The 72,089-nt window shown below is 34.5% G+C and overlaps 1 protein-coding gene across 3 annotated transcripts; it reads right to left on the bottom strand.

Annotated features, from left to right (window-relative positions):
- Positions 1–9,327: 9,327 nt before the first annotated feature.
- nr2f2 (nuclear receptor subfamily 2, group F, member 2) lies at positions 9,328–18,560 on the bottom strand. Of its 3 annotated transcripts, none has more exons than XM_039773293.1 (3): positions 18,167–18,560; positions 12,045–12,572; positions 9,328–9,694 (listed from the first exon to the last, which is right to left on the bottom strand). In XM_039773293.1, the coding sequence occupies exons 1-3, from the start codon at positions 18,207–18,209 to the stop codon at positions 9,420–9,422; spliced, it is 846 nt and encodes a 281-aa protein (XP_039629227.1). In that variant the 5' UTR covers positions 18,210–18,560; the 3' UTR covers positions 9,328–9,419. The 3 variants fall into 3 exon arrangements, with proteins under 3 accessions (XP_039629227.1, XP_039629225.1, XP_039629226.1); XM_039773291.1 differs by lacking the exon at positions 18,167–18,560 and adding an exon at positions 13,682–15,203 and having other exon boundaries at positions 12,045–12,590; XM_039773292.1 differs by lacking the exon at positions 18,167–18,560 and adding an exon at positions 13,682–15,198.
- Positions 18,561–72,089: the final 53,529 nt, after the last annotated feature.

Here is a 72,089-nt window from a genome sequence, read left to right on the forward strand (position 1 = left end):
CTAGTTTAAATCAATTAATACTAAGAATGAATGATTTTAAAAATATAATGCACATAAGTATATTTCAGTCTATTTCTATTTTCGTTACTGCAGCAGCATAAAGATGACACTGAGAAGGAACTTTAAGTATGCTGGTCTATAACTGCAAATACACAGGTATATCACATCTATCTATCTATCTATCTATCTATCTATCTATCTATCTATCTATCTATCTATCTATCTATCTATCTATCTCATGTTTAGATAAAAGTTATATAATTGCACATCTGCTGATAATGTGTGTCCACTTCTGCACTTGGACGTTGAGGTCATTCTTGGCTTTAGGTCAGTATGATCCTCGACTGTATACATTGCTGAATGCAAATATGCATACATTTGTATCTGAGAAGCTTACAAGTGTGATGATCTACCAAAAATGTAACTAGCACATATAACTATTATTTAAGAGAAGTGAAATGCATACAGTAAAAAGACACTCAAATATCATTTCTGATTAAACTATAATTTAAAACTAGGTAAAAAACTGTATGCCTGGATGATTAAATTATATTGAGAATTGCAAACGTACTCTTACGTATGAAGACGCCACAACAGATTGAGGAATAATTGATAAATAATTATTAAATACATTAATCCCTGACTATTTTTTTAAAATCCCTACTGTTTTCAATTTACATCATTTGATTTTGCCTTTGTAATCAGCAACGCAAATATTAAAAACAAAAAGCAGTAACAATAAAAAGTTATCTCTTCTATAATCCGAATATTGTATGATTATTAGTAGCAAACAAGTAGCTTACTGTGAAATCCAGGTTCTCCAAGTGGATAAGTCCTTTCTCTTATTTGATGGTTAAAAAAAAAAAAAAAGCAAAACAAAAAACAAAACAAAACAAAAAAAAATTTAACAATAATGTTTTCACAGTAGTGTATCCATTTTTCGTCTTTTGCATACTTTTTTCCGAGCATAGTCCTGCTTAAAAGATAAGGCTAGACTTTATATACTAAGTGTAAGTACAGAATGAGATTTATTGGATTCCAAATGAAAAGATTCATTCGATATAAGAGGTTAACTCAAAGTTCCACTGGCCGTGACTAGCATTAGCAAACTTCTGCTCAGTCAGCACAAAGGCAGTTCAAAGTAAAGCTTTAAAAATACACTCAGATATACATACACACAAACACTTTCACACTCTTGCCTCAAATGCAATTTTCTTTTCTTATTCTCTCCTTTCTACAATGACAAAGCTTTGTGGTCCTTTGTAACTCAGTTCAGTTCAGCTTTTTTTTCTCCTTCCCCAACATGAACTTTGCCATTTTGGTGTTGTGCATCCCCACCACCCCCTTCCCTCTCAGAGCCCCTCCACCACCATTTCTTGCATCAATAAGTGAAAATATGGGTAATATCATAAGAGATTCCAGTGACAAGTTAAAGGGTAATGTTTCATCAATGTGGTTTCAAAAACAAAAACACAGTTTAAAATGAATATCGAAAATAAAAATGGACAATATTTCCTAACATTGATAATATGGTGCAGCACGTTTATCTCAAGGAGAATTTGTGTAGATATTTGTTTCAAAAACACTGTAGTTGCATGTTTGTGGATGTGTAACACAATATGTATGTATGTGTGCGAGAGAGAGAGCGAGCGAGCGAGCAAGAGAGAAAAAGAAAGAGGGAGGGAGCGAGGGAGATAGAGACAGAGAGAGAGAAACAGACAGAGAGAGTGAGAGAGAGGCCGCCTTTTATAAACTAATAGAGAGGCAACCATAAAAAGAAGAACAAGGAGAATGAGAGAATTGTACAGAATAAGCAGCAGAAAGATTTGTGGTACAGGGAAAAAGGGGGCTGGACAGATGTCTCTGTGTCAGTGTGAAGAGCCTTTGCAAAGGGAATGCTAATGAGGGAAAATTAACCCGTCCGTTTGTTACATTGCAGGGGATCAATGCCTGACCCAGAGCGTGAAAAGATGGCTTACTTCTGCTGTAGGTCTATGAGATAATCACTCTGGAAAACCCAAGCAATCCTCCTATACTGTATCACAAGCAGCACTCAGACTACTCCCTGCTATTTTACTATTTTTGCTCAAACTATGTTTTCTAAACATCGAGGTATCTAAACAGTTCTTGAACAATATACATCAGCATGAATTTAAATAGGGATTTCCTTCCTTCTTTCTTCTTAAACTGGAATGCTCTATACATGTTACTCATGTTAGTCCTTTCAGAAATGTAAACGGCATGTGAAGCAGCCTCCACTTACACTGAAGCATCGTAGCTTACGTCCAGTGTTATTTCTATGTCTTCAATGTAACTTCTTAGGGATCTTCAGAGAACATGCGACTCGTGCTGTTTTTAAAAGTCTGACCTTTGTCCCTATGTAAAATGTATGCTGCACTGAAGTGAGACTTGTCCACTCACAAACCATTCCTACTTTCTCCAGCAAACATTGAAGGGGGTGCGCAGACAACAGCATGCATGGCACTTACACACGTGAATCTATATGCGGTAAATTTGAGTATTTATAACGTTTTACATACTAAAATGCGTTTTGAAGTAACAGCCAGTTTAATAACCTGTCACTTTACCAATGCACTGCATGCAAATGGTATTTGATGAAGAAAATGATATATTATTAAGAAAGAAAGAAAGAAAGAAAGAAAGAAAGAAAGAAAGAAAGAAAGAAAGAAAGAAAGAAAGAAACGCTTCATTTCTAAAATATAAATTAACTGATTTGGCAAAATTGCCAACCATATTTTGCTGGCAACAGATCAAACTGCCTTAACTGTGGGGAGGTGGGGGGATCACCATGTTCATTTATTTTTAAAACCACCAACAGTTATATTTCCTCATGTATTAATTAAAACATGCAATACCTTTAACTAAGGTCAAACACAATTTGTTTAAAAATGCAAAGGTGGAAGATGCCTATAAGTGACGTTTACAACAAATACATTCATTTTAATTTAGTGACCTGATTGTATTTATTGCATGTATACATATATGCATAATTCAAGGACATTAAGACATATACGTCACAAACAAGCTGACTGAACATGAGTGTATAGGTGATATAAGGGTGCCTCGCTGTAAATTAACAAGGCAGTTAAACTGGCACATTTAATTCGAAATCAATTATAAATGTCTAGGTATTATTTTATAAAGATGCAAACATTTTGGATGCGTATTTTTCTGGTAATATATTAATGATTTAGCAAATCCACTCTTCTACGTCTCAAACGTTTTTCAGTCAGCGTCTTTGTGCTAAAGTTGGCTATGGGTCTTGGGAGGTCTCCAGGAGTGACAGTTCTGTGAATAGCGGGTAGATGGCACAATTTTCTAACATTTAGAGAGAGGAACGCACGCTGGGAGCACCAAGTCCATTTAAAAGCACTTTATTTAAAAGAACAAAGATAACTGACAGTCAGTCAAAGTCCAAATACATCTCAATGAAAACTGAGGTATAAAACGTATTGTACAAGAAGAGTTCGACAAACATGTAAATGTCTTCTTCTCGATAGATAGATAGATAGATAGATAGATAGATAGATAGATAGATAGATAGATAGATAGATAGATAGATAGATAGATAGATAGATAGATGTTGCATACGTTTAGAATGCATGATGTCTATAAGTAGTGCGTCTACGGCAATAGCTGTGTAATGAAATTATTCTGCAATGAATTTAACTGCTCTGTACATGATTGAGAGGGTTTGACACAAATACTTCTCCAGACATAAAATAATGCAAAATGTATGGGGGATTATTGTTCTGGTGTATTGTGGTATACTATTTAACTTACTACAACACTTTTCCCCCTAAAAGTTATTGAATTTAACGAGTGTATAGGAAAAGGTGTTGACCACTTTATATTCTTTAATATTAATATCACTATTACTACTAAGCCATCGTTGTATTACAAGGATACATTTTATAAATGTAAATGTTCTAGCAGTGAAAATGCTTTATATATAAATAATGTAATTGAATATATATAGCATTGGAAGACACAGTCTGCATAGACCCGAAGAACTATAACTAAAACATTTCAGAACAAACTTGTGCCCACTTGAGCTAAAGGCGAAGCCCTGTTGATAAATCCATCATTACCGTTTGAATTCAGGGACGCAGCAGACTCGCTGAATTTATCTTGCATTTGTAGCACTTTAATGGACATTTATTAAATGCTTTTAGAGAGAGAGACATGCGGCGCCTGATTACCTCCAGTTAGAGATTGAACATAAAGGCACAAGTTAGCACCAATTTGCTAAGAACTGTGGGGGAGGAACAAAGGAGCGAATAATAAAACTGTGAAGAAAAGAAAGGGCTTAAACGGATGTGAATTTAAACGAAACATATCATGTACAGTACAGTATTTGACAGCATCTGTAAATGCAGGTAAAGAATTCTAAATTCTGAATGATTTAAGATTAGAACCTTGTTCTGTTTATCGACACTCCTTCCACATATTCCATTATGTACGTTGTGTTTCTGAGAACTTATATAATGGATTTTTTCATCTACAGGTGCGTTTATATTTTATATGATTATTTAATAAATATAGAACATTACCAGTAAAACACATACGTGCATTTCAGATAAATGAAAATCTGATTATTGTTGCTGTTGTTTGGCGTTAAAGTTCGCTCACAAACACGCAAATGCCGAATCCTCACATTGCTTACATTATTAACGATAATAAGTTGTGCTTCCACACCTGTAAGAAATGCTTAAATTGTGAGCATAATAAGAGAAAATTGTTCCGAAAAACAGTAAAAAAAAAATCTTCTTGAGCAGCACAACTAGATATGTCACAATATACACAATGATAATAACAAGAAAATTTGAGCTTGTTGTGTGTATCACCATACGCTGACGAATCGCAATTAAACTCACAAGTATAGAAATAAAAGTATAAAACTCAATCTTAAAACTTGTCCCGCCGGCTATAAAATAAACATCTATCATTCTCCCCAGGTGTGTATATAAATGAAATATAAATAGAGAAAATAAGAATCACAATTTGAAAGTTTCGCTTAACACCACTTACATATTTCTGTGTTGGGATTGTACTCCACAAATGAAGAGAAAAAAAATCATTTTTAAATTATGAATTATTTTCATAATAATGCAATTATCTTGCTATGGAAACAGCTATCCACGGAAGTCAAAATTGTTGCACCTTCTTTTATTTGTTGTCGAGATGAGCAGGTCACTCAAATGAAACAGTTGAAATGCGATTTGTTGCTCAGTTGAGTATTTCGGTACACAAATTACTAAAGCCGGAAAAACGTTAGTTTTTCAGATTAAATACACCACTGAATGTAAGTAGTCTGTGAACAAAGTATTGCCGATCGCAAGGTATGAGACGCGCCGCGTTACTGTCCAAGCGAACAGCTTTTATAGACAGCGACAATATTGACATGCATGTGTAGGAACAACACGTCAGAGGTTAAAACAAAAGGAGAAATGAAGCTTTTTGAAATACCCGTTTTACATTGTGCCACAATTACAAGCAAAAAGAGGGCTTTGGAAAACTGACCAAAACACACCAATTTATATATGAGGCAGGTTCACAATGATTATTTTAGGTTGTTATTTAGGAGCTCCTGATAATTTTGCAGTGCAATGTCCAAGCAAGCAATATACGGAAACGTGCGTTGCTTCCTTGTATTTTGCTTTCTCAGTTTGGTTTAAAGAAGAAAAAGGAGGAGGAAAAGAGACAGCACATGGCATTTTAAAGGGGATTCTTGTAAAAAAATGTTTTCCCCCTGAAGGCTCCATCGTGTTTAATTGCAAAATAACATAGGAGTTGCTGTCTCCCGCAGCTAATAGTTTTATTGGGTGCTCTGAATATAGACGGAGGGCTCCCTTTCAGTCTGTAAATGTGTTTTCTATTACTAAACAATATTTGCTCCAATGCGAATAGTGCCGCACTGCTAGACGCCATGTTGGCTCAACTAATAGGATACTAAGTCAAAAGCAACCTTTAAGGCATAGTTTAACACGCTTGATCTCCCATTACAAACAGCCCGAAATACCATTTAACACACCAGTTCAGAAGTGGTAACTTAATTGGACATTGGAAGGTGTATATACGTGCACTATATAACACTGACTTACATATTTAACTATGTCAGTGTTACATGCTGTTAAGAAGGCAGGTCTCTTTTTGTTTTTGAGATTTATCCAGTTTACTACATATACTGAACTCTTTTAATAGATTAGAAAAGCTGGATTCTGCAGCTATTACAGTGAAAGGTAAAATACCGTTATCTTGGACACCGTACTTAAAAAAAGAAAAGGAGACTAAATTAAAGGAACGTTTAGAGCTGCGACGATTCCCAAGCTTAGACATTTCTAGTTAGTTAGGAAATTGACAGAATTAAGGTAATTACATAAGTTGCAAAAATGAATATTAAAGTATCGAATCCGAATATTAAATCACTATTTCTTTAAAAGAGGTCAATTTAGGCGATAAATTGCGTTTCAAAGGAAGACTCTCCACTTTGTCAGTTTTAATTTCTCTTTCGAAGCTTTTGATCAAATACAGAAAGAAGGGAACCGGAAACCTTTAGAATTTTAAACTTTAAACTTAAAACATACTTTTCTTTTTGTTTTTAAGAATTGGAAAGATTGAAAGGTAAGCAAACTCTGATAAATGTTTATATATGCACATCAGTTATATGCCAACTCCTTTGTAAAACAGTACTCATAAATATTTTATTTACACAACGAAAAAGATAATAAAACAGGGAATGCCTTTTGGTTTCAAAGTCATAAATTATAATTTAATACCAAGAACAAATTTACAACAGAATGCTGTTTACAATAAGCTAACACAAACAAACAAGAATAGCTTTTAACTATAAACTTCCACACACTCACATATATGTCACTTGCAATTAATAATAAAAAAAGTATCTATACGTTAGCAATACCCTGCAGTAATATATTTTATATATATATTTATATATTTATTTATATATAAAAACGGTGGGTCAGTTGTTGAAACTGTGTCCATAATTACAATCATAAATCATTCTCTGGTCCAGATGTGTCTGTAGTAACAGCCAAAAAAGATCACTGCTATATGTAGCAATACAAAATATTCCCTTTTTTAAATAAACCACAGTATCGTTATCCTATGCGGTGCAGATACCCCCGCCCCCCCACCCACCCCCAACAAAAAAGGACACATTTGCAAGCTTTCACACACACGGCATTTTGTTAAAAACTCGAAAAGGAGTAAAACATTAAAAATGAAATACCTAAATTTTCCAAACCAGCTCACCTTGCGCATTTACTTTTCTCACCCTCCTCGCTAATAATATTATTTTTAATACTCAGTAATAGTACTATTACCATTTATATTATTATTGTTTAGAATGAGGGTGCACGTTTTGTTTCAAATACATGGGCTACTGTAGTGACTGCACAGAAGATATCTATACAATTGAAAACATTTACATTGGTGTATATCAAATGCAAAATCTGTTAGCGACCCGTGGTCATGCGTTCACAGTTAAAAAAAAAATCCTTTTTAATGTTTATATACAGTAAAATTGACCCTTCAATGCTAACAGCTATAGATCAGTCACGCCTTAACAATCCTCAGATAAACATATTAAAATAAAATTTAAATGGCAACCACATATCTTCTTTTAAAACATACATACATACATACATACATACATACATACATACATACATACATACATACATACATACATACACGCATACACGCACACCCACCCACACACACACACACACAAACATTTCTTATAAAGAAAACCCTCATTAAACACTGATTTATATTTACATCGATATCTCATTTTTTTCTGTGAAATAAACACTTGGGCTCTTGTTATTTCTTAATTTATTGGTGTTGTAATGGGTTCATTATTTCTGGTTTACTTTTAATGTTACTTTTGTCCTGGCTTTGTTATTGTTCTCTTTTAATAGTTTCTCGCTGTACAGGCACTTAATTTTGACAAACATAATTTGTCTGAATAATACAATTTTGGGGGACTTAATACTGCACGTGTCTTTTGGATATTATTTCCTCTTTTATTTAGCATTAAATGCTTTATGAATGTAATCCTTTCCGTAAGCAATTAAAAATAAATAAATGGAGGCATGTATGAGCATCCTATAGATTTCAATTGAAACTTATGAGTCGTCGTTAAAATAGACTTGTAAAGCCAAATGAGTTTCATATATCAATTAATGTTTTAATTCCCACATACTTTCATCTTGTTGTCTTGGAATTTTACACACAATGACTCAACAAAAACATTTCAATTATTTAAACTTGTACAAGATACATAATGAAGCACGTTTTGAAAGCTCTGGCTTTTATAAAAAAAAAAAATAATAATAATAATATTAAAATCCTAATAATCCTCCACATGTTAACTATAAGTGCCAACAGTGTCTTTTCATGCTGAATCCAATGTAAATATGTAAATTAATAGGGCAAAACGGACAACAGCTTAATACGAATGCTTTGCAAATATACAGGTTTAAAATAGTCCAATTGAAGGATTTCATTCATTTAACAAGAAACAGAAATTCGTCTTCATTCATGTCTTATTGTGTCTTGGACACTTCACAGAAATATTAGCAGAGAACCCCCATGTGCTCATATTAGTACGTTCAAGCCAAAGATTTATAGCTTGTTGCAGCAGTGGGTTAAGATTCAACATTTAATTGGAAAAGTTATCTTGTTCCCCAAAAAGAATAAAAGATGGGTACATTAAGTGCATTTCCAGCATTAATATTGTATAAAATTCATTTTTCCATTTCAGTGGAATCAATTTTAATTCTTGCAGAACATATTTACGATACACAGTTTCTTATGCTGTTTGATAAGAAGCTATGGTTAAAAAAACAAAAACCAAAAAAAAAAAAACCAAAAAAAAAAAACTGTATACTACAGAACCACATAATTAGCCGGTTTGGAACCAGAATAAAAAAATACAAAAACTATAGATACATAGACACAGGACAATTTAATAATAATTTGGAAAAGAAAACTTACTTTTTTCTTTTCTCCTTATTTTCTCCAAATTCTCCTTTTAATGCACTTTATATTGTTTTCCTTAATGTTTAGCAAAAAAAAAAAAAGAAAGAAAACAACAAAAAAAAAACAAACTAAAATTTCCTTTTTACAAAAATGATAAGTAGCATGTTGATCAAATCGACACATAAGTTCTTAAATGCATTTTGAAAGTTCGTTGAAAGTCTTTTCTTATTGTTGTTTAATTCACAGTCCTTTAATGCCTCTCTTCTTAATATTGTAACAGCAATTTCCCTTCTAAAAAGAAAGGATTTATTACATTTGGAGTCTTAAGCCTGTCTTTCTTTCCCTGACCCTTGTTCGTTTTTTTTGTTTTGTTTTTTCTCCTTCTACGCTTATTGAATTGACATGTAAGGCCAGTTAAAACTGCTCCCAGATAACAACATATCTCGGATGAGGGTTTCTATCGGGGTTTTACCTACCAAACGGACGAAAAATAATTGCTCTATGACAGACGATGATACTGTACGGAGTGAAGGCAGACGAAGCAATAGCTTTCCAAAGCGAGTTGGCTGATTGGGGTATTGGCTCCTCACATATTCCTCCAACGCGCACTGGGACTTCTCTTGCAAACTTTCCACATGGGCCACATCTGAGAGACCACAAGCATCTACAGAACCAGAATTAAAAAGGAAGAAGAAATAGTCAGATTAAATGCCTTGGTCAATTCTCATGCGTCAGTTCATATTTTAGAGTACAACAATATTTTCTATTAGACGTGACACGTTGGTTGTTTAAAAAACAAACACTACATAATAACAGAAAAATACGTTACATTTTTTATGATCATACTTGTAACTTTTTGCAGACTGACAGAAAAACACTTTTGCCGACTGGATTCTCCTTCATGTCATATCGCAAGTGGTGCTTACGCATAATTCCCTACACTAGTTAATAAAGAATTTGCTTTCATCGTTGTCGCGTCCATCTGTCTGTGTGTGTGTTTTAGCTTGATGCGGTCCACTTACTTGTGAGCGCCTTCTCGAGTAGAATGTTTCCTCTAATGCAGTGAAACTGACAACTGTTCCTTTAAAAAGCCTGTTGTCAATTTGGCCTATTCAGACTCAGCCATGCAAACCGTGATCTCTGTGTTGGACTGAGAGAAGTTGCATTTATTTATTTATTTATTTATTTAATCAGTTATTTATTTTTTATTCTTTATTCGTCTGTCTTAAATTGCCCCCTTTACTTATAAGAATAAAAACAGGTATACGTGAAGGGAGTTTAGCATGAAAACATCAAAACTTACTAAAATCGTCGGTTTCAGATTGTCTAAACAACATCTGAGGTTATGGCACGACCTTTCCAGTGTGTGTGTGTGTGTGTGTGTCTACGTCTGTGTTTTTTGTTTTTTTTTGTTTTGCATTAGGATTAATCCAAACCTAATGTGTGCCCAGTTCCATAAATATTACAAACTGAAACCTTCGCGGACATTCATGCGTATTCATGTAATGTCTGAAAAAATATGGCCGTCGAAGAAGTGCGCTGGCGCATGCTATGTTATTTTGTATTATTGTTTTCCCTTCTATTCATCTATTTAAATTGAAGGTTGTCTTGCTTATAAGAACATATTAGAATAATGAATATATGCACTATTAAACATGAAGTCACAATGTTTAGCAAGGGACTGACGAATCGTCGCTTTTCAGTTTATTCACTAATTTACTGTCTTGTACAAAATCGGATTATTCGACAATGTATCTTGTATTGTAGTGTATCATAATGCAGCTTAATGCGTGTAGTGTCGAAAGTCATTGTGCAAGGCTGGTGATAATATTTTACTATTGGCCTTATGTTATAAATATAACAATAAAATAACTTAATTAAAATGTTAAAGTAGATAGATAGATAGATAGATAGATAGATAGATAGATAGATAGATAGATAGATAGATAGATAGATAGATAGATAGATAGATAGTATTAAAATTAGTCTGAGTTTATCAAAGTCCTACCCTGTAAATTGTATATTGTTTTGTATGTATGTGTGTGTGTGTCTGCGCTCGTGTGTGTAGTACCAATTCTTCTGAGAAAGTAGGGGATACCACCCACGCTGGGAAAGATCCAGAGGCAACCTTAAATCCTAAGATAACCACAATTCGAAAATCGGAACATCGTGTAATTTCAAAGCAATTCACTAATTTATTAATTATAATAGCACCGATATTTTTTTCACATAGTGTGAGTATATTACAACTTTTAAATGTCATGTAATAACTTTATCTAATAATTTAACACGGCGTTACATAAAAGCAATTACTAATTTAATACAGTTAATGCCTTGAGGATTTTACCATTAAAGACGATGTCAAAGAAAGAAAGAAAGAAAGAAAGAAAGAAAGATGTACTCGCTCAGCACTTTGTAATTTGCAAATGTGGAATTTTTAACAAGTCACGCATTTAAATGAAAAATAATATTGTTCAAAATACATAGTTTGGAAGTATCTGTTTCTTTTCTTGCGATTTGAACGTACATATTGTATATATGCTGATATTACCTTTTTCGAAATACTTCATATTCTATGTTTACAGAGTCAATAATCGATTTTTTGTGTTGCTCGTCTATTAAAACGTAATCACTGCATATGTAAAGTTGATTATTTTATGTTAACATTGTTAATTCGAAAACTAGACAGTAGCTTGTATAAGTGCTCTGTGGAAAACGGTTGCATTCATTGTCATTTGGAATTGGACTACAGAATCTCAGCAGTAAATAAGTCAGGGCCGACCTAGTTTTAGCTGGGCAAGACTCGGACAGAAGGTTGCACGTGTAATTTTCTGAAGCTGCCAGTGGGCCATTCATGTACTGTATTAATGGCATTGTGAAGAGCAAAATGCATGAACACATTTGCTAAACTAAAACAAAACATAAACAGCTGCACAGCTTATAAATACATTAGTCATAATGACAATTTTATTGTAATTTATTTTATTGGTATAAACATGACCTTATTGACTTACCTGTAGTGAACAGAACGATGGCCTTAAGACAACTGTATTCGGCGGAGTCGACGTGCAAAGCTTTTAGTTTCTCCACTTGCTCTTGGAAGATCCGTATGTGATCCATGAAGGCGACAACTCTGTCCGCTGACATGGGCGATGCATGGAGACCAGCAGCTGCCAGTAGAGGGGCTACATGGAGTGGCATAGAACACTGGGCAGCATTGAGCACAAACAACTCGCTCCAGGTTAACCTCAGGAGAGCCACCTGGTCCGTTATCTGGAGATCTGGGAAGAAGGGGATATTCCGTGCCCACTCCACTGCACTAAATAACATCCTGGCTGCCAGTTCACAAATGTTCTCTATGCCCATTATGTTGTTAGGCTGCATACACTGGCTGCCATAACGGGAGGTTGGGTAGGGCTCCGCTCGAAGAAGGAGAGAGATATATCCGGACAAGTAGGAATGGCAGTTCAGTGGATCCCCATTTGTCAAGGCGAACTGGCCGTGATGTGGTTGCGTAGGCGGCATACGTCCCCTTTGAACGGCTGCAGTAAAAAGAGAAACTGCAGATGTTGAAGCCTGAATTCTACATGCTTTAACCATGCTTATCTATCTATCTATCTATCTATCTATCTATCTATCTATCTATCTATCTATCTATCTATCTATCTATCTATCTATCTAAACACAGTACAGACTCTGAGCAGATCACGCGCGTTTCTTTTAGTCTACAGCATTGTAATACTTCATAAATCCTAAACTCTTATCTGGCCCACCACATTAAAAACAAACAAAACAAAAAAATATTTCAGTTAATATGCGTTTAAAAATCTCAGCTGACTCGATTCATTCAGTTAAATAATTGTATAAATTGCCACTGGGCAAAAAAAAAATAGCAACTATTTATAAAAGAAATATTAATATATATATATATATATATATATATATATATATATATATATATATATATATATATATATATATATATATATATATATATATATAAAACTTTTTAAAGAACTGCTTCATTTAAAAGTAGTTAACGTAAATGAGAAAATATAACTCTGACAATTTAACGACTGAGGAAGTAGGGCCAACAGTGAACTGTTGACAAACTATTACGCACTCATTTTGCTTTAGACAAAAAAATCAAAACAACCCCTTCTACCAGCACTGCTGCCCTCGAAATTCTCTTCTTTCTAAGAATCCAACAGAAAAGATTAAATGTTTAAAGAGGGAAAAAGGAGGTCAAAGGGAAAATGAATGCGTATCGTTTATGTCTACATAAACTGACGTTTCGCTTACCAACATTTCATTGTTTTTTTAATTCATATTAATAGATTGCACTAACAAATCAGTTAGACTGCTGAATAGAAGTTATAGTATTAAGGGGTTGTTTTTGTATATCAATCTACTAAAAAAACAGCAACATTAGGCGAAGTGAGCTTACCGAGAAGAAATGTAAACAGAAGAATGCGAACCATGTTTAACAAGCAGAAGTAATCAAGGTATGGCTGATAGCTGTAGAGTTTCTGTTGCTAAAAGCTACCGTCCTAAATAACAGATACACACCATGCAATGCTATGGGAAAGTAAAGAGGCCACACAAATACAAATAGACAGTCATAAATAAAATAAAAAAAAAATTCCAATACCTTCCCGTCTCATGCCAACTTTGAGGCATTTTTTAAGGCGGCAATATTGACACTGATTGCGATGGTGCTGGTCAATTGGACAGTTTCTGTTGGCACGGCACGTGTAACTCAGGTTCCTCCGTACACTCCTCTTAAAAAAGCTTTTGCAGCCTTCGCAGGTAAATTGGCCATAATGTTTACCGCTTGATTTGTCGCCACATACTACACACTCGATGTGCTGCGGCTGCTGCTTCTCCCCTGTTTGGTTTTGTTGGCCCGCCTGGCTGCTCGGCGTTGACTGTGAAGTTGTTGTCGGGGGCCCCCCTTGCACAGGCGTTTGAGGAGTTGGTGGGGCCACCTGAGGCGTTGGTAAAGAAAGTGGTCCTCCTTGGGATGAAAGGGTCCCCTGCGTTTCGGCCACATCGTCCTGGGTGCCTCGCCACACTACCATTGCCATATCTATCAGACAACGTTAAGAAACTTTATCCCCCCCTTCTGTTCTTGCTTCTGTAGCGTTTATATATCTGTCAATATATATATATGCATACATATATATATCTAACTAGCTACCTCTCTATTTATATATATATATATAAATATATATGTATATATGATTTTTGAAGATGCACAGAGATTTTTGCTTTTTCTTGGTTGCTTTAAAAAGTCAGTGCAAATATGAATGAAAAGAAGGTAATTGAATTGTCCGGTAGTATTTCAGATTGAAAAAAATAAATAAATAAGTAAAGCAGCTGTAAATAATTCTTTCTTCTTCTTTATTCTGTATATTTAAATAAAACTGATTTTTCGTCGAGCTGAAGATCGACTAGCGTCTAGAGGCCAGGTCCGGGGAAGCTTGCTGTCAGCCATTCAGGAAGCCCATCAGAAAGAAGAATAAAAGGATGGATGAAGAAGAGGTTAAAGATTAAAGAGCACAAAAAAAAAAAAAAAAGAAGAGAGAGACCGACTCTTAAGGTGCCAGTAAGAAACAGTAAAAAGCGATCCTTTTTAAGTTGAAGTCCCGAAAAAGCTTGCACTGATACAAAAAATATATCTCTGTTTCTCTCTCTCTTTGTCTGTATTTTTATATATATACATATATATATACAACTACATATGTATATATACAGATCAGTGTCTTCAATGTGTCCTTCTTCTTTCTATCGCTCTCGTAGCAGCACCGTTGAATCTAGTGGTCGAGCCAGATATGAAGAGTCAACTCTCCAGCAAGCGATGGTAATAATAAAAAGAAGATCACAACCTACGGAACCTCCTTCTTGCGCGTAAAAATGATAATAAAAAAGAACTGAGAATCAAAGTGATCAAATATGTTAAAAAGGGGGAGGTTAGGAAGTGAATGCGATTTGTAGGAGCTGGGCAGGCAGAATGCTTTCTCTCTGATCAGCTCACTGAGCTCTCTATATAGTGAACTTTGACACGACTGCTGCAACTTAGCACACGTTACCATAGAGACGAGCTTCCTTATAAGGAAAGTGACTGTGTTTGACTGGTCAGAGCTCTTGGACCGCCTCCTCAACCCCATTGGCCATTAGGCACTTGTGCTACTTGGTGCTTTGCCAAAGGGGAAGAACCGCTTGGTCCTAAAGTCGGTAGAATATAGACAAATATAATATTTCCATTAAATTTTAAATATTTACAAATATTTTAACCTATTCATCGGTGCATCGATTAAGATTAAACACAAGTAAAGTCTTATTAGTGTATTCAAATGTGATTATGCATGTGTTATTTTTATAGTTTATTTTAATAATTTCATGTAAAAGTCATTTTGAATAAAAATGAAAAATACTTAAGCAATATTGTAAACAGTGGAATACGGGTATGTTTAGTAATAGTGAAATTAGCATGCTTTATTATAATGTTTCATGCTTTTCTCCTTAAAATCAAGTACACAGCGCATGATATCTTTCAGTATTTTCATTATACATGAATTACCATCGAAAAACAATATTGTAGTTTATCGATATTTATTTACCCATAATTTACCTTTGCTGTCATTATTAAAGTACAAGAGCCTACTATCTTTTCTCTACCTTGACGTGCATAACTTTTGAGAGCATTTAGAAAGGTAAGCATTTTTATGATTTGGCAATTAAAAGGAAAATGCAATTCAATTTTACACATTCCAAGAGATATTAAAATATAATAGCGAAACTGTAAAGAGTGTTGTAAAATTTCTTTTAAACTTTTGAGAGAGACTTTAAAATGCTTATTTTGAGTGTGAACAGTCACTGAGTAGAACACGTATTGTGTACATACAGTCTCCTTTCTTTATACGAGGGTTAAGTGTTTAATCATAACTTACAGTTTATCATCAGATAGTAGATGTATATTAAAATAATTTTTGTTTTTTGTTGTGTCGCGACAGTATTACAGTTTGGATATTGTAGGAATTCAGATGGAATCAATCAACCAACCAATCAGTCTGCTATCTATCTATCTATCTATCTATCTATCTATCTATCTATCTATCTATCTATCTATCTATCTATCTATCTGTCTGTTTCAGTTTACTACACATTGTGTTTAATTTTTTCAAACATATTTCACAATAAAAAAACTATGATTTTTTAAGTGTAATTGAGCGTAAGAATTTAGTAGTCAACTGTTTCCCTAAATGTAAGTGCGAATATTGAAATATAAAACAAATTGGATTCCTAATAAGATGTAGACGATCTAAGCAGGAAAAAAGTGACTACTTTCATGTAGCTTTACATTTAATGAGATATAATGCACAATAAACATTGTAATAATATGGGATAATAGATCTATGTAATCCACCCGTCATGAACATATCCCTTGCGTATGAAGAAGCAAATAAAAAAAAAAGTTTCTTGTCCAAGAACAAACATGCATTAATTCAAAAGCAAGTGTATTTATTAAAGCATAAAGTCTTTACACACAAAGTACCTACGGTGTATTTTACGGAGATACTTAAATGTAGTATGCAAGTGATTCCAATACTTGTTTTTTTTTTGGATATTTTATTAGAATAGAACCCGTTATATTTAGTTCTTGTTAATTCGTATGTGAAAAACCACCCATTTATGTATGCCTGTTCGCGACAGTTTAAAAAAACGCAATTTGTAAGCGGGAATACAGTCGGTAACGTGCAGATCAAGCAATAATAACAATAATATTAACAATAATAATTATAAAATACTAAGGTTTATTTAGAGATGGCATATCTCGGTGTGAGAAAGAGACTGAGTGTGTGCGGATGAGAACACCAGCGTTTACTGATTTACTGTTACCATTCTGCTTTTAATCGGTGTCTTAGTTTTGTTTTCATTCTGCGATACTGACCCATCATGAATTGGAAAAGTGGCTTCCAGTGTGCTTCTTAACTTCTTAGTCTGAGCAATTTTTAACTACGGGCTTGTGGCACTTTGAGAATCACCAGGGGCTGTCAGAGTTGGGTCCTCTGAAAAATTTACAATGCTAAATCAGAGCATATGCTGGCTGGGATTAAAAAAGTGAAAGACGTGGATCTATTACAGTGCCTGGGTGCCCCCTAGCGTATGGTTCATTTCTGCCTCGAAACGAGCTTCAATATGCGGGAGACCTCTTAAAATGAACGGTTTGAGCTCCCGTCTCTCGATAACATAACAATAAAAATCTTCTGTCCTCTTTAATCTCCTTATTCCTCTGATTGTTTTTGTTTTAACTAATTGTCTCCGACATAATGGAATAGATCATTTCTCCGCGGTGTGTTTTTTTTTTAAAGAGAGGTGTCTTTTGGTCTATACCGGACACCTTTCACAATCTCTGGCTTTTTGTCGGACACATTAGATTTTTTGGCAGATTTCAGATAACACATTTGTGAAGTATTGGTTCATATCTAGTAGAAAAGAAAAGATCTTTCTTTAAAATGTTTCGTCATGCATTGGATCCAGACATTATTTTTCTGCCGGTAAGTACACTCTGCATGTTTTGCGTGGTTTTTACAATGAATGCAATACTTATGACGGTTTTTTCTCCATTCGTATATAATCAGACGAGGTTCATAAATAATGCTGTCTTTGGAGAAATGAAGTGCCATGTTGTAACTCAAGATTATTACCTGAAAACTGTTTTGCAATAAAAAAATTCTAATTCGTTTCTGTTGTAATAGTGGTAATACACTTAATAAGATATGAATAAGACAAATCATTTTAAATGGTGTCACTTCTTATTAATACTCCTAGTTAGGGTATAGAAACTTGAAAGCATAAATAGTCTGTTTATAATGGTCTATCGTTTTTCATCGTCAGTGTTCAACACATTTGGTTGTGTATTTAAGTTAATGTGTTTATATTCAGCAAGTTCCTATGAAGGAGCTGTTTAAAATTTATATGTAGATATAAATATATATTTCACTACATATATATCAATATAACTATATATGCTTAACTGTATACTTTTAACTATATACACATATATATATAGCCACAAATTAAGCAACATAAATACATAAATGCAAGAAATACATTTTCTGCAAACACGTACCAAATGCATATTTTCTTTGTTCTGCTTCCACGGCGGATTGCATCTTCGTCCTTAAAATTATGGAAGAAAAAACAGGTCTTCTTTATTGCCAGGTGATTCAAGGCAGTCTTCCCACCTCACGCATTTGTCTATCGAGTATACATGAGACACTTCTTAATGTTTATTGAAGCAGTCATGCAAACCGGTTAAAAAGTAGGCTGTAACCTTTAGGATTCGGAAAAAAGAGGTATAACATAAATATTAACAACCAACAGGGAGTGCTTTCCTTTTGAGGTTTAACTTTCACTTTTTTTGAAAATCCTTATGTCGTAACGTTTTAACAGCTTTTGAAATTTGTTTAATGTTTACTCCTTCAAAGGAAGAAAACTAAGGAATGTCGAGCCGCACCTATAGGAAATCCCCAAAAACCCAGGCTGAAAGATGACTTTGGGTGCTTCACGTTCTCTTTTTCACTGACGGAGGGATGTACTGAAAAACCCCTTTTGCGTTGCGGGTCAGGGTAAGGGTGAGAGAAGAGGTGAAGAAGCCGAAAACACAAGCACGCACGCGCGCGCGCGCGCACGAACACACACACACACACACAAACACACACACACACACACACACTCACACACACACTCGCGCACGCAGACACTCACTCACACACACACCCACACACGCACACACACAATTACCACCCCTCCCCCAAACCGCACACCTGCCATTAGAATCTTTGGATTTTAATATAGGTTCATCAGAAATAATTATTTCCACATTTAACACACAGTGATGTGTCCCTGTCCTTAAAGTAAGCATATTGGTAGAGCTTTATTTGAGCAGGGACGGATATGTTAAAAATGGTGCCACAGGCAAGAGAAAAAGTTTTATGTTTATTCTTTTCTATAAAGTACGATGGAGTGTGAACAATGAGTACTATTTAATCATAAAAACAAAGAATTCATTCATTTCAAACAGATAACTACTTGAAATCCATAAGTTTGAACATAGGAAGCATACCAATAGGTCCTGATAAAGCATGCAGACAATATAAGTAAAACATTTATTATGGCATATGGGTAATATGGTATTTTTAGATCAGCAAATCATTTACGTCCATTTCCAAGTCTTACACATAAATCATAAAATTAGGTTGGTAAGACTGAACAGTTTTTGTTTGTTTTCTTACTGTATTACATTAAAATACTATCTATCTATTTATCTATCTATATAAACACACGCACACACAAACACACACATATATATAGTCTCAGAAAAGATGCATGCACATTTTAAAGAAAACAAACTTGCAGACCTTAGAAAATATTTTCATTTGGTACATATTTAAGTAGTATTAGTTTAATATTATTAAGCGTTGCTACATTTCAAATGCATGTCATTCGTTTTCGTATCACCGTAGGCAATTAATTATTACAAGCTGACTGAAGAGCATAGTGAGTGCATACAGGTTATTTATTTATTTATTTATTTATTTATTTGCTGCATATCAGTGTTGAGTAGAATAATGTCAGCCCATGTCTACGTAATATGATAAGGTGACTGTTTTAAAAACAAGACATAGTGGAATAAAAATAGCAGTTAAACGTTCTTCCAGTAGTCCAAATCCAAAATACCTACAATATACAGTTTTGTGATGCTTATTTGGAAGCATAGCCTTTGGCCGTTCAGTTTGCTGGAATTCCAACTCTTCCAGGTTTGCAAGGGGCGATTTTTTAGTTACATGTTTTTCAGAAAAGAATTCCCAAGAGACTAAGCTTTATCTAAGAAGAATTGGTCTCAGATTGTGTGAAAAGGACAGAAAGGGTCGCTTCAAATCGATTTTTATTTGTCTCGTCCTGTCTTTTCGGATCAGCGACTTTCAATAGACACATAGGTGCTCTCTCAACCAAAAAAACTTGTGCAACATTTTCTGCTTCAATTGATGCTAAATACTAACAAATACATCTTCAAGACAAATAGACTTCCCAAATTTTCTGCTTATGCAAATAGTGTAGGTACCTGAAAGGCTGGAAAAAACATTTAACTCAGTAATTCACTCATTTCTCTGGTCACTTTTAACCAGAAACTCAATTTCACTCTCACACATCCCAATAAAATACTACGAAGTGTAATATAAATGGCAAAGTTAGTCTTAATATAGGCTATGAATTAAAAACATTTTTAAACATGCATGATGTTGGATACGCAATAGTCACAATTACAACGCAATATGTGTTAGCTCCTGTAAATCTGGAATAGGTCAGCTCTCAGGTAAGTAGTGAAACGGTCGCTGTACTCCCAAGTATTGATACCGTTATCTTTTTTACACCTATTTCAGTGTTATTAATGTCAACAGTGCAGACAATTATATTTATTTTATTATTATTAATTGTAGGTTTAAGACGAAAAAGATTATGTCAGCAACAAAGATTGACAATTAACTAAAAACGCCAGTCCTTATGAATGCAAAAATGACAGACAGAACAAGTATACCTCAGCGGAATGTGAAAGTTTATTTTCCCAAAAAAAAGGAGTTTACCAAGTTATGTTATTTATTTCCAGCTATGTATTAATTAATTAATGTTAACATCCATGCATAAAAAAATATTCTTTCAATTTATTGTTTGGGTGTCGCACCGAGAACAATACATATATCTGTAGATGAACTAAACATAATCAAAATCATATTGTTACTACTAAACACTACAAGTAATAATAATAATAACAATAATAATAATAATAATTACAGGAAACACCTTTGACATTGAAAGTATATTAATTTACAGAAGAGTAACTCTAAACTAAACCCAGTGAGACCCCATCATAAAGTCATACACTAATACACACCAGCCCACCTCCTATAAGGATCTTTATCGATTCGGACGAGAGCGAGGATGTCACCACACTAAATATTTACTGATCACACACAAATAGCGGGAACTTTAACGATTTTTTCCTACTCTAAACGCAGAGAGAAAGGGGCAAATCACTTTATTGTTGCTTGTAAAGCAAAGAGCACACACTGAACTGTAGTGTTTTAAGATGTGTCTTCAGCGGGATAAGAAGAGTTAGGAGAATCGATACACAGTGATTAGGAGCCCAGCTGATGGGAGTATAAGGACGATAATGTCCGCTTAGTCTTTGCAAACATTACCGGATCTGACGAACTCCTAAACAACTGAAATGGTACCAACTTATGCTCGAAACAAACGGACATTTTGAGTATATATGAAGCATTACGAAAAGAAAAACGTAACTATTTTATCTATTGTGTGGAATGGAAACATTAGATAGAATATATACAGTGCTGTATATGTAAAGGAAAAACCGGCACAGAGAAGAATATTTTTTTACATAAAAGTAGGAACTCGTTAGACAAAGAAAAAAAAAAAACTACGGATCGGAACTATCAGAAACGAAACATAACTTACCACAGAAAGATAAGTAAGTATAAGTTTGTGTGGCTTTTTGTGTGTGCGTGTGTGTAGCTTAGGCAGGTTTTAAAAATAAAAATGTAATGTAATTGACGCTCTTTCTTTGAAAATCCCCAATAAAAGCTGAAACTATTATCTATCTATCTATCTATCTATCTATCTATCTATCTATCTATCTATCTATCTATCTATCTATCTGTCTGTCTAGATTTGCAAGAAGCAAATATTGATAAACCACACATATCGAACTTAAACTGACCGTCATGAAAAGTGAATTCTGTGCTTTTAGCTGACAAGATGATAATCTGGGAGTACAATCGTCTGAACATTTAAAACCTCTTTCATTTATTTCACTTAAATCTTAACTCAGACCTGCCGCAGTCCACTGAGGATGGGGGCATCAGAAACTCTGACCTCGGGTCAGGAAGATTCTACCCCGATTAACCCCATAGACCCAACACTGAGCAAAGGTTAACCAGGCTAATTAACTTTAAGAGACTGATTGAGTCGGAAATGCAGAAATCTAAATAGATAAAGTTAAACTTTTTTTTTTCAAAATGCTAACGTAAATCACTATCTATCTATCTATCTATCTATCTATCTATCTATCTATCTATCTATCTATCTATCTATCTATCTATCTATCTATCTATCTATCTATCTATTACAAAAGTAAAAGGATGACAAAGTATAGTTAGCAACTCGCCATGCTAATTCTTATATAAAGATAAAAGCATTATACGAGCCAAATTAGGTTGGCACTTTAAACCAAATGAGATGTAAGTTACTCAAGCACAGCTGAATAATTTCCAAAATGTACAGCACAAACATTACACGCGGACAGTCTTTTTTTAACTTTTAAACTGCCTACTATGGTTGTAAACAACTTGCTAGAAATTCACTGTTATAATTATAAAATCCAAAGGAATTATACAAAAAAAAAAAAAAAGCTAAGCATAGTGATTCATAAATGTTTTTATAGTAGCTTGAATATAAATTACTTTTTAATTCCACAGTTTCATTGAGGACCAGATAATCAGATAACGAGGACCTTATAAAATCTGTCTTGCAAACTTAATCGCTAAAAGAAAACAGTTTTTTGTAAACAAAATTGCATTTCTGTCATAAATGACTGTCATTTTTACTTTTCAGTGAATGTGTGATAATATAGAGTCCCTTAGGATAGATAGATAGATAGATAGATAGATAGATAGATAGATAGATGTTTTACAATGAATATTGTCTTGTGTAGTCTGTACATACTGAATATTAAATCTCAAATGATAATTTAAAGAATGTCTACCGATAGCTCAATTGAAATTTTAGTTTCATTTTTTTAGTGTTCTGAGGATGCATTCCTCATTGTTATTATATCAACAATGTGCTATTAATTTATAATTATTTTATGCATTTGTATCAAAGTATCTTTTTGCAGTACTAATATTATCAAATTCAACTGTAGCCTATTTAAAATATGTTTTATGTTATATACAGTGAATTAAAAGTTTAATGCTTTAACAATAGAAGGAGCTGTGCTGGAGTAGCATAAATACTACAAACCATTGTTTTTCTCTCTCAATCTGTTTATTTTTCTTCAGGTTCATGGCTGTGTGGATGCTTATATACCTTTATTATATATTGTAAAAGCCTTATCTCACAGTTCAGCAATAATTATTTTTTTTGAAATGCCAGCAATGTTCATTTTTTTTGTAGAATTTAAACAAACTAATTTGTACTTTATCGTCACTTTTTAAATTTAACATTCTCATACATAAAAAGTACTCTAAACTAGATATTAAGTATTATTTCTTAATACAAATATATACATATGAAGGAACTAGATGACATATGAATTTTTTTTTTCCCCAACATTATTTAGAACTGGGAACATCACTAAAAAAGCTGGCAACAAATTTTCTTCAGTCTGTTGAAAGATGTTCACTAGGTTTGCATTAGTTACATTTTGAATTGTAGAACATGCAATGAATTGCCATAATTTCATACAAATTCATTTACCTTGGTAGTGGCAGGTGTATTATACATATGTTTAAGTAAATTACATTTCAAATGTAAAATTACACATGCATACATTACATAATACATTTGTAAAGATAAATATCAAGTGTATGCTAAAATATGTATTAAGGTAATTTTTTTCACAATATAATTCAAATATTTCTGGCAAAAACATTTGAATGTGTATCAGACACATATTCCTTTTGAAAATTCTTGGTTACTATGACTTTGTAAATACATCACCTCTAACTGATTTGTGTGGATGTATTTAAAAACGCATATAAATGAAATTTGAGAATGTTATTTCATATTGTTTCAGTTTCCAAATGCAAAATAATCTATCTATCTATCTATCTATCTATCTATCTATCTATCTATCTAATGAGCTCTCTGGTTTAATTTTATAGGAGTTATTTTGGATAATCAGATAATACACACTTATATCAGATCATTTTTGTTAACAGTTAGAAGAAAAAACAAAAGGTTTTCTCTGCTGACATTTTCTACTTATTGTTATTATAGTCACTAAAGCAATTTTTCCACTTCTTTAGATCTCCAGTATAGTAAAATCACTTCTTCATGTAATTTTTTTAGACACATGCGAAACATAAATCTGAACCACTGGAAGCTAACAACGGGCTTAGTTTAGCCATCATTGAGTATAATAATGTTTATTGTAATACAGAAACAAAAAAAAGTAAGAAAATTAGCAGAAAGCTGTTTTTAGAAATATACAAAAAGGTCATTGTGAAAAAAACAAATCCCTTGCACAGATTAATATATTTTAAAGTCCACAATAAAATACTAAAATGGCCCTTTTCTTTAAAATTTCTGTTGGTATCCTTTCTTACTGTGTACTTGATTCACTGGTGCCAAAGAAAAGCCTATCATGATTTTCCCAACAGGTGATGCAAAGTGCATTTCTGCATGCAAAGGTAAAAGCACACACCTGCGACGGGGCTGGTAGTGCTGAGATGCAACTCCTAAACTATAAGCAGTGATGCAGCAGGGACTAAATGAGAACACTTTGATGAAGAGGGGTATGCAGAATGTCTCCAGATCACTACTTGCTACAGGTTTAAGAAACATGAAATCGGTGATTGGTGGATTTTATTTTTTCAATCAACATGAATCTATAAAGTGTTTTTTTTTTTTTTTGCTCCATCCAATATATTTGGGCTTATGCAATTGTATTATTCTTAGCAGCCTGAGTACTCCAATGCTTTAGGTTTGAATATCGTACCAAGATGCTCACTCTGTGGTGTTTGTAAATTTTCCCAGGGCTTAAATGCTTCTCCAGAACTGTGTTTTTTTTTTGTTTGTTTTTTGTCTCCTCTCCCAGTGTTAGCTAACCTGGTAACTTGTAATTGACATTGTTTGAATAAGTGTGGATGTGTGTGTGTGTGTGGTTATGCCTTGTAATGAACTAGCACCGTAATGAGCATTGATTCCTGCCTTGTACATGATGCTGTGGGGATCGGCTTTGTCCCTTGGTGACTCAATAAGTCAATTAAGACAGTCAGACAATGGAAGAATGGACAGAATCTGTATGATCCTGTAGCTGAAAAAGCAAGCTAAATAATTCACCAATATATTTAGCCGATATTTATACATTATATATGATATGTATGATAAAAGCCAACATATTTTATTTGAAGGATGTCTCTAAGTTGTGTAGAAAGACTTCATTAAAAATCACACCTATTTATAAAAATAAGGTAATCTTTGAAATTGGTAGTTAGAAAAAAATTTCAACCAAAATGTGGTAATTTTCTGAACCAGATCAGCCAAAGTAATTACTATTCATTGCATGTCTTATAATTGTTCAAATGTTTTACCTATTACTGCACATGTCTTATGTGTCTGAGAGGTGCATTATTGTGGAAAATGTAATTACAGAGAGTGCTGCAATTTTGTAGTTTTGAGATTGTTGCTGAAAAACTGATTTGAGAGGTGACTGTCTTTACAGTTTTATCACTCATAACTATTTTTGTTCTTTGCTTTGTTTCACTTTTAGCATTTAAACAGCTCGCCTAAGAAATGCACTTATAATCAGCTAATTTCTTGTTGACAGAGGATATCTGATTGTTTGTTATGTCCGACTACATAACTCTTGCTAATTAAATGAGAGGTTTCTGCTATTTTGTTCAGAAGACAGATATTTAATGCTCATGTACATGGGGACCATCCAATTATTGTGCATAGCCTGAAAGCCTCTAAAGTTACAACCCTCTGGCGTGGCATTTTTCTGATTTCAAGGGTGGCAGGGTCAAAGAAAAGAGTGAACATTGCAGCTGAAAAGATTACTGGCTTCTTTCAGCTCATACTTTCATTAAAAAAAAATATTGAATCTTTTTTTTTTTTTTGCCAAAAATTATGCTCTTCGAGTTTAAAGTAAATACTACACATTTACACTTTATTGAGTCTATGTTTTCTGTCCTGGAATACTACAGGTTTTAACTCATTTTTAATGAGAAGGTGGAATCTGTTCTTATAAGAAAGGATATATTCACTATTATTGATTAACTTCACAATTTCAAAATCTTTACCAAAAAAAAAATGAAAGATTCTGCCATCCTGTAATCCATTATTTGTACAAGTAAACACATTAATAAATGTAAAAATGGAAGCAATAATTTAAAACAATGTGAATCTGCAAAATACCGTATCATTACATACATGCTTTATTTTATCCTCTGCATTCCGATTGACTATAAATGCACAAAAGAGAGGATTAAAACTGCAATAGATAGATAGATAGATAGATAGATCCTTATAACATTTACTTAATTGTTATATAATTAATTTATTACATATTACATATCTTATATAGAGTAGATGAAGACTGGTCATTACTGCTGCCTCACAGCTCCAAGACACTAGTTTCTAATTCCATCCCAATTGTTGCTTTTGTCGGCACGTTCTCTCTGTGTTTGTGTGAGTTTTTCTCTTTTATACTCAGACTTTCCTTTCACAACCCAGAGGTCTGTATACTAGATTAATTGTTGGCTTTAAATTAGCTCAGGGAACAAAGATGTGGGCATGAACGTACCCTGGTATGTATTGTGTTGTGTCCCAAGCTGCTGCATATTATTTGATTCTAAACTTTGCTCAAGCAAGTTTCAAAAATGGAGGAATAGCTCTTGTATGGTACTTGATTCCTATTAACCGTGTGCACAAAAATACCGGTAAAAAACAAATTGGATTGCCTAACTTTTTTGATTTACTAATTTAATAACTGTGGAGTTTTATTATGCCTAATGTATTTGATAGTTCCTGCTTCTGAACTATTCACATGCAATAAGTTTATTTTTCAAAAATTCTAATATAAAATTATAGAAAATCACATTTCAGGCACTTTGATATTTTTTCTTCAAATTAATATATAATACGTCTGTCCATCCATTTTTGAAATGTTTTTATCTGGTACAGGATTATGTGGTGCTGAAGCATATCCCAGGTGTATCACAGCAGGAACAAACCCTAGACATGATGCCAGTCAGTCTCAGAATACAATGATATAAACACTCCGTTTTCACTCGTATCAAGCCAACTTAATGCTGTCAATGCACTCAAGAACAAGTCTTCAAATTGTGCACAAAGGAAAAAGAAATCTGAATATTCCACATTCACACAGAAACCACCACGACCAGGAATCAACCTATAGGTCAAGTCCTGTAAGGTAGCAATAATACCCAAGCTTAAAAAGAAAACCAAATTACAAATGCTTATTCCTGACAGAGCAACAGAGTCATAAAAATGTCATAGATATTCTATGTGGCAAAAAGGTTTTTTTAATAACTTTAATATTAATTTCTTTTTGCTTTTATATATGTTAAATATACTTACTTAATCTTAATCTAATTCATAGGTTGTGGGTGATGGAGCAAAAGAAGAAACAGCCTGGGACAGACAGGGGTTCAGTCCCTCATAACTTATTTGGCTAATTTACTGCAAAACTTAGGCGGTCTGCAGGAAATTCAGATAGCGGGACACAAAACCAGGGTGAGCAGTAAGAGCTTATATAGGCACTGAATGGATCAGGAATATTACTTAATTTAGATTTGCAAGTCAAAATCACTAACCTCTATGCCACCACATTTCCCTATACCTGCTATGTATTGTTAGCCCTGCTGCACTATAACTCCAAATGTTTAGGTTTAAATCTGGTTCCAGTCACTACCAAAGTAGAGTTTGCACATTCTCTTTGTGTCCATACAGGGTTATTCTCCAGTTTTCTCTTGCAGTCCAGAAATTTGGATGTTTGCTTGGTTAGCTATTGTAAATTGTCCCAAAATGCATGAAGGTGGGACATTTGCTTAAGTGTTCGCTCTTGCACCAGGAAGCAGGATTCAGAATCAAGTTGAATGAAAATATAAGTCATTTTTTATAGATCTCTTTGTGGTTTGTTTCTTTCATGTGGTACCACTACTCCACGAAGTACGTCAGTACTGCCAGATTTTGTAGTAGTCACACCTCATAGTCTGCCCACAGTATGCAACTTATACTATGATAAGCATGTGCATTGTTTTGCATGATTGTCACAAGTTCTTTGTTCATTAGGACATATGGTGATGTTTTTGATGATATTCTTCTTTTGATCTGCATTTTTTTTGGACTCTGACTTGCATTGCCTCTGCTTGGGCTATGGTCATGGAAGGAATAGGCAAGGCCATATCATTTAATATAACTTTCTTTCTTTCTTTCTTTCAGTATTTAGCTATTCTTTCTTTCTTTTTTTCTTTCTTTCTTTCTTTCTTTCTTTCTTTCTTTCAGGATTCTTCTATTCTTGTCTAAGAAATTGACAATGACACTATACCACTAATGAGAACAAAAGCAGTGTAGCAAAACCTTATGGAGTGAGAAACAAAGCTAACATCATAAAGCAAGATCAAAACAGCTTTCATGCCCATTACTGATGCCAGTAATATAAGAGTGAAAGTGGCAGTAATACAGGAGTGAAAGTGCAATGCACTGGCAGAGAGAAACTGGATGTCTGCTGTGTCTGTAGAAGAGTTTCAACATATCAGAAGACATCATTAATGAAAACAAACCATAGACCTACAATGGGAATAACAATACCAATTACACTAAGGTACATTTGTAATGCATAGTGTAGATTTCCTTCTTCTGTATGTATATAATGACAGCTTTTTTTCTTTCATGATATACATTTTACTCTAAATGACATTCTAAAGTTTTAACTAATAGTTTTTTGGCTAAATTCGGCCTTTTTCTATTCTGCCTGTCTCATTTTGATTAAGATGCACTAGATATTGCCAAATATTTTTTCATTCATAATTGTTTATTCAGAAATATGATTCAATCTGCTCCCTCTCCTACATAAAGATATATGATATTGAAGAATTGGTATGGAAACTTAAAAATTAATCACAATACTCAAATGTGAGTTGCAGTTGATTCCTAGCAAGTATACTATTAGTACTGAGTTTGAGGTTTGACTGGGTTTCACTCCTGTAATCAGATTTTCTTCTATATTACAAAATTGTGTTATTATTATTAATTGGCTACGTGTGAATGATTATAGGTGTGTTTATATTACTGTGTCTTGTGATGACCTGGCATTGGATTAAGGACTGGTTTCTGCCTAGTCCCCATTGTCTCCAAGGTTAGGTTCCAGATTTTCATGATACTATACAGGAAAAAGCAAAGGTGCCTAATAGATGGATGGATACATTAGTTGAATGCTGAAAAGTAATGTCCAATTGCAAACATTCAAATAAACAGATGGATAAATTCATAGTATGCAAAAAGTTAATATCCAAGTGTACACATTAGAATGTATGAAATGTATGCACCGACATAAGAAAAACAGTTTAAATCTTGGAAGTCCATGATAAATAGCAAAAATAAAGACTCATTTTACCTCTTTAGGAACATGGCATTAAATTATATTTTAATGCTAAAAGGGTATTTTGCACAAGTAAGCAAACATTTAGCAAAATTGTGATTGCTAAAACCTAAATAATATTCTGATATACAGTATATTAAACTTTAGAATTTCAGATTTTTCAAGCTGTCACTACATATTTCAAAATGTTTTATAAGCTGTCATTATTGTGACTGTGTTGGATTTTCATTTCATAGTATAAAATTATTATTATATGTTTTACATACCAACATTTCAGTGTGCTTGAACAAGCAAACTGCAAAAGAAAAAAAGAAAGAAAAAAAACTAAACTGCTTACATGCCTTCAAAGCAGAGATGCCACTGTAGTGCAAGGCTCAGACATGTAGGATGCTCTCTTGTTTGAAGCGTAGACTTTCTGCAAAATAAGCACTATCAATAAAGATCCATTTACAAAAATAAACTCCATTATAAATGTTTACATATAAACTTTGCAGAAATTACCATGAAGAATGGGTTTTATTTATTTAAAGGGTAACTCCTATCTCATATATTTAAGTATAAAAATGCTGAAAAAGATAGGACATTCTCCTCTTTAGAAATACTGCACTTGAGTGATTATGTAGCTTGTAATCTGTTAACACTTAAAACTCAACTTTCCAAAACACTGCTGCATAAGATTTTTATTTTGACATATGCACATCTCTTCAGCCTGATAGCAGATTTGTTTCACTAGTCATAGAACTAAGGTTAAGAAACCCAAAACATTTTCCTTATACTTATGAGTGACGGATCATGTTTTAATTTTGTAAAATGATTTTCAATTGACAAATATTGTGCTATGTCTCACCAGGAACAAAATAGCAGACATGTCGTTAATATCTTTCTCAAGTTAATACATAACTTTTAATAATTTTAGTGTCATGCTTTTTTGGAAACACAGCAATATATATTATATATTATTCAGACTTTTTAAATTATCTCACGATAAGGTTTGTTTGTAATTAATCTATCAAACAAAAAAACTGAATCTAAAGAAGAAAAAAATTCAGAATGGATTTTGGAAAGCAGACACTGCATCTTTAAGGGAATCTTGTGCTAATGTAAAAGTGTTGGTTAGACCTTCCTTCTCCTCAAAGTCTGTGTGCCCCCAGGGCCAATCTAACACGGCAGCAGACTCAAGAAAGCTCGCAGAGTTCGATTCACCGGTGATGGATTACAGTGTCAATTTAAACGGCGAAGGATTAATTTGTTTCAATGATTTGTCTTTAGGCTGATGCAAGCCGTCTCCTCCACCTAGAGTCTTTACTATGGGAAAAAAGCATTTCTCTCTCGCATGCCCCTATATAAAAACACACACTCACATAGTAATAATCTATCTACTGTAAAAAAGCAATTCTGAGACAAAATCATTTCCAATATCAAAATTATTCTAACACATTATTTATAAACTGGAAACACTAAACAAGAATATCTTTATGTCATAATTGTTTTAATCTAGATTTAATTTTTTAAAACAAACAGTCTGACAATTAAGTTTTTTTATCATTGATAAACAATCCTTAAACATTTTTAAGTAGTATTTAAACATGGGCCGAAGATTAGTTAAATACAAAGTAATATTAAGGAAAAAGGAATAGCTATTGGTTTTGAGGAGCAACAGCTAATCCAAACAATGTATGGAGACAATTTTATTTATTATTTTATTTGATTTATTTCAAAGTTGTTTAACTAATATGCTTGTTTCTACATAGGTTTGTAATCTCGCTGCCTGCTTTGGTCAAAAACAATTTAATGTGAAAATGAAAAGGAGATAGTACTATTTTCAGTAACACAACTAAAGTAAAAGACAATCAAGAAAATGATTATATTTATCCATTTCATGAACCCATTTAATACAATTCAAGGTCAAGGGGAGCTGAAGAGTGTCCATATGGCATTGGTCACAAGGCAGAAACTGAGCCCATGGTGTACACTCACACAACCACCTCCACTGGGCTAAATCAGAATTGCAAAAGGCAGGTATACAAACAAGACATGAAGCCAGGGATTGAATCCCATAGAATCCAAAGCTATACGGAAAAAATGTAGCCAATTTTTATCATGATTATTAATACTGTGGTGTGCTTGGTTAAAGGTCATAAACATGCTTCTTTTCTGAAAAGAAGTCACTAAAGCCCAACACCTTATACATTATAAGGGTTCTTAGCTTTGATAGAAAACTTTATATACCTTTACCTCTTAAGCAAGAGTAGCACTTTGACAAAAATGTGGCAGCACTACAATTTACAACACTATATTACAGAAAGCAGTGAAATATATTATTCTGTATTTATACCTGCTGCACAGAGCTTGTAAGGTATAAACAGTCTTTATCTAGTATAATTTAAGGTCACGGAAAATTCCTTTTGTGATTTCCTAAAATAAAGCTTCATTATTTTTTTCTAAAATGTGCAGAAAATTCCAGAATTTAATGTCATGCAGGTCTTAATGAGAGAATAATCCAAAACCGAACAGGCAGTGGTATACCAAGGCCTGCATTTTAGCGGTGGGGTACATGACTTGGGTGTCAGCTAAGTTTTTGGTGGGATCTGGGAACTGTGTTTGACCCAATGCAACTTTTCTAGAGGGGAATAAGTGCATCTTGAAATTCATTTTCAGTGCTAGAAACATTGTCATGTATTTCTCTGCAAACATCCATGTTACATTTCCAATATTTAACATTTAACATATTTAACATCTATTAAGTATTGGTACCCTAAGATAATTTTTATTACATAGTATATACTTTTGCTTCGTTCATCTTCTTTTTTGATACTTAAGAGAAGTTACAGCATATTCTTATGTGTAATTGTATTATATAGTGGCACAGTAATAAGCACTGCTGCCTTATAGCTCCAGTGGTTTAATTTCCATTTTTTGTCATTGTCTGTATGGAGTTCTCACGTTCATCTCAGTGTCTGTGTGGGTTTTCCTGTGGGCTCTCAGTGTTTCCTCCTGTATCCACAAAGATGTACAGCTCTGTTTATTTGGTGACATTGCATTAAACGCAATGTGAGTAAATACGGTTGTGTACCTGTGGGTGCACTGAAATGGATTGGCATCTTGACCAGTACAGTGCTTCTGAGATAGACCCCATGCAAACTTGAATTTTATTAAGCATGATTGAAACTGTATGCATTAATGTATGTTTGTATTATATATATATAATTCTACATTTAATACCTCCTCCAGGTGATATGTCAGTGCAAGGAGTTAAAGGCATCACAAATCGAGGAGACTGGCTTTGGATCTCAGCTCAGTTACTGCCAATGTCTGCGTGAGTTTTTCTTCAAGTTTTTCTCATACTCTACTCTACTTGCTCCTCTAAACTGTCCCAATATAAACCGTTATGGGTGCATGTTTGAATGTCTTCTGTCCAAAACATCCAATATGAAGTGACTACCCTTGCATCCCTGAACAGGATTAATCTAGTTTAAAAATGGGGAGATGGTAGATGAGCCCAGAAAAGGAATATGTACGTTTTAAGAAATGGAACTATTAGATACATTTTGAAGTCTGTAATTTGAGTAATTAGTGTTTTTCTGAATGATTGCAACTGTAAAGTCCTTACCTTTTAAAACAGACAGGTTCAGTTAATTGTTTGTTGTCATGCATGGAGTTTGGATATAAAAATGGGATCTTGTTTAGACAAATTTATCTCTTTATGTATGAGGTTAAAACATTGGAAGTCTTATTTTTAAAGCAGTTTTTGATATTAACAAGGACATTATGACTTCTTTCAATATTTTCCAACTTACCAAAACCCAAAATCTATACATTTTCTTAGCACAAACAATTTGTGAAGTGTATCTAGTTTCATTTTCAAATCTCATGCATAACACTAAAAAGATGTTTGAATTACTAATCACAAAACAAGTAAATGATGTATGGTAAATTTGAATTGGAAAAAGCTTACAAACATACTACATAATTGATTGAAGGTCTAAACATACAGTACATAAGGAGATTCATTGACTTTGCTCAAGGACACACAGGAAACAAATGGCTGTGCTGGGATTTCAGTTTGTATCGTCTCAAACCACACATAATACTCTGAAGTCCATAGTACAAGGCGGACAAGAGAATTTTTTTTTTTTTTACTTATTTAAATTTCCAGATTTTATATGTCTGAGCCACTGAATAAAACATTCACAATTCCTGTCAGTGAAAGCAACTGAGTTTGCTTGTTCTAATTCTGAAAGATGTCTTATTCAAAGTCTAATTGGTGCTTTGAATTTAAATGTGCGCTTAAATAGATTATTCAACTGTCTCTGCTACCTGCTTGGAATGTAAAAAATACTGAATTCTGAGATCTGTGTTTTGGTTTCATATCATACTGATATGTATAGTCTCACTACAGTATATGTATCTCGAACAGATGACCTGATATTGTTCATCCTTTCCAAATTGATTTTACTAATTACATAGATTGTGATAAACTGAGAAAGATGTGAGTGTGAGGTAAAATGTATCGGTAAACTAGAGACTTTCTCTTTTAAGCACAATAACAATGAGAGAAACTAATTACATGCTGAATAAGAGCTTTGTTGGAATGAAGCCTTCAGACACAGCTTGCTAAGGACTGCACATGGGTTACACTTCCTCTTCTGGAGAACGGAACATGAAGAACCAGGGTGACTCCAAGTGATTTGGTAGTGAAGCACTATGCTGAAGTACAGTAAGTCTCTAGTGTTTATCTTCTTTAAAGCCTACAATGAAAACAATTGCCTGTCAATATCATTATAAAGCATCATAAAGCATGCAGTCATATCAGATAATGCATTAATTATTTCATAAGATGGTGGCCAAATGCACAACTTTTAGTGTAGCCATATAGAAAATTCTGTAACCTATACTAGTATAAGCATAAGTTATTTCAAAGAAATATTAATTTTTAAAAAGTCAGCATTACTGCAAATTACAAAAAGTGATGCGTGAATTACAAGTTGGAATGTTTTATGCTGTAATCTTAAATAATTGGTATAATCCACGTGGTGACCATAGCTTTAAAATATATGTATTATTATCATGGTTATTTTCAAGTATACTGACAGAACACACAAATCCTGAATCCAGTTTCTCAGTTTCCCTGCACGTCAGGGAGTTGAGACATTAGGCGTCACACAGTGCAGATGTAGCCATCTATTGAAATGTGTCTGAAGAAGATTAATAGGTCTTGTCAGTGTTGGGAAAGCACTGCTTTGCTGTAAATTTATACTCAGCCACAAGATAAATTACAGGCAAATGCTTAGTTATCAGACAATCAGGGTCATTAGACATTTAATCAAATGAAACCAAATTTTGGGAAACCCTACTCTATTGTACAATGTTGCATTCTCTTCCTTGGAGTGTTAGGTGAGAGGAAAAAAGAACATGGAATCATTTAATTTTTCACATATATTTTTCTTTTAGAAAAGGTGAAATGTTTATTAAACACACCAATTACAACAGCTTTAGCAAATATTTTTTGGGTTCTTTGTATGTCACTGTATTAAATTAAATTGAATGTAGATTATTAGCAAACCTCTTGACACCCACAAGAAACTATATTTGGAGAACTTACATCCTTCCCTATTTTTAAATTTTCTGTTAGCACTGATCAAATCAAGTACAAGAAACAATCATTCTCATTCCATGCAGTTTTGTACAAAGACAACGTTAATTTGTTCTAAAAGAAATTACTGAATGTATTATTATTATTATTATTAATCTTGTGCACTATATAGTACTGTAAATACAGTAAGATTAAACTGTAACAACAAATAATATGCAATAAAACACTTGAAGGAGATAAGTATTCTTTACTGTACCTGCTTCTCCATTTGTTTAGCCCTAATTTATTATTGCTATCTTATCTTTTTGTTTTGATCTATGCTAAGAATCAGCACAATCTTTGAAATCTGTAACTTGTTCATACTGCTGGAGGATTCCATAAACATTTTAGATAAGGCTAGGTTTGTAGTTATGTCAAATGAGGTTAATATGTTTTTAAATCTTGGCGTGTTGATGAATCTCTAAAAAGAACATCTGATAAAAAATAGTGCAGCCAGGTAAATACATACTATTACAGTAGTTATATATGGATAACAAGACCATATGGGTTCTAAAATTGGCACATTTCCTTAATGCATTTTTCTTGGATATACAGTATAGCTTTGTACAAATACTGCTTCAAGGCAAACTCATACATGATCAGTGAAACATCCATCCACCCATTACTGAATCCACAAGGTTGAGGGAAGCTGAAATCTGTTTTTTCCAGCATCACAAATACAGAAGGATAGGGAACCAATCCATCTTCAGGGAGTGTTTATGGATGTATTCCCATACCAAGTTAGTTTAAATTTATCAATCAACCTATCCCACACATCTTTGAGATACAGCAAGAAAACCTAAGTCCCATGGGAAAAACCATGCAGACACAGATGGAGCAAACTTGCACACAATATAAACTCTATGGTAGCTGCACTAACCTCTACATCACCATTCCATTCCTAGTGAAACATCCCACTCTTTATTAAAATATTATGTATACAGTATATACCTCTATTCCAATAAGAACTGTGTTTTCAGTTCTTCACAACAGTGTGTCCAAGGAGTGATGGTATATCATATCCTGTATGAATGCCAGTATATGGAACACCATTAGATTGCACTATATATACAGTATAAAAATATATTCCAATTGGAACTGTGTTTGCAGTTCTTTAGAACAGTGTGCCCTAAGATTGATGATACATTATATCCTGTATGTATACCAGTATATAATACACTGTTCATTTTCACTGACACAGTATATTAAATTTGAATAAGCCAGGCCGGGCTTCTGATATTTTGTTGCTTATACTTCTCAACTGTAACGCACCATTACACTGTAGTGCTAAAGAGGAAGATTTGAATGAAATATGCTACAATTGCGATTGCAAAAACTATGTCACCCTCACAATATGCATAGCCTAACTTTTAATTGTACCCACAGTCTGCAAAGCTAAAGTATGTATTAATTCTGTGTGCTAATTTGTGCTTATTTAGCTGCTTCTTCATATGCACCATGTAAAACTGGAAAATTAGAATCCTTAAAAATATATGAATATTTACTACTACTTGCATACTGTATTATTCATTAGCAAGTTAGAATTATAATACTTATAGCATTTTTTACTTTGTTTCCTAAATGTGAATTCTTGATAAGCCAGACTGTTAAGGTTATGTAAATTAGTAAAACCAAAAACACCATTTATTAAATGATTTTCATCTGTGGGTCTTAGCTGCTTTTTTTGCATACTTGTGGTATAATAATGGATCTAATTACTCTTCCACCAAAGCCTCTAATACAACATTCAAACCAAAAACCTGATTATTCCCCAAAGAAAACCACTAAATTATGAAGAACACATGTTTAGTCTTTGGTTGCATGTTAAAGCCAAATACAAATAGAAGAATTAACACCAAAACCTATGCTATATTTCATAGTAATGCAAAGTAATCAGCCAAAAAAGCAATTATGCACAGCAGCTACTCCAACCTAAAAAGCTATACAATTATGTAACTAAAGCATGTCATAGATAGTATATTGAAATATATCTACAGGTGATAAGGAGGCCATATCTCATGTTTGGAAAACAAAGACTGTATTTTCTTCTGGGTGCCACACAGGACAGATAAGAGTGCAGTTGAACATAACTGGAAAGAGATTGAACAAGGACTTACAAAAAGGAGACAGTACTTGTAAACATGAAAGAGTTGAAGCAAAAAATATTAAACTATGTGGCAAAAATGCAGAAGTTCATAGTAATGTTTTGTTTTAAAACTTTATGAGAAGAAGTCTGAAAGAGAAGTGTGTTAACACACAGAAAGAGCTATAGAAGCTCCTGGATTAACAAGCCTCCATCATTTAAAAACGGTTTGAAAGAGGTGGTGTCCTGTAAAGGAGATTTGCTCACCTTTGTAAGAACATGAGACTGTTTTTCTCTGCTCAAATGTCTAACCTTAACTTCCTACACACCTTTCACAAAGGAGGAATAATGATACTAAAGAAAATCCAGGAGGATCTACCAGATTCATTCCAAAGCTGAAGGCTATCCTTGGAGATTTTACTACAGACTGACTGAACTTTGTCATTTTAGTCTAAGTTAGCATAGTCTGAAAAGATCTAATAGAAATACAATGTAACAATATCTGCCAAATGTGATTCCAGATGATGGACCATCAAATTCCAATGAGGCAGGCTTCATTGGAATGACAGATAAACAAATAAGAACTAAAAATGTTCAAATAACTTCAGTTTGCATGCACAATATATGATATATACAGTATGTTGTAAAAAGCAAATAAACAGGCCAAACAGTAAGTAACAGAAGCAATTATTTATTTCCTAACCGTAATTTCTGTTTGAGAATCAGAAGCAAACCCATCCACAACAGGAGAAAGGCACAGAACAGCCAGAAAGAGGACGGCAGTTCATCAGAGTTCACACTCACATACTGGGTTCATGTTGATTTAGCAGTTAGTCTAATAGCTTTTCCTCAAACTGTAAAAGGAAATCCATGGAAATGTAGGGATTACAGAAGAGTAATGAAGATCTGTACCTTGGAATTACATGGTGTTATTTGCTGTGCCTTTATTATATTACTTAAGAATACAGATCTCTAGAAAAATGTATCTATCATTTCTCTTAATCTGCTTGGTCCATTGCAGTGTTGCCAGATATGCATCCTAACCTGGTTGCTGCAGGTTCAAAACAAAATCAGGAATAAACACAAGGCACACTAAATACACATTGATACTCACATAATAGCATTCATTTTGGATATGGGTAGAAGAAAGGTGAAAAAATGTATGGGGAAAAGCCCAGAAAGAAATGGTAGGAATAAGTAAAGTGAAAAGTCACCAGGCCAAGACTCAAAAATGGGCCTTGGGAGTTGTGAGAAAATATCCTTGAACAGTGTACCAATAGGTCACCACAGATGATATGGAAAAATTAAATTCTGGCCCTAATAACACTGAAATGAGGTAGTTAAATATGGTGAAATACCTTTCAAAAGCACCAAATCCAACTGGAAGTAGCATTTATATTGAAATTAGTTTGTCAGTTATTTGTTGCCATTAGATGATTATTTAATAATTGATAATTCATGTATGTGCTACTGTATACTCAGATAATGTCAGGGGAGTGACTCAACTTATCCAATAATGCATCTAAGATTTAATCTTAACAGGCCTCCTGTACATGATTGCAATATATTTATTAACTTTTATTTAATATATCTAATGCAAGCTACAGGAACAGATTTTGCATGTTTGCTGTATCAGGACCTCACTGCAAGCTAAGCCATCAAAATCCAGTAATTCTTGCCTTTCGGAGAGTAAATACAACATAGAGATAATACTACACTTCAAGTATTAAAAACAGGAAATCGTTCACTTTTGGTAATGTATCATTTCTGAGTAGTGGTGTTTTATAAATGGATTATCAAATCATTATTTTAATTTTGTTGCTGTATGTCAGAATGGTGTTATTCTGTGCATTAAGCACAATGCTGAATAACTCTACTCTTTACTCAATAGCCCTTATGTGATTTGAGCATCAGGAACAGTGAAAGGGATCCATCCCAAAGTGAACAAAATAGCTAAGGATGTCTGACAGTGAGATAACTTCAAGGCAGTTTCCAACTGCACATAGGCAGGCAGCTGAAGAGAGAGAAGAACCATAGTTGGAAAGGCAAGACTGCAAAAATAAAGAAAAAATCACAACAGAAAGGGCCAGCGAGGCAGAGTTCAAAAGATGAGCACAAGATTCAAAGCTCAGGAGGCAAGAAAGAACTGACAAAGAGAAAAAAAAAATCAAAATAGGCCTTTGGTAAGGAAAGGTTTCTTACAAGGAAGGGTGTGGCTGGGTTTAGGAACAGACATGATTCTTGACATATGGAAAGCAGAACATAGCAGACTTCTCCCTCAGAACACAGTTCTTTGAAAAAGTTCTGATGACATTAAGGAGCTGGATAGACAGCAGTTGTCTGCTCGAGATACAACTGGTTGAGAAGGTCACAATATGGACATTTTTCATAGGGAGCTGTCATACACAAAACTAGAAATATTCAAGATTTCAGGGTATCTAACTCTAAATACTTATTAAAAAGATACCCACAACAATGTTCTTCACTTTGTTTACAATTATTGTGTTTCTTGAATTTTGTAATGAGAACAGCCACTCGCTTTCTTCATTGCTCTTCAGAGGTGCTTTCTGGACTAATGCCTCTACTTTATTAATTCATTTAAGACACTAGCTCAACCCTTTTATTCAATATGCCACCTGTGCTATGGGACTCCCCCTGGGGACTCTGGGTCTCATTTCATTTCACAGAAGTCACCTCTTGAGGATGTCACACTGTAGTAGAGGAGAATAATTATCTTCTGCCTTTTCTCTCTATATCTCTTCCTTACTTCAAGTTTATAGGCTTTAATGTTAATTGTGCATATACTGTACAACTGTGTCTGTAAAATACATAAGAACTCTTGATTAGATCTCTGTCACATTGGAGACAGAAAAGTGAAAGCTTTCTCCTGTGGTATCTACATTACACAATTTGTTTCTTATCAATTATTTATTTAAAAAATCCAAGAGCCAACAATTTATATTATGACTTTGTAAAACAGAATATTACATGTATCCACCCATACCGATTAAAGATTCATAAGTACAAACTTAGATAAAATTTGTTAATTAGTTTTCGTACAAATTGCTAATTGATCAGGCTTTTTTTATCTCATCAAGTCTTTTGAATCTAATTGCTCCCATTTTCCTTCTTTTTCTTTATGTGACAGGTAGCCCTGGCTAATTCATCCATCCTCCATTTCCTTCAGCAAGCTGCTGGGAAACAAAAGCAACCAGAGTCAGAGTTTACCAAGCCTGCCACAGACAGTATGTATTTTTTTCTTGCTGTTACCCATTTATTCTAATTCTGTTTCAACATAACTCAATGGTTCAGCAGAGAAAGTCATCTACAAAAGAAATTTACTTCTTTTCACAAGTTCCAATTGCCTGTATATTGACAGTATCTTAATTTGAACATTGCTGGCTACAAGAAGTTAATAGAACCAAAAAATGTTTTCTCAGAATTACTTTTGCAGTGCCTAAGAAACAAAATACATAAAGAAAGTTGCATTTGTTCATAAGAGGCCCCACTAAATCTTTCTTTATTAGAGAAATGAACCTGACATTTTTACAAGTTCAAACTGCCAAATTTCCATTGCTGTACAATAGGGGGGGCACCAAATAAAGTGGTTATTATTTTCCAGTTTTATTTATGTATTTGTATGCATTTATTTATTTATTTGCTTTCTATTCTTTCACTGCTTTTCGTCTGCATTTAATCATTGGCTGTAAGACAAAATTCAAGTTATTAGGAAATATAAATATTTTCAGAAGTAATCAAAGAAAGAGGGCACAAGAGAAAGATTGATTTGGCGTGTGGATTGCATCTAATTGGAAGCAGCTTTTTTCTAATGAGGACTGTGGGGAAAAGCAAGCGGCAGCACTTGTGTCCAAAGTTGTTTTTTTTTCTTTATAAAACCAAAGCTTTTGATATACTTACGATAGTGAAGAAAGTCTTTGAAAAAATTCAGCTAACAAATTATGAAACACAAATATTCCTGATCTCTGTACAAAAATGGGCATATTACTCTGTCTGTACCTGGCTGGTCGGATAAATGACTCTTAACAATTCCAGGAAATACGTCAATATGTTGCAGTGCCACCTGGCTATTAAATACAAGGCATGCCATGCTGCCAAGTTACGATGCCCAATTCTGCCAAAGGATTTTGTTTCAGAATATTGAAAATGTTTTAACATTAATCACAAATGTCTTAAATTGCTGTGATACCGATAAAGAACCAGTCAGAGTCTTTTAAAGAAAATGTTTAAAGTGCTCGTAGAATTCAGTGTCCTTACATTTACTTAACCTACTTTTCACATGAACACATCTGTAAAGTTTGCTTTCTTTAGACACACTCAATTTTAATTTTATGGGTTATTTGTCATGTTTTAATCCCTTTGATTTCTAAAAGTAATTTGGCAATCAGATAAAAAAAAGAAAAAGTGAAATTTTCTGAGCTTGGCCCACTTCTGAATTTCATCTCCACTTGTGTTACCTTGGCTTTTTTGCCCTTTTAAGTTCTTCCTTTCATCTCTCCTAACTGCCTTTGTTTCCCTTCCGAGGGCCAACAGTTCCTATCAAGTGATTCTTCATAATGATTGCAGCCTGTCCTAAGCACCAGACACTTGGCTGAGGGCAATGATATTTTAAAAAAGATCCTGTATCTGTAAATTTATCTTATGAAATGGATGTTATTTATTTCCTCAAAATGACTTTCAGCTCAATGCATATTTTTTATGAATCAGAAAAACAATAATATTGCATCAAAACAGCAGAGGCAACAAGCATAAAATAAATAAAATGCACTAGTGAATATCATACAAGCTTAACAGTATCAAAATGTTGAATAAAAATAGTTTATATTGTCTGCAATTTTAGACTTGATTTGATATATACTAATTTCTCCTATGTCTTCATCTTTATGGCAAATATAAAAATAGAATAACTTATTTTGTAGCCCTGAGGCTGAAAATTGACTTGCGTTTATCTGTTATACTACAACAAGGCACAAAGGAAACATTTAATATGTAGCAAGATGTGTAAAGAATAACATGCATACCTACTCAGATCTTAACCATAGTGAACTCTGAGGTCCATACAGAAAAGTAATTTCTCTCTGTCATATTAAACCTACTGTTCAGAATACTGTTCAAAAGAAAAATAATGTATACATTAATAAAAAATCAATTAACTTTATATGTAGCTCATTTCACAACAAACTAAAGACATAAAACTTTATCATTAACAACAACACCAAGGTTACATTCTCAAATTAAAAATGCAGAAATAAAGAGAGTGAAGATTTGGCATCACATATCTCCTAAGTGTCACATGAGTTATAATTTAAAAATATGTGAATTTGAACTAGTCAGAAATGTTGACTGTGATTGAATAAATTTAAAATGAAGTAAAAAGCCTTTCTGTACTACTTTGAGGCACATGCTATAACCCTCTAGGGTTAGGTAATGGCAACACTCACAAAGTATGGAGCATCTTGTAGGATTCAAATACTCTCATGAAGAATACAATTATTGTGCAAGGAAAAAGAAAACCAGTGAGAACCTATCAACAAAATAACAATTTATGAGCCTCCTTTCCAAATTGTGAAGTACTCCAAGTTGAATTAGTATATTCAAATCCCAAAATGCTGCAAAAAAGCAAATTTGAACAATATTATAACAATATTATATATTACTGTATATATAACAATATTTTATATATATATATATATTATATATAACAATATTGACAATTCTGAGTTCAAATCCTGGTCTAGTCAAATCTGCGTGAATGTTTTTCATTTTTACTGGATAGTCCATGGTCATCCCAAATGTCAAAGGTGTGTGTCTTAGTTTGATTGATTGAGGAAATGGAAATGTCTTTGAGCTTACCCTAAAATGGACATACCAAAAGTTAGTTCCTGCCTTGTGCTTAATTATTATTATTATTTAACAGATTGTAATGTTTGAATCACCTTGCAGACGTTTTGTCACTTTTCTGCTTTTTACTTGTATCACTTTGGAACTATTCCTGGCTGAAAGATAAATTGTCAGGCAGCTATAAATCACACTCTTCAGTACAGCCCACTTTTTGATCTGTGAATTGAAATGCTGTATGCAATATTTGTTATGTTTGATTCCACTCTATTAGTCCTTCAGTGAAAGTTTTGTATGTAGCAAGTAGATCGAGCATATAGACACTAATTGAGCTTTTTCATATTTTGAGTTGGATAGGACATCTCCAGATGGTAAGCTGCAGGGGTAGAACAACGGAGAGCAGCGCTGGAACGTCTGTCTGTGTGAGGGGCTGTTTCATAATTAATACATCAATACAGATGTGCTTAACATGCCGTCTGTTATTGTTTTCACAAAATCTGTGGTATTTGGTTTACCAATAGAAAATGCAGCATCCAACTCTTCATTATTCTGTTCCATTTACTGAGTGGTGCATGATCTAGTCAACATTCTTTTTCCATCCAGCTATCTAGAGAATGGTGAACCAATAATGTCATCCAGAGCTTGTGCCAAATGTTTCCATAGAATTAACTGAAATAGTATCTAAAGTGATAGAACAAACTGTATTTGTTATTTCTGAATTGCTTTGTTCAAAGCTTTACTATTTTGGTTACTGTGTAATAATCAATACTCATTTTGTATTTAGGTAGAGTCTGACCTTCAGCTATTGCTTGAAGTTTCCACATTTTTGCATTACTATCTTTTTCAATATTAAAATCTTTCCTTTTTTTCTACTCTTAAAGTTTTACTCTGGCTGTGGGGGCGTTGAATTGAATTTAGTTTTGTCAAGTTGACTTGCTTGTGTGGAATGTTATTTTCTTTTAATAAATTCGATAAAATAGAAAATCAAAAAAAACAAACCCTTTCTGTACATTGTGCCAAGAGGATGTTTAACCATATGGTAGGAAAAGCACGCTAGCATTGGAAAGTTTGTCTATACAGAAGCCTTTCCATATTCTATAACTTTATTTTAAAACTTAGTCGGGCCGCTTTGTCAGATTTGGCCACTTTTATAAATTTTGCAGAATAACTTTTTTTTTTTCTTAAAGCATTTTGTATTGTAAACATTGTATTCAAGTTGAAAGCATTACATTATGGCCTCAGTGCAGCTCTTTATTTTTATTTTTATAGAGTGAATAAAACCACAACCGTTGATTCTTGATTAGTGGCCCACAGAATGATATGGCTTATTACAAAATTTGAATTACATATATTTTACTTTTAATGTGTGGAGTTAAACAAAATACCTGGTTGACAGAATTTGTTTAAAAATATTACAGTACTGTTTAGTTCCTTGAAATTTGACAAAGTTAGTTGTTTCCACATAAAGGTGTAACTCATATTTGGAACTAGAAAGGCCAACAAAGTGCCAGTGTGGGCTTCTCCAGCATTTATGAAATTATTATGAATTATTTATTAGTTCCGTACCACTCAAATTGGAGCACAAAGTGTTTCAAAATGTTTTTATGCAAAGGATTCTGCCTTTGTTCCACATTACATTTTTTTTGAAGCTACTTTCATGGTTTATGACTTTTCTAGACCATGCACATATCCCATATGCAAATAAATATATACTATACTAAATCAATACCCTGAATGGCAATAAGCAGGTTTGAGAATGGTAGGATAAAATAGCAATCATGTTCCTTTTCTCCTTTATTGTTGTACCTTCCTGGTCACACATTATCAGTATGTTAGTTTAATAAAATCAAAATTCAAAACATTCATTCCTGCATCTGAATCCCATGAACATTCATTGTCTGTGGGGAGTCTGCATGTTGTTCCTAGGGCTGTTTGGCCTTTCCTCTGGGTACTCTAGTTTTCCTCCCACATTCCTAAACACCTGTTGGTTAAGTTATTGGACGACTTTAAATTGTCCCCCTGTGGGTGTGTGTATCAGTGAACTGATGACGTACTGGCTTATCATTCAGAGATGGTTCCTACTTTGTACCTGATGCTGCTGGGATAGGCTGCAGTTCCCTGTGACCTTGAAGTAGATGAAGCAGATTTTAGAATGTTATGTATGTTTTATGCTGATTAATACTCATAAATACATTTTACTCATTTACCTAGTAAAGGTGGAAGTGGCATCATACTGCTGCTGATGTCCAGGCCATCCAATGCCTAACACCATTTTCCATCTCTTCTTGGAGAATACTCTCAGCTTAGTTGACATAAACAATCTTGAGTCTGTCTCTGCATCTTTTTTCATTTAAAAGTAATATAAATGAACTGATATAAATCATATGCAGTAATCAACTTCTGGGTGCAGCACCAGCGCAGCCTTTACAGAAACCCTCTTTCTCTTTTTTAAATTTTATTTACAGTTATTAATGGTTTTAATGTAATTAATTAATGTTATTAATTAGTAATGTTAAGATTTGGCCTCTGGCTTGTTATACATTTTTGGATGAATTTTTAAACTAAAGTGAAGAGAGGCTGCTGTCAACACAGACCCATTTCAACTGCTTCTCAGACAAGCTGTGAACCTGAGAAATGTCACACAGTGAGCGTAAAAGATCTGATTGCTGCCTACGTCTGTAACATTAGAGAATTTAAAAGCCTCTAAAAAAATTTAAAGTGGGATATATGAAACATTCCCGTATTTACCTGGTAGCGCCACCATCACCCTCCCCTAAACTGCCCTGTTACACCCTGTTGGAAAAGCTATTTGTCCAGAAATAAAAAGGGTGAAAATCCATGACAAGGATAAAGGTTCCATGTTCGTGTGGAGATAGAAGAAGTGACGATGTCGAGTGAAGACTAAAATAAGGTGGAAAGGATTCAGTAATGTGCTGATTTCATATAATGAGATATGTTCAGTTGCTTTCATATAAGTTGTTTGATCTGTTATATCTCATACTGAGTTAGGGCAAATTTGGGTACTGTGATAGCTGGGTACTGCAGGGAACTATACAAACTATAGTCAATATTTTAATGCTGGACAGGTTTCATAAGACTGAGGGAAAAAAGAAGGATGGCTGGAGATTTTTGTGCCCGTGCAGTGCTGAAAAAGAGAGCACGGTGTAATTAAAACTAAATGTGTGATACAGGCTTTGAACTGTGGACTGAATTTGTCCATGTCACTGCCCAGGAAAGTAAGTTATATCATCCTGGCCGACACAGCAACAGGAATGATTCACTCTGTACCAATATCTTTTTGATGAATCATTCATAATGCTGGTGACTTCAAAGAAGGAGTCAAATCTCTTTAATGGATTAATGTCAGTCAGGCAGTCATTGTCCAACCCACTGTATCCTAACACAGGGTCACGGGGGTCTGCTGGAGCAAATCCCATCCAGCACAGGGCAGGGCACCAGCCCACCGCAGGGCACACACACACCAAGCACAATTTAGGATCGCCAATGCATCTAACATGCATGTCTTTGGAGTGTGGGAGAAAACCGGAGCACCCAGAGGAAACCCACACAGACACAGGGAGAACATGCAAACTCCACGCAGGGAGGACCCGAGAAGCGAACCCGGGCCTCCTAACTGTGAGGCAGCAGTGCTACCACTGTGCCACCCACATGTATTAATGCCTTTATATATAAGCCTGTAGCATAATCCAAGCAGGTCTGCCCTCATGTTACTGCCTCCTAAAACCTGTATTGACTTTAGCAGCCCTCTGGAATTGAAGCCAGATGTTTTTATTTATTTTTGGAGCTTCTGTAAAATTTTAATTTCCCCTTGGGGACAAATACAGTATAAACAATTAAATATCTATCTATCTATCTATCTATCTATCTATTTAATTACATGACACAAATAATTACCTACCTAAGTAATTACCTGATAAATGGTTATGATTTACAGTTATAAACATAAAATAGCACTTTAGCTGATCATATAAGTGTTCCCTGCAAAGTCAACAGTGTTGAACTGGTGTGTAAAGTATACATATCAGGAGTGTCAAACTCAGATCCTATGGGCCCGGCCACAGTGGCTACAGGTTTTCATTCTGACCAGTTTCTTAATTAGCAGCCAATTACTGCTGCTAATGAAACAGTCTTCATTTGCTTTAATTTTAATTGGCTTGCTTTTTAAGATTCAGAACCCCTAATTGTTTTTTTGTTTTTTTTTCTTAACCAGCAGCCAAGCACTAATGAGATACCAGGCAAGCAAACAGATGACCAGTTAACTCGGGGGGTTTCAAAAATTCCTCCAGGTCCACCAATTTTAGTCCAACCAATTTCTTAATTAGAAGCCAATTTCTTGCTGGTAATGACACACATTATTTAATTCCATGTCTTGTTAGAATTCTGTAAGACCAGACATTTCCAAAAATGCTGATTTTCTTTTTCTTTTCTGGGAGCATCATCAAAATCTTCTGTGGACCAGAGCAGATCAATATTTCTCAGTCCTTTGTTTTCTTCTTTCAAATATTTTATTGGAACTGCTATTGCATGATGGATGAATAGGTACAAACAGGATCAAATAAAATAGTCATGTTTTGGCATACTTAGTATCTCATTATTGTTTGGCTGCTGCTTAAAGAAAAAAAAAATATTTTAAAGGTTGTGAATCATATAAGCAAGTCAATTAAAATTACGACAAAAGAAATGTGTTCCATTAGCAGCAATAATTGATTACTATTTAAGAAGTTGGTACAAAAACCTGAAGCAATTACAGCCCTCCAGAATCTGAATTTGAGACCTCAGGTAAACAATGTCTCCATATATACAGTTATAAGAGATGAGTTAACACTTTAAGAGTTTCTTTATCCATATCGCAACAACTTTTACTCAGACATACTACATAATTATGAGTAAACAACATCACATGGACATCCTAAAGAATATCAAATGCTTAATGGGCTTTTTATTTTTGAAGTAAGCCTACTTATGTTCTTACATTTTTGTTTCAAATTCTAGATAATGTGCTGCAAACATTAGTTAAAAAATTTATTAATTTGGCAGGTACATTCAATTAATGTTGTCTATAAAATTAATCTGCATGTCATATATTACTAATAGTTTGTCTTTCTGCCATTTCTATCCAGGTTTAAATCAAATCAGCTCTCCAGAGCAGCACAGCAATACAGTTGGAAGTACTGAGTATAAGTTCAATCTGTGTGCTCATGTGGTTTTATGGTTTCCATCTTGTGATTAAGTTGACTGACAAATTTAAACTGGTCTACAGAATATGCATTGTTATTGACCAGCCACCTGTCTAGGTGTTGGCTACTTGCTCCAAGTATTTTTGAGTGGTGCTGCTGTTTACCATGACCTCTACTGAGTATCATTTTAATAAAATGGAAAACTGAAAAGATGGACTTAATTTTTCCTTCTGGACATTATTAATTCATTGTGAAGACTGAGCACATGCTATGAATTTTAAAGTATAATACTACCCAAAGCTTTTGACCATAGATGATTTGGACACACATTTACTCATAAATCATTAACTTTGTCCAAGAACTTAGCTCTAGCTTCATTGTCATTGATGCAGAACCTGCAGCATTGCCTCCAATGCACCACCTCTCACTTGGTCATTCACTAATTTAATTTGTAAACAACAACATAAAGTACAGAAATGCTTCCAAATGGTGCAACTAGTTTCTTTGTGCCTGCAGAGGGAAAGTCAATCTTTTCCAGCAGAGAAACATAAGCTCAGATTTGCAGGCTCTGATTTTCATTGTTAATCTTTCATTACTATCCGCCAGCTATTTCAATGTGCACTAAAAACCACAGCCAGATAAACCCAAGAGTAAAATATTATGTGCCAATGAACTGAGATGCGACGTTACAAACCTTCCTTTTCTTTGATATTCTAGCAACCAAAAGCATACACATTATGGAAGCAAAATCAAACATTTCATAAAGTCCAATCAAATGAACTCAACCAAATGCCAAAAAATCATTCACAAGTACTCCACGTCTGTCACTTGCTTGCCAGAACTTCTTTAAAGCAACCCAAAGATCATTATCCATGGAATTATGGGATACCTCTAACATAAAGCCATTTCCTTACTTTCCTCCATTTTCTCTGATTGGCACATTACTATCAGCTATAGCTTTTTCCTGACATCTAGTTGGCAACCAGTTGGTCCATTGTCTCTAAGACAATACATGCCTCTTTTAGCCACAACACTTTAAAGATGCCTCCATTAGTAAGGTCTTATCAGGGTTCATTATTCTCAATTCATGTAAACTGAAAACATCTAATATAGCTATAGATTGCCAATAAAGGAAGAATGCTGTGATCAATTATCTTCTTTCTAATTCAAAATTGATGTGATCCTGCAATAATAGGTTGTCAGCTGATAGCTTTTGAATATAATTACTGTTCCCTTGGGCTTATACCTTGTAGCAAAAGAAAAAAAACTTTATGAGGATTCCTGTTCTAGAACTGAAGAAACCTGTACAGAGTAGTCAGAATAAGTCGATTAGCAAACTTTTCGAAATGCTCCACCTACTTCCACAGCGGTCAGATCATGTTTCATCTCCCAAAAACCTCTGTCCGTTGACAAGGTCAACCCATGACGATCTTTCCCATTTCTTCCTGTCACTCAGTGACCTTTGTATCGTACCATTACATTTCAGCAGAGTACACTTACACAACAGGCAACTGCAAGTGGTTTCTTTAGAGTGGGCTCATCTGTATTATGTATGAAATCAGGTAGTTCTTGGCAAGCAATACCTCCAGGTCTGATGCTAGGGTGGCTCCAAGTACCCTTATTTAAGTGTGTTTAGCTAAGTAGTTTATATGAACAATAATAGTAGATAATTTTTCATCACTTTTTGTGTGGCCAAATGCCAAATTCAACACTGTCAGAGCTCAAGGCTTTCTTACAACATGGTTGTGAATATCACTGAAGCTCTGGCACCTCCAACACAACAAAGTCACAAACCTGTTATTACTGTATAATTTTTTAGTCTGATTGTTAGCTTCATTCATTGGCTGTAAGGAAAAACAAATCCTTATTTAAGGGCATAATTAGAATAGCTTCATGTCAGGTAATATTTTCATTATTGATGTTTTTGTTATTCAGGTTGGTGATGGTAGACACTAGAACTATCTGTTGCCAGTACAGTGAAACCTCTAGCAACTGTGAAGTTTGGAGCGACTGGATGTATTAGTTATGTGATCATTTGTATTTGGGGAAGGGAAGACAATAGTGCTAAGAATGCTGTGTCCATCATAATAGAGTAGTAATCAACCAATGAAAAACCCAGGAAAGTAAACAACACTCAATAACCAATAACCATTATTATTTAATACAAGCAATGTATTTAGTTCATACCATCATACATAGTAAGTTATGTATTCTGAAAGTTAGATCAAGCTCAAATATTTTTGTTGGTTTGTAATCTAAAGGGCTGCACATGACTTATGACATGTTTTGGGTACTCTGACTAATTGTCAGTCTAGTGAATTATGGCACTTATTTTCCTTTTCTACAAATGGGTAGCATTGTGTCATCTGCTGCATTTTATTATATAAACTGGATTTGGCAGAAGACACTGCTATAATAAATTTATAAGCTAAGGTTTTAAAAAATGTAGAAAGGCATTCATCTTAAAACAAAATATTATTAAACAAACTATGATGTATTCTAGCTATTGTAAATATTTTCAAATATACAATGTAGTAGAGAACCTGGTCAGGAGGGAAATTGCAAGAACAGAATGATAACATGAGACTTGAAGATGGCCTTACAAGGACCTAATAGTAAGAAGAAAAAAATCCACTGCAAGGCACCATGGCCCTGCCATAAGAGGAACACTGCTACATGGTAGTATGTGAAGAGCAAGATAGAACACCTTTTAAAAAAAGACAGAAGTGAGATATGGGTGGGCCCAGGTTATGCCACCCCAGAATGCTAAGGGGGGAGATGGTCCAGCAGTTGTCATGCTTCCTAAACCTAATCTAACAGAAAAAGAATAATCAAGGCAAAATAGTAGAGGCAGCAAGTGAGTAAGCCACTTACCTCTCTGACAGCGGACTGAACCTGTTTAAGTATTCTTAGAGCAATGGCAGTGTTTGATTATTGTTCTGTTTATTTGTTACTTTGTATTTCTATCTTTTCATCTCCCCCTTGTACTTATTTGTTGTAACAATATTCATGGAACCATAAAAATCTTTCATTACAATAGAAATTTTGTTATAACAAATATAGGGAAAATACATATACTATTGTGAATGGGGTTACCAGTGATTCGCCATCTCTTAACAGCTGTGGTGCAAGGACAGATCCATAGCTGCTCTGTTGAATCTGGTAAACAGTAAACCAAGGTCAAAGCATTTGGTTTTCCTCTGTAGGATCAGGCTTACTGTGTAACGTCCTTGTAGTTCGATGTTTAGAACAATTAACTCTGGGCTTTGACCTGCTTTTCCTTGCACTCTTCTGGCCTGCCACAGCGGGAACTAAAGCAGGATGACTGCCCCCATGTTAGGGCTCCTAACAGCTTCTATTTTGAATGAAGTCTTGATACTCAACCTGCTTTCTGTATACAGTCATAAAGTACCTGTATGTTCCTTGGAAACCTGAAGTCACCTTTGTGTTTCTCGTGTTTCTTCTTGTCAATACCAGTATAAAAAAACAGCGTTTCTTAAACTGCAAAAAAAAATTGAAATTATCTGAATTATTTTATGAAAATGAAACGTTAGATGTAAATTTTTTTTATAGAAATACAGGTATGAATGCAGAAAGAAAATGAGATGTTTTTTTTCAGTGTAAACTGATGGCGTTTTTCACATTTTTGTTCATCGGAAAGAAAACTTTGTTAAGCTCTATGAAATTTGAACAGTATAGTATCTGCACACAACACTACACCCAGTGTCGTGGGGCACTGATTCAGAATTTTGTTATATTTATGATGTCTTGCCTACACTTGCGCTGAGCCTTGCTGAGACTTCCTGAGAAATTTCGCAACAGAATGTCACATCCTTTTGGTTTAACAATAAAGAGACAGCCTGTTGCAGGGTTCTATTATTTTCAGTGGCCATTTATAGTCGAAAAAAATCTTTGTTAAACTGAAATTTACATTCTGTTAAAACAAAATCTGTTAAAAATGATGTTGTATGAACGTTTGTCTGCTCTACCAAAAAGTATTTGTTATTCTGAAAATTTAGTTACTTCAGTATCCGCTATAACAGGATTTGATCTGCATATACATTATGGCCTCCTTAGTACCAGCTTGGTTTTGGGGCTCATATGTGAAACCTGTTTGTATACATTATGAATATTTTAATACAGTAACAACGAGTGCTTTATTCCTTTTTCATCTTTTAAGAACACAAAATGTGATTATAAAATACTTTTTTTACTAACTTGATTTGGGTTTTAAAAATGCAACGCAATATACAAAGTAGAAATGTTATATTATTATGTAACATTCAGAAATGATTAGATAGATAGATAGATAGATAGATAGATAGATAGATAGATAGATAGATAGATAGATAGATAGATAGATAGATAGATAGATAGATAGATAGAAATTTAGTTGTCCACAATAGAAATTTTTGCACATTTGCCTTAACACTGCTATCTCATAACAGTTGCAGTTTTAGTTTTAATAAATTACAAAATATTTATGCCATTGTTTATATTGCTAAGGAATCTTGGCACCTGATTACTAGCTATACATGCATTTTTTAATGTTTTGCCATGGATCTGGGAGAGTACAGGAGGTTTCCTGCCTTAAACTTGCACTGTACAATTTGTTTGATTTTTATTTTATTTTATTACTGCGTGTAGGGTGTTATTTGTTCTTGTATCATTTTCATCATGCTCTAAAAGTTTTTATTTATGTGTGTGTGGAAGTGCGCATGAACTTTTAAAATAATTTATATACTGCATTTTGCAAGTACTTTTTGATCTTTTCCCTATTACAATAACATGGTCCTTAAGAAAGATTACAAGAACAAGTTACAGGTAGCTTTTTAGACTGTAATCTTGTCTAACAAATAAATGCAGTGTAAAATCCTATGTAACAAGTGTTGAGCTGTTGTGGCATTCTGCTCACCATCCAACAGTTCAGATATGCTCTGTAGGCATGTGAAGTGTCTGCAGTGAAAAGTGTTGTCAAACAGCATTTGGTATCAATTACCAGACAGAGCGCAATGTTTATATAATCTCTCCAAAAGCAGACTCGCATATGGATCAGTATTTATAAACTTTATACTCCTGAACATGGATGTCAGTATTTCACTGGTTTACTTTATGAGCTATAGCTCAGGTTATTTAGCATCTGTTGTATAATTATATAATTCTAATTACAGATGAATAGACTAGAAATCAATGTTTTATTGAAAACATACATATATTGTATGTAATAACTGTTGAAAATGTATGTCTAAAGTAACAATGTTGGGTTGTCATTGTTTTAGATTACAAATAGATTAACAGAATATTGTACAGATGCATATATGTGTATGTGTATCTATACATGCTCACAGGTAGGTCTTATAAAGAACTGGTGCCTTGTCCAGGGCTGTTTCCTGACATGCTTTCAGTCCTCCTGGGAAAGGCTTCAACTCTCTGTCACCCTGAATTGAATTAAATGGGCTTGAGAATGTTAAATTATAGATTTATATATTTCAAAGTGACCTCTGCACTGGTCATAAGTGGAATTCCTCACTGACTTACTGACAGCAGTGAACTGAACTTTGCTGCTTTATTTTCATTTTTATTCTGGTCTTGGATCATCTGAATAGAAGAGGTGATCCAGTTTCTCTTGAGGACCTCGCTGGGCTGCACAATCATCCAGATGCTTATGGAAGATTGCCCTTCTTGGGTGTGTCTCCATTACAGTGCTTCTGGTGCTCCCCTAAAAGAGTTCCTCTTCATTTTGTTTATGGTGTTGCCTGTGCTCATAGTTTTAAAAAAATGATTTTAAGGTATTGTATAACCATGTGACATGTCTACATGTTGGAGATAATTAATGTTAATAATATTTAGTTAAAACAATTACTCCTTCCCCTCAGATTGAATTAAGTAGATTTTAGAATGTTATTTAGAATGTAGTTCAAATGCTAATTATTTTATATGTTACTTACCCTATGTAATTCATATTGGTGGCCAAGAAAAGGTTTTAATCTCATGTTTTCATGCAGAACGAGAGGAAACAGTTTATGTTTTAATGAAATGTAGTGGTGATCCATAATGTCCAATGATATTCAAAAAGACCACCAAAAAAAGAAAACAATTCTTATGTAGCACATGCCACATAATATACAAGTCTGTTACCCATTCGTATGCTGAAAACATACAAAACATGCGCATTTAAAACAAATATATTAATACTTACTTCTAGAAAACTTGGCATACAATGTAAAAAGGAAAGATACATTCCCATAATACTGTGCTTTTGCATTGAAGACAGGACCCCTGTATCTCTTGAATCTTGCACATTGAGTTTTAAAGAGTAAGTATTAATAATATTTTAGCAAGAAATGCATGTATTTTGCACATTTTGAGCAAATACACAGATAATGGACATGTTGATTTTGTCACACAATTTACATGATAATTTTTTTTCTTTTTTCCACAAACATTTTTCACATTCTCTACTATTGGACAGAACAGCTCACCATTACTTTCCATTATATCATAAACTGTTTTCTCATGTTCTGCCTGAAAGTATGAGATTAAAAACTTCTCTCGGTCACCAATACAAATTACATGGGCTAAGTAACATATAATAACTCATTTTTATGTAGAGAATTCCTTCAAGTATTTAAATAGTTTTGAGTAAATGTCAATTGTTCTTGTATGGTGTGGCAGAGTTATACTGTATGCATATCAAAATGTCTAACTCTCAAAAGGAAATATTGTGAAAGAGTAAGCACAGTTTTATATTTTAATATATAAGGAGTTTGGCATAAGAGGTGAAAGAACACATAGGTGTCACACAAATAATTAACCTTTAATTTCACCACAGTATAACCATACAGAAAGTAAACCAAATATAGCTTTCATAAATATAGTAATAATACTGGGAAATAGCAACAGGTTTTCTTTACAATACTTACACCTTTGTAAATCAGCTCCATCTGGTAAAGTACATTTTTCACATAAACTGTTGGAAAATGACAGCAGTGAATTTAAATCTCAATTTACTTGGAAAAGGTTTGTATCATTCTGTAACAAGGCTGGCATTTCATTTATTTCTGGTTTCGGTCTTGTCAAGCACTGGTTCGTAGTGATCCTGTAATGGAAAATGTAGGTTCAGGCAACTGGTGAATGGGTGAAAGTTTAAAGCACTCTGTGACGAAACTGCAGTAGCTGTTGCGAAATAAAGTATCATTTTTGAGATAATGCCTTTATGTAGCCTCATAAATAAAGCTATATAAAAACTTCTTAATTGAGAAAAGTAACTTAAAAGTACATTTTAGTTAATTAACTGTGCATTACTGAATTTGGAGATTTCAGTTCAATTTATAATGCGGGTTCAAAGAATATATGCTACTTACCTGGTTTCAGTAATATAATAGTAATAATGATGGTGATGACAATACAGTGATTGTCGCTCTCCCTAGGTTTGGTTCCTGTATCGTGCAGTGCTGCTTGGATAGTCTATGGATGCTCACAACCCTAAAACAGATAAGATGTTTAGAAATTGTGTAGAAGAAGAGACGGTTAGGATGAATCGATGGATTATGGATTACTTCATGGCTTGGTAAGTAGCACTAGTACCTCAAAGTGCTTGCACCCTGATTCACTTCCCCACTGTGACAACATCTGTGTACAGCCTTCAGCCTTTCCTCCTACTGTTCAAAAATGTGCTCAGATGTTGATTCAGAACAACTTGGATATTAAAATGCTAGTTTACATGTACAGACGATTTTTTATTTATATTCCTCCATCCATTTTCACACCTTCATAATCAATTTGAGAGTCACAGGTGGCTGAAGGCAGTCCTGGCAGCACTGGATACAAATGGAACCAGGTTATGTTTTATACAATTGATTTTAAGGGGCTTATTTGATGTAAATAACTACAGTACTCTTTCACCAGATGCTGTAATTGAAATAGATATCCTATAGACAGAACAGATTGTACAGACTGTAGACTGAAACAGGTGCAACCTAGTGGCATAGCTGTTAATGCTGCTGCCACACCACTCCAAAAGCCAGTCCTGTCCTACTTTGTGTGTAGTTTGCATGTTCTCTCTGTGTTGACATACTTTTTTATCTGGGTGCTCCAGTTTACCTCTTACATACCAGAGACACACATGTTAGTTTAATAATACGAATACTACTACTACTACTACTAATAACAGTAATAATAATAATTATTATTATTATAATTATAATTTGATAATACATTAGACTGATTTAAGAGAGTGTGGTGGACCTTGCACTGTTATTCTTTCCAGGACTGATCCTGATTCAGTCTAAATGAATTTAAAAATAGACAGATGGACTGAGAAAAGTGACACTCTATTTACTTTTACTAATCTGAAAACCCACAGTTAATGCCTTTCATAATTTTTATATACACAGGAATACACGCTGAGCACCCTATTCTAGCAAACTGTTAGAAACTGAACAATATCCATGCTGATGTTCCCTTCCTATTCTAGAATCCACTCTGAACTATTTTCTGCTCCAGCCAGACACACATACTATACATAGTTTGGTTTACATTTACAGTTTACAAGTAGCACCACCCAAAAAAGGTACAGAACAGTGGAAAAGTAAGGAGACTATTCCTCTCCTTACAGCTAGCTCGCAATAAACAATCCACCCGATGCCTATCACTAATGCAATTAAATCTGCAGCCATCAGATTTTGAATAACATGGCGATGCATGTCTAACTGAAACATTTTAAACACCACATGAGTAAATATTTTAACCTGTTTAATTTGCTTTGACTTTACATTTGTCATGTGATGAAATATAAACAGGCATAAACAAACCCATACATATTAAAAAGAAACAAATAAGCATAAATAATGGAAGAAAACTTTTTGAACAAGTTTGTGCTTTGTCTGTACAAATAATGAATACACTTAACTTAACTCAGCTATCCTAAGAACACCTCGATAAAAATGCAACTAACCTTCCATTTCCAAATCTCTTTTTTCATACCCTTGCCATTCTTCTACTCACCGGTGAAAATTTATGGCAACTCAGCTCTTGTTTTTGGAGATTACAATGGTCACATTCTCTGGCCTGTTTTAAGTGGTTAAGAAATTACTCAGATGCACTAAAGCTAATTTGTGGTGCTGTCTCTTGGTGGCCACAGCCATAACTACAATCCCAGAGCTGCCGGATGGTATTCACAATAATAATCACAATGACAAGAGATAGGTTTTCTTATAATTCCAAGGATAAACTGACAAATTCAAAGTTACTAACGGAGGCAAAACCTCTAGTTACAGGAAGCTAAAGCCTTCTAATGATTTGCTATCAAGTTTGAGGGATGCCCCATTAGCTTAACATTTAAACAAGGCTGAAGGCCAATTATCTTAACTAAGTGTATTCCTGATAGAGCAGGTAAATCCTGATAATTCTGTCGAGCTGTTGTTGTAGTAAAAACATTGGAAACACTCATCTAGGGCCAACAGTGCTCATCAGTTGTAAGTTCCTCATTATGCATTGACCGCTTGCAACATTGTTTTTGCCTAAAGCAACCAATAACTAATATTTCCATTCTCTAATCAGGGGGCATTACTTCCCCCTATCATCTAAGCTTTACGTTTTCTTTAATATGACCAAATATATAGACACTTTCCTGCTTTTTCTTTAACAGAGGAGCATTAAAAGATCACTCCCTCTATTCTTGTTTTAAAGAACCACCTTTAATTCTGCATATTCCTGTGGGGAAATTAAATAATTAGAAAATACAAAATGAACTTCAGTTTCATGGATGTGTTCATTCAAAAGGTGTCCATGTATTGTGGGAATGTTGTGGATGGGGTATGGTAGCCTGTTCTAATTTAAGTTTATGTTAGACAATAATTCCTAGAGTTTTCTTTTTCTCCAAGGTTAACTTAATGCTGAAATAATTGCTTTGTCATTCTACATTGTAATGCACTAAATATTTTATTTCTGAGTGAATTTCTGCCTTAATAACTTTCTGCTTATACGTATATACTCTACTATGAGTTGTCAGCAGTTCCAAATTAAAATCAACACTGATTGATTTTCACAGAGTCCACACTATACTGTTCTAATATAATTGAAAAAGTGTAATGCATAGTGAAAGTGTGTATAAAATGAATATTCCTCCAATCAGAAATATTCCAAAATTAAATTAAGGTGGACTGAACACTGGTTATTTTCATTTTGTTTAAACTGTTTAAACTAAAATGAAAAGATAATACAGTATGATGAATCAGGAATTTAATAATAAAAATATGAGTTAATAAATGACACAACAAAGGAACTTTTTCAACTTGAGAAAAAGACAAAATCTTTAAAAAAATACTTTAGTTAGAGGAGTAAGAGTGATGTCCAGAATTATCAGGATTTTCATCATCTCACCCTAAAAACTACACATACTTCTTGCTGAATATCGTCACTAGATAATTCAAACCACGCTGAACCATTGTCAGTAGTTGCATGTAAAGCTTCACGGTTACATTGTAGTCGAGGAAAGAACTACACATCACCACTGGATAATATTGGGACACCAACCGAGTCATCCCTGTTTAATTCCAGCAAAAATAAATGTGAAGTCAACAAAAAACACTATGCATGCCCGTACAAGGGAGTTTTAAAATTAAGATTGGTGTCAGGCTAGGTAGGGTTTGATCTGCAAGGAATGAACTCCATCCTGCGGTAATTCTGGCGAAAGACGGAACACCTCTTTCCAGCAACAGAGGGACTTATAGGTGGGTAATTGAAAGGGGAAGAATTAGTTGCTCTCACTGGGTGTCTTCTGTGTGCTGCAGAGGGAACAAGATAGTAGAAGTTTAGCGATAGCGCCCCCTCTTGTCCAGGAACAGTAGTGCATACCTCACATGTGCCTGGAGTGGTCCAGAGACACACATGCGTGACAACATGTTTGATGTATGTGATTCATTTAGTTTTTCTTTTGCTATTTATTTTGCCGTACCATATCCCACTAACATCTTTTGTCTTTTACTGTATCACTAACATTCAGTCCTTACAAACAGAAATTTTAAAATTAACATATTCACTGAAATATTCATTCTTTTAATGCATTCTGCTGAAAGATGTTTGTATCATACTTGTACAACATAAAAATTTGTACAATGTGATGTTGTTACAAATAATCAGCATTGCCATGTCATTTGTTGTTTTTCTTACCAGCTCAGTCCTAAACTGGGTCACTGGAGTTACTGGATTGTATCCCAGCTAGCATAGGGCACAAGGCAGGAACAAACCTGAATAGGGCACCAGTCCATCACAGGGTGAACAGGCAAACACATAACCACACACACCAACCACCAACTAGGGCCAATTTAAGCATTATATTTTTATGTACAAATTGCATATTTTGTGTTTTTTTTGTATGTTCAGGTCTATTTCATTTACTCATGCTTGTAAATGTTTGCAATGCTCTAAGCTTGCAAAGAGGAAGTGTGCTGTTTAAAAATTAAACTTTATTTTTTAATCTCTGCTCAGGCTTTTTATATACAGTACTGCATGTTTTTCCTATATTTTGATTACTTTTAGTACTTATACAATCAAAGCCTTTATATTTTATAATCTGTAAGCTTAAATTGATTACCAATATAAGAGGACCTAATATAAATAACAGTATTCTTCAAAACTGTCTGTAAAGAAAATAAGCACAAAAGACAAAGGGACAAGATAATAAGTAATAGTACTCTCGTAACTCAGTTGTTTTTGGGGATTTTCCAACTTGCTCCTTCTTTGCATTGCTTTAATCTCTTAAAAAACAGTACCATCACAAAAATACTAACAAAAAAATGAGTACAAAATACCCTGAAGTATATAAACCGTATGACTGTATCTATATCTATGATTTCAATGTAAAGCCTGTTCTAACTTTTTTATATTTTATTCTAAATACATGATATCTAGGATGTATTCCATCCATACAGCATGGTACACAGCTTTTTAATTGGATTTTCTAAAATGTTTTCATGCCCTCTAGGAAGTTTTATAAGTTGCCATAATAGGACTAATAGGAAATTATCTTACATAAGATACATGTCATGGGAGATAATACCCTCTGCAGTATTAAAGAACCCACAACACAGATCATATTTTGGCAGAAAGTGCCCATTTCTGAGCATTCCCAGAACAAATATAAATAGGCTCTAATCTCTCCTGTGGTAAATACTTTCAAGGTAGTATGTGCCAATATTTTGAAATGACTGCAGTGGCAGAGCATCTGTGTGCCAGTTTAAAATGTATGTGCATAGAATTCTTTGATGAGGTTTCCCCAAGCAGTCCTCTGGCTGGGAGGTTATGACGGCTTGCTCAGGTCCTTTTTAGCTGACGAAAACTGAGATATACAGTATATACAATTGTGGCAAATCCAGTTATTATTTGAAATGTGACATACTGTAACTGAAATCTGGAAAATGAGTTAGAAACGTCAGCATCAATAAAAAAAAAATTACTGGGAGGCAGTTGTGAAGAGACTCCTTTCATTTGAAGGGATGAGGATAGCCTTAGAAATATTTTTCTTGTGGTTCCTATAATGTGTAATGACCAGAATGACTAAATATGTCAGTAATGCATTGTGAATATGAAAACGCCTGTTAAGCAATACAGAGGATGTATGGAACTAACCCAAAGTTAAACTACTTTCCTTAATATGAAGTAAATAAAGCATGACCGATTGTTAAAATTCTGTTTAGCATTGTTGCCAGAATACAAGTAATAAAAAAGGTTTTCGACTTTGAACATTGTAACATCTTGTATGCATTTCTTCATTTTAACTCAATCATTAGGAACAAAACAAATGCAAAATGGCCCTCTTCTCTGATAAGGTGGAGGTAGCTTACTTGCGATATACAAAATGTTATCAGGTACTAGACACTATGTACTTGCAGGAAACATTTAGATTGTCTTAGAATAGAGCGCATACTTCAGAGAAAGCAAGAACCAGCCATTCTGCAACTTAAATGTAGCTTAATCAAATCTCATCCTACAAGAAGAACAAATAGTAATTGCCAGAGACAATTGTCTATGTAGTTGTGCCAGCCGTCTGGATTAAGAGACCACTCCAATATTGAGTAATTGCTTTTAATTCACTTCTCTATAGATCATGAAGACTCTAGCTATACTCCTCCTCCGTGCATTTGTTCTTTTAAATCCTGAAATTTTGGCACTTGGCTCTCTTTTCATTGGTGTGTGCCTATTTATTTATTGAGATGTGACAACTCTGGGAGTATCAAAATCTAATTTATAGAGGTTAGAGAAAGGGAGAATTTGTTCCAAGTAGGAGGTATTTGGCAAAACTTCATCATTAAAGTGTGCATCAATTTAGCCAGAACATCTGGTCTGGCAACCTTGGTTGTCTGAAAAAAAAGATTAGATTAGATTAGCTGGGCATTTTTTATTGAAAAATACTCACAATTAACACACCATTTGCACATTAATGTTTATTTCATTTTTAAATGAAAAGAAAATGTTTCATTATTCTGGTCTGAATCTTCTTTCAAATGATCTAGTTTGGAGCATGAGCAAAGTTTTAAAGTTAGACAAACCTGGACAGCAAATTATCCGGTGTTCATAAATGATTGCTCTGATTAAAATATATAATCATTTTCTCATGTAAAATCTTGTGTAAGTTTTCTTTTTGCATGCATGTATGGTTGGACAAAGAGTTTTTCTATGTATATGTTTGAGTCATATACCTGCCATTAGCAGCACTACAGCAGTTAATTGAAAATGGCATCTGTCACTGAGAATGAACAGTGTGCTGCTTGGCTTGGCGAAACAAAACCTTCTATAAGTGTTCAGCAATTGTTCAGAACAAAGTATGGATAGAATCCAGCTAATGTGAAATTCATTAAGTCATGAAATACTTTTTTTTTTTCTTTTGAGCTAAACTGCTTGTGAATACCACTTTTAATTACAACAGTTTTGCATGCTTTAAATATAGTAATAATTTATGGATACCCTGTATTGTTTTCAGTACAATTAATCCAAAATAACATTATGCCCATTCTTACTGTATAATTGTTATTAAATTGTCCAAAAGAAAAAATCACTCGGCGTTAGGCTCTGCTTGTACACTTTACAACTGAATGAATATTTTTTTCAGCCATCTCTAATTAAGTCAATTGAATTCTGTCATTTCATACTTGTGAGCCCTCTTCACAATTTTATGACTGGTGTTACTGTTGGCGGTCAAGTAAATGGGAATTGAATGTATCACATCATTTTTTCCTTAATATGTTCATCCTAAATTTTTGTATGTCAGTTTGTGTGCTGACTCTTAATTGTCCCAATGAGAGTGAATCTAGGTGTGTGCGTGTGCCCTGCAATGGACTGGTATCCCCTTCCTAGATTTGTTTCCACTTTACACCCCGTGCTGCCAGGATAGCCCCAGCCCCCTTGACCCTAGCAGTACTGGATAGGTTTTCTCAAGAGCAGGAACAGCTAAGACATATGACCGGATTAATGAGTATAAAAATAGACAGTAAGCATTAACTGTTCAAACATTTATATGTGGGAGTTTTTCCCATATCAACGACTGATGTTTTCTCACAGTTAGCGTGAAGTATGCAGCCAGGAAAAGATATTCACAGGACGCTATGCCTGAGTGGAAACTTTTATATTTGAAATGAGTAAGCTATGCTTATGTATCATATTGTCTTTGTTTAAAAAGAGTGGCTTAATTTTAATTGTTGAGCATCATAAAAAACAAAAAAGGTTTGTTTATTATAGGAGATTTTACCACAGAAAACAGGAAAAGCATAACTGCAATAGAGTCTGAGCGGTTTCTACAGAATTTGAGTTTTTTCCCATATGATGTAAGAAAGATGCAAGCAAGACTAAATTCTGAAGGGAGTAGTTGGGGAAAATGCTCCAAGTAACCATCTGTTATCTTGAAACTATGCAGACCACTTTCAAAAAAATGTGTTTATGTTTGACAAGAATGAGTGCCACATTACTCACACTTTTTATTTCCGGCTTGTCTTTTTGTTTATTTTACCTCTTTCTGTCTTTATTTTTGGCCAAAGAAGAGTTCCATTCAAGATTTATAAACTAAATTAGCACAAGGAGATGTGTGTACTATTACCAACTTAACAAATGAATTATCTTCCTCTTCTTTTGTGCCAAATGGAAAGTCCTTACAGTCTTACTATTAAATGGGAAACTAATATGAATATGGCTGCAATTAGGAACAGATTACCTTGAGTTGTTTAATTAAGAATATTTGTGTTTATCTTTAAAATGAATCCTACACTCAGGTAATGTTCATGTTGAGTTTGTTTACACATTCTCCTTGTGTCTGAAAGGGTTCTTCACCGGGTGCTCTGGTATTCTTCCCACATTCCAAAGACATGCTGATTTTATTGATTAACAATTCCAAATTAACGCTACGTGATTATGTGAGAATGTGCCCTGTGATGGATTGGCAACCTTTCCAGAGTTGTTTTCCTGCCATGTTTCAAGTGTTACTGGGATAGATTTCAGGCTTTTGTGACACTGAATTGGATTAGTTGGGTTAAAAAATGTTATGTTATGAAAATATTCAAATGAAATAAAAAAATAATTTTACTTTAGCTGACCAATAACATCCATCCATTTATCCACCTAGCCATTTACAATCTCAAACTGCCCTTTCTCTCACAGAGTCAAGGAAAGGTGGAGCCTTACTTGTGGCAAAGGGTAAAAGACAGGAGCCAGCAAAAGAAATGCACATACCCACACTCACAAAAGGCAGGCTAATTTTGAGTCACATATCAACTTAACGTGCACTTCTTTAGGATGTAGAACTGGGGTGCCCACACTTTTTCGGCTTGCAAGCTACTTTTAAAATGACCAGGATGAAATGATCTACCTACATTAAAAATTATATATATATATATATATATATATATATATACACACACGCACTCTGAGTATACTTTATACATAAAATATATGTTGTCGTACCTTGCATAACTGAATAACCTTTATGGCACAATAACAATTCAATACATTTATGGTCACTACAGTATTTGGATATAATAATCTTCATGTGGGAAAAGGCTGACTCGCATAAACAAGTAGAGCTGAATAATGCAGTCAAGGAGCTTTTGAATTCAGCCGAGTGAAAAATGATGGCTGTCCGATTAACTGCAATTTTAGTTCCCTCTCCTTTCTCTTTCTCAGATCACTTTTCGGAAGGAAGTCCGTTTTGTAGTTTTTATGAATAGTTCGAAAGTGCCTTTCCACATTTTCCTTCTTTGGAATAGCAATGATAGATTGACAGATCAGACAAGCGCACTTCGATTGTGACATTGTGAGAAAAAAAATCCTCTTCCAATTCCACATCCAGCCCATACCCTCCCTAAACAAAATTTTCTTTAAAATCCCTTCTTTAGTCGATATAAATTGGAAGGCTAACTAGATCACTTAGGTAGCTGGAGATTTGCAGAGGCTCACACATTTGATAGTGTGTGAGGAATGACCAGTGTGTTAGAAGATAAGAGATCTCAGACTGGCCACCCTGTATGTTAATAAAGTGGCAAATGCCATAGGGAGGATATATGATAGACTAACGTTTAAAAAAAAATTTTTCTGAATGCAACGCGATCTTCCTGCACTACCTTTGCGATCTACCGGTCGATCGTGATCGACGCATTGGGCACCCCTGAAATAGAAGATAACCACATCACTCATAAAAAAGGTGCAGATACTAGACGAAAATTTAATAATTTCTAGCTCAAGAATCAATTCCATCTTATTTGAGCTATATATCAGAAGTGCTTATTATAGCACGTCCATACCTTTCCAATCACAGACAGATAAGGAAGTGAAATTTCTCACAGTCTTTAAACCCCAACCCTCATATTCTATAACCAATATCCATCCATCCATTTTCCAACCCGCTGAATCCAAACACAGGGTCACAGGGGTCTGCTGGAGCCAATCCCAGCCAACAGAGGACACAAGGCAGGAACCAATCCCGGACAGGGTGCCAACCCATCGCAGTATAACCAATATCCAACTGGGAATGTAAGCAATGCTCATTAGGTGAAGTGCAGTGATAAGACTTAGATCTAATTTTTTTTGTTCATAACTTCTCTCTCCAGTAACTATGGGATTGGATTTAGAGGCTGTTGACATCACCAAAGATCAAATCGTAGTCGAACAGGAATACAGCTACCAGGTATGTATTGAATTCATAAGAGGCATCATGAACTCAAATTAAAAATAATAAATAAATAGTTAGGGATCTAAATGTAAACTTGGTCAACAATTTAAGAGAGCCACCAAATGAGTAATTAAGTGACAGAGCTCAAGTCAAAGTTAATATGGCTGCCTATTAGCTTCCTTTTATACTTGTGGCAATTGAGTAAGGAAGGCACATGACAGCCAGCCTTTCCTTAAAGCCTGCGAGGTAAGCAAGCCATGACAAATTTGGATTCTTCATTTTATTTAACAGAATGTCTTATGGTGCAGAAAGAAACTTGAGGACCCACAAGAAAAGCGCACCAGCAGAGAGAATATGTAAACTCCATGCTGATGAACATCATCAAGGAATCAAACTTTAGTATTAGGGCTGTAAAGAACCATTGATACCTGCTGTTTTATCAAAACAATTTAAAACTAGCCAATAGTATAAATGCATGTTGTATTTAAAAGTAAAATTTATATTTCACTTTGATTGAACAACAGCATTAGTTATTGTTAATTCAGATATACAGTACCTGAAAATAACTGCAATTTAATAAATGTAATCCTTTTTAAGGGTGTTCTTATAAAAGGAAAAAGCACCCAGTGTCATCACATGATTTTCATTCTGTCCTCATCAAACAGTATGGTTCCCATTGGACTGATTTGTTGAAATTTGGTACATTTATTCATCACGGAAATTTGTCAAAAAAGTAAACTTTACATCTTTAGAAGTCTTAAATAAACCATACAGTACACATTTTTGAAATTTTAAAAACTCATTTAAAAATTCATTGGTAACTTTTCAGAATTGTTTATCTTAAAATAGAAAAACATTCTGTCTATTTAGTGAGTTTATTTCAACTTGAATATTTGCCAGTTTTACAAGTCTGATTGATGCTTCTGATTTTAAAATAAATCCCTGAACCACTAGCAAAGTCACAGCATCATGCCAACTGCTTGCATGCACCCTTCACAACAAACAATCAAAAATAATTAATCAGTCAATCCAATTTTTACATCACTCTAGTGTCTATGAAAACTATTGGCTACATTGGCTTCCTGTAGTAGTACATATTAAGTTCACATCCCTGATGCTTGCCTACAGAGTAGTCAATGGGTCAGCACCTTTGAATATGGAGATACTGGCCAAGTGCTATGCTCCTTCTTGCCCCTCTCAGGTCTGCCAGTGAACAGCGTCTGGTAATGCCGCTTCCGCATGGTATCATGTCTCAATCCAGACTCTTTTCCTGTATATTTCCTAGTTGGTGGAAAGGGTTGTCCAATTCAATCTGAACTGCTGACTCCCTCAATGTATTTAAGAAGCTCCTGAAAACCCATCTGTTCTGCGAATTTCTGCCTAATTGATTGAAAAAAAACATTTTTTGCTCTGCGATCTGTCATATTGTTGGTTAATTTGTTCTTACATTAAGTTTAATTGCTTTATCAATAGTTAATCTATTATTGCAAATTTATTAGTTATTACATCTTTTCACTTGTGGCAATCAACTTTTGTTACTTGTCCTACTACAGTTGCTGAACAAACAAGCCCTAACCTTATATTACTCAATTAGGTTTACTTGTTTTGTAAGTCGCTTTGGATAAAAGTGTCTGTCAAGAAAATAATTGTAAACGTAACATAAATGTATTTCAGCCACCACAAGCCTACTTGGTGTTTGTTTTTAACTGTTTGATATTATAAAGTATCAATGATAATAATAATAAAATGCTAATAAGACCCTATATTTTATATAATCTACTAAGACATGTTAGTACATTATTATTAGTCATTTATTAATATGACATATAGCTACAAAAACATTTAATATACATAAAATGTGATATTAATGTTTATGATTAAGTAAATAAATAGAAATACTCCAACTTTAAGTTTAGTTTTGGGAAAGTCGTGTCCATATTCATCGATATATATCTGTATCTATACTAATAAAAGGCAAAGCCCTCACTCACTCACTGACTCACTCACTCACTGACTCATCACTAATTCTCCAACTTCCCGTGTGGGTGGAAGGCTGAAATTTGGCAGGTTGATTCCTTACAGCTTCCTTACAAAAGTTGGGCAGGTTTTATATCGAAATTCTACGCGTAATGGTCATAACTGGAAGCAGTTTTTCTCCATTTACTGTAATGGAGATGAGCTTCAACGCCGTGGGGGGAGTTTCGTGTGACATCATCACGCCTCCCGTAATCACGCAGTACATAGAAAACCAGGAAGACCTCAAAAAAGCGCTCAAGAAAACATGCATTATATAATTGAGAAGGCAGCGAAACAATAAGAAGCGAGCGAGTGGCATATACTACCATATTCATGAGTTCTGCTACTTCGGAAACAAAGCACGATGTAAACCTACACTTTAAATTAAGTTCATAGACAGGCTGCCGCTGGCGTTTGTAATTTAGTGCCTGCCCATATAAGGCCGTCCGTCAGCGGCAATCCAATAGCAAACTGCCACGGGTAAATATTCACGGGTGAAGGACTGTGCTTATGGAGAGGAAGATGAGATGGTCAGGGTGGTGTTTGACACAAACTCAGCGAAACTGCGAGAGAAAGTTTTAAGTGCTAGGACTAAGGTAACATTAAATACAGCCATGGACATAGCACGAGATGGCACCAGCACAGCTGGGAACCTTCGATGCATGTACACGAGTGGCTCACGTGAACTGGCGCAGTGCACAGATAAAAGGCAACAGTTCCAAAGAGCTGAACAAAACCGAATTACACAATTGAAAAGGCAGCAAAAATATGAAGCGTCTGATAAGCATATTCATAAATGCAGCTACTGTGGAAACAAAGCACACGGTGGAAAAAGTCAATGTCCGCTAAAGGAAGACAGTGTAAAAAACCCGTGCATGCAGTGTGTCAGGTCTCAGATAAAGAAGAAGGCGAGCTGTTTATTGATGCAGTAAGAAGCGAATCGATGAATGAAACCTGTCATCTTTACAGCGATTGACAAACACGGAATGTAACTTGAACACAACACATCCTACAAATACGAACCTGATTGAAAGAAATAATGATAATCAAATCCTTGATGACAGCAACACTCAGTAACACTCACAAAACAAATACTGTATATTGACAGTCATGTTACGTTATTTTTAAAATGTTCCCTTTTCTTTTCTACCTTTTTAACACACTGCTTCTCCGCTGCGATACGCGGGTATATATATATGTATATATATATATCCCGCTCTACATACTCGAATAATGGATACTTTATTAGCCATCAATGATTGTTTTGGTAAAGCCATACTCAGTGTATTCATTAGATGAGCGGTAAAAAGTAAGGCGAGGGAGGATGACTAATTGAGGCATGCAGGCTGTAGTCGCGTCAACTCTATCTGAATTGCGCGATCACATTTGAAAAATATATCTTTTCAAGTTCTATTTAGTCCATATGTGTCAAACTCAAGGGCGGGCCACATCCGGCCGGCGTAATTATATCAGGCCCGAGATCATTTTATATACTGTATTATTGTTATTAAAGCCCGGGTATATGAAGCGCTGGTAACACAATAAACTACAGATCCCATAATGCAGCGCTTCAGCTGCCTTGCCGAACACTTACCGCTTACTAGAGTTATTGCGCACTGAGTTTGCGGCGCTTTGGTGACTTTGAAGAACAAAAAAAGTCCGTCTACATGCGGCTCGAACCTTGTGCATGTTTGGTAGCACATATCTGTGTGAGAAGCTCTTCTCAGTGATAAAGACTAACAAAACAGCACACAGGAGTCGCCTCACTGATGAGCACCTGCAATCCATCCTGAGAATCTCCACAACACAGAACCTCACAGCAAACAGAAGCGAACTTGTGGCCAAAAAAGATGCCAGGCGTCCAGCTCTAAAATGACATATGAGCAAAGACAACTGAATGATTTGATTTTTATTGCACGTAAGAGCGGGAGTCAACCGTTTTAACAAACAGCGTATTGCACTGATACGAAATAGCTGTGTGTGTATATATGTAGATATGTATGTATATGTATATATATATGTTTATATGTGTGTGTGTATGTATGTATATATATATATATATATATATATATATATTTGTGTGTATATATGTGTGTGTATATATGTAGATATATATGTATGTATATATGTGTATATGTATAGATATGTATGTGTATATATATATATGTTTATGTGTGTGTGTGTAAATATATATATATATATATATATGACAACAACACTCATCACTCACAACAGTGACAAAACAATTACATTGACAATCAGGTTACGTTATTTTCAAAATGTTTCCTTTTCTTTTCATTGCTTCTTTAACACACTACTTATTTTGATATATATATATATATATATATATAGTGGAAAACGCACCCCCAAACATAGTCAGACTGACACCAGGATGTCTAAAGCACACTCCTTTATTTTATTCTGTCAATGCACCACAATGCCTTCTCTCACCAACTCTCTTTTCCTTTCTTCTTCTTTCTTTCTCTTCTTTCTTTTCTCTCTCAACCTCCTTCCTCCTCCGGATGACCCCCAGGTGCTCCCCTTGACGTCATTTCCTGGTGTGGCAGAAGTCTCAGGAAAGCACCTGGAAGCCCTCCGGGTGACCTTGGAATTACTTCCGACAGCACTTCCTGGTGTGGCGGAACAGCTGTCATCCAAGCTTCTCTCACTGTCCGGGCACCCCCTGGTGGTGACCACGTCCTCTCATAAAGAGGGCCCCAGCTGTGTCCCTGTGGCCCCCAAATAGCCCCGGCCGGCTGCCCTCTAGTGTCCGAGGAAATGTATTGTCCAACTCGGGACTATCCAGGCGTCCCGGCCGGGCAGTGTCCCCGGTCATCTGTGACACTATATATATATATGACATTAAGCCCGTTACAATAACGGCCGCTAGAACAGTAGTGCATAAACATTAGTAGGAACAGTCTATATTAAATGGCAAGGGACCTTGACCTCATTCTATTTCTTGTCTTAATTTTTTTTTTGTCAAAAATATTTTTTCAAGAAGCCTAAAGTAAAATAATAATAAAAATAAAATAGAAACGTACATGACAATACAGTAATTATAATTAATATTGCCTTAGTGTAAAACTTTGTAACAATCTGTAAGACACAATATCTGAAGAAGATATTTAGGTAAAAATTTTCTATTTTTTTACCTCATGAAATTTTACTATACAATTTCATTATAGACAACATTTCTTGTAAATATTCTGTCTGAGTTTGGCAACAGTTTGCCTTGTTCAGGAATCTCTACAACCTTGACAACAACATCTGGAAAACGTCTAACTCTTGATAATGCAACATAAAACTGACCATGGCTGAATACTGGTTCTGGCAAGTAAATGCCAATCTTTTCTAAGGTTTGCTCTTCTGAGTCTTTCTTTTTTGGCGTTTTTCTGACAGTCATTTTCTTTTTCTTCAATCGATCTATTTGCTCATATTTTACTTTGTCTTTCAGTGTTTCTTTTGTTGATGTTTACTTGTTGAGCTGACCGTTCTTCCAGGAGATGTTGCTTATATAGGATTTGATTGTCTGTGTCTTTTGTCCTACTTGACATGCCATTTTTTTTGGGTGGCATGTTGTTAGTAGAAACGTCTGTAATATTTTCTCTTACAGTAATACTGGCTTGTATGTGGCTGTAATATGCATCCTTTAATATGTCTTTAATTTTCTCTCGCAGTAATACTGGTTTGTATTCCCATAAAATGCCTGTAATTTTCTCTGACAGTAATACTGGCTTTGATGTCCGTAATATGACTTTAATTTTCTGTCACAACAGTGGGCAATCAGTAGAGTGTCCCCAGCAACTGATGTAATGTGTGGCGTGCTGCTTAGAATCGTGCCTGTGGCGTCTCCCCAGCAAGTACTGTGCAGTTCCCCAGCAAGTATTTTAATCTGTGGGGGCGTGCAACTGATTATTTTGTGTGGCGTCTCCCCAACAACGGATTTTATGTGCGCTGTTGCGACTACCCAATCAGCACTCTCCCCAGCAATGGTGTCCTTTATATCTTATCATGCCTGGCCGTGGCAAGGCCATTCACTGCGCGCCCAGCTTCCAGTGTGTGTGCGTCTATGTGCCGAGCGCATGGGCGGGGCACAGTACAATGTGCGGCGCGGCCCGCACATGCACACTTCACCAGAAGACACACACACGGACACCTGGACGCACACAGGGGTTTTATTAAAGAGGATATATATATATATTCATTGCATATTAGAAATCTACAAAGGGAGAAAAAATGAGTCACATATCTTAAAATAGACTTTTATTGCTGAGCTTTCAATGTCTACCAGGTGTCATCATCAGAGGAAATTGATTAGATATACAGGAATTAAAAGCTGTTTATGGCAAATGAGGAGGAGGGTAGGTGGGTATAAGAGGGGTAGATTAGTAAGGTGAGTTTGGGTTATTATTTAGGTTTTCTTCTTTAAAGGCTTGCATATGCTGGGTTCATGTCCAAATGTCTGGTAATTGAATTTTCATTTGATAGCTCTCTGGCACCTTAGTATTTGCCCTGAATCTTACTTGTGCCATGTCCAATTTAAGTGTGTGTTCAGTTGAATTAGTATGTGCACCAATCAGTGACTGTGGATCCTTCCTTCTCACAGCATTGCAATGTTCTTGTATACGTGTTGCGAGTGTTTTAGACATTTTTCCCATGCATATACTGTAGCTGGGCATGTA

The sequence above is a fragment of the Polypterus senegalus genome, chromosome 12, assembly GCF_016835505.1.
Source record: "Polypterus senegalus isolate Bchr_013 chromosome 12, ASM1683550v1, whole genome shotgun sequence".
In the NCBI taxonomy this organism is placed as follows: Eukaryota; Metazoa; Chordata; class Cladistia; order Polypteriformes; family Polypteridae; genus Polypterus; species Polypterus senegalus.

Excerpts from the sequence above, each read along its gene's own strand:
- nr2f2 (XM_039773291.1), bottom strand. The coding sequence starts at position 14,117 with ATGGCAATGGTAGTGTGGCGAGGCACCCAGGACGATGTGGCCGAAACG. Across the intron at positions 12,591-13,681 it reads AGTTGGCATGAGACGGGAAG|TTTCTCTTTTTACTGCAGCC; the intron begins GTATTGGAATTT and ends CAACATCTGCAG. Across the intron at positions 9,695-12,044 it reads CATCGTTCTGTTCACTACAG|ATGCTTGTGGTCTCTCAGAT; the intron begins GTAAGTCAATAA and ends CTGGTTCTGTAG.